A 72,089-nucleotide genomic window follows, 5' to 3' on the forward strand; every position below is an offset into this window, starting at 1 on the left:
CGTTCTCTGACCTGTCTGAAATTTCGTGTGAAAGTGTCCTGAATCGTGGATATCAGTAAACTCTTCCTTTCTAAGGAGTGACTGAGGGGAAGCAGAACTGTCCTGGAGGAAAATATTTTACCTGGTTTGTAGCCGAGGTTAGAAAGGAGACTGCCAGGGATTGACTCGAGTTTTTGAGGTCTAGGAAGTACAGGAGAATCGAGGCTTCAGATAAGGTAGATATTGATGAAAGGTTAACATACAAGGGAGAGGTGGGGAACAATCGTTCACTTTCTTAAGACTTGACTCGAGTTTTTGAGGTCTAGGAAGCACAGGAGAATCGAGGCTTCGGATAAGGTAGATATTGATGAAAGGTTGATACACTAGGGAGAGGTGGGAAACAATCGCTCACTTTCTTAAGACGCGAGTAATGCTAGATAATCTTCCGCTATTAGATCCAAAGAAACTCGTTACATATTGTATGTACACGTAATCGTTTTTCACAAAAATAGTCTTCTTCCTATTTTTTTTAACGCGAAAAAAATTTTTCGAACAATATTCGTTGATCTGAAATTTCATTTAGGAGGAAAGTATTCTTTTGCATGTGTCTGGGACATTTTAAAGTGCAGTCCATGGACCATGGATATTCAAAAATAAGTGTGAACTAACAGTTTAGGTGAAGGAATTGCGCTATGATTAATGAGTTTCAGATTGTTGGTGTTAGCCGTGCTCTTCCTCGAGGAAGTTAAATTATCGAGATTTTGTGATTTAACACTTTGTGTCTTCTTAGTTTGGCGCCACTTGTGAGATGAGGTATACGCTTTATAGTGAGAAGAAAAATCTCGTTAAAAATGAGTCAACTTTCGACGTGAATTATCACAAAAAAAGTGCATCGATGAACACAATTAAATTTTTGCCAATTAAGCTCCGTGAAGGACCAGTGTTTATCGATGGTAATGTGGATTCAACCGATTTTGTAGTTCACTCCAAGACGAAATTCGTAAAGATCGACCAAAATGAGTTTTTGTTCCGGAAATCATTGGAGGTGTGCTCCAACTGATATCCCATGATCGTTATGTGAGATTGAGAGAACCTATGGCATAAATGCACTATTTCATAAAAATTTGAACGTCAAAAAAATTTGTTCGCTCAAAAAATTTCGTGTCGAATGGTCGAAAGAAATGTTCCATAGTGATTTACGATCGCGATACGTCGAAACACGTGACATGGTGATAGCTCATCACCTCTTGGGCTATATACAATTGTAAACTTGATATGCACCAATTTTCGTGTGATTGGGGATCGATTTATCTGAGGGCTATATATAACTATAGACCCAGTTAGGCATGGTTGTTAACGACCATATACTAGCACAATGTACCAAATTTCAACTGACTCGGATGAAATTTGCTACTTCAAGTGGCTCCAAAACCAAATCTCGGGATCGGTTTATATGAGGGCTATATATAATTATGGACTGATATGAACCAATTCCTTCATGGTTATTGGATACCATACACTAACATCACGTACCAAATTTCAACCGAATCGGATGAATTTTGCTCTTCCAAGGGGCTCCGCAGGTCAAATATGGGAATCGGTTTATATGGGGGCTATGTATAATTATGGACTGATATGAACCAATTCCTACATGGTTGTTCGATACCATATACTTACATGACGTAACACATTTCAACCGAATCGGATGAATTTTGCTCTGCCAAGGGCCTCCGGAGGTCAAATCTGGGGATCGGTTTATATGGGGGCTATATATAATTATGGACCGATGTTACCAATTTTTTCATGGTTATTAGAGATTTTATTTCCATAGAAAATTTTGTCAAAATTTGATTTCATAGAAAATTTTGTCAAAATTTTATTTCTATAGAAAATTTTGTCAAAATTTTATTTCTATAGAAAATTTTGTAAAAATTGTATTTCTGATAGAAAATTTTGAAAAAAAATTATTTCTAATAGAAAATGTTGTCAAAATTCTATTTTTGTAGAAAATTTTGTCAAAATTGTAGTTCTAATAAAAAATTCTGTCAATATTTTATTTTTACAGAAAATTTTGTGAAAATGATATTTTTATAGAAAATTTTGTGAAAATTTTATTTTTATAGAAAATTTTGTGAAAATTTTATTTTTATAGAAATTTTTGTCAAAATGTTATTTCTATAGAGAAGTTTGTCAAAATTTTTTTGTATAGAAAATTTTGTCAAAATTTTATTTCTATAGAAAATGTTGTCAAAATTTTATTTCTATAGAAAATTTTGCCAAAATTTTATTTCTACAGAAAATTTTATTTTTATAGAAAATTTTGTCAAAATTTTATTTTTATAGAAAATTTTGTCAAAATTTTATTTCTATAGAAAATTTTGTCAAAATGTTATTTCTATAGAAAATGTTGTCAAAATTTTATTTCTAATGGAAAATTTTGTCATAATTTTATTTCTATAGAAAATTTTGTCAACATTTTATTTCTTTTTCTCATAATCTCGGCTATGGGTCTATAAATTAAACTTGAAATTGTTGGTTTCTTGTTTTTTTTATTTTCCGATATTTCGGCTGACTTCGTCAGAACCGTTTTCAAGGCTACAAATTACAAAATTGTACAAAAATTAATTACAAAATTCACAAAATAAATCAAGGCTATTTTTTTAGATATTGTATCTCAATCACGGTTGCCACTCTTGCCAGTCCTAATTTTAGTTCTAATTTTAGTTCAAATTTTAGTTCTAATTTTAGTTCTATTTTTAGTTCTAACTTTAGTTCTAATTTTAGTTCTAATTTTAGTTCTATAGAAAATGTTGTCAAAATTTAATTTCTATACAAAATTTTGTAAAAATTGTACTTCTATAAAAAATTTTGTGAAAATTTTATTTCTACAGAAAATTTTGTGAAAATTTTATTTTTATAGAAAATTTTGTAAAAATTTTATTTTTAAAGAAAATTGTGAAAAAAATGGTATTTCTAATAGCAAATTTTGTCAAAATTTTATTTCTATAGAAAATTTTGTCAAAATTTTATTTCTATAGAAAATTTTGTCAAAATTTTATTTCTATAGAAAATTTTGTCAAAATTTTATTTCTACAGAAAATTTTGTGAAAATTTTATTTTTATAGAAAATTTTGTCAAAATTTTATTTCTATAGAAAATTTTGTCAACATTTTATTTCTTTTTCTCATAATCTCGGCTATAGGTCTATAAATTAAAATTGAAATTGTTGGTTTCTTGTTTTTTTATTTTCCGATATTTCGGTTGACTTCGTCAGAACCGTTTTCAAGGCTACAAATTACAAAATTGTACAAAAATTAATTACAAAATTCACAAAATAAAATCAAAAAACAAAATGCGAAAATCGATCATAAAGGCTATCTTTTTTAGACATTGTATCTCAATCACGGTTGCCACTCGTGCCGTTCCAAATTTATTTTAATTTTAGTTCTATAGACAATGTTGTCAAAATTTTATTTCTATACAAAATTTTGTAAAAATTGTACTTCTATACAAAATTTTGTCAACATTTTATTTCAATGGAAAATTTTGTCAAAATTTTATATCTATAGAAAATTTTGTCAAAATTTTATATCTATAGAAAATTTTGTCAAAATTTTATATTTATAGAAAATTTTGTCAAAATTTTATATCTATAGAAAATTTTGTCAAACTTGTGTTTTTATAGAAAATTTTGTCAAAATATTATTTCTATAGAAAATTTTGTCAAAATTTTATTTCTATAGAAAATTTTGTCGTAATGTTATTTCTATAGAAAATTTTGTCAAAATTTTATTTCTATAGAAAATTTTGTCAAAATTTTATTCTATAGAAAATTTTGTCAAAATTTTATTTCTATAGAAAATTTTGTCGAAATTTTATTTCTATAGAAAATTTTGTCGAAATTGTATTTCTATAGAAAACATCAAGAATTCTACCAATCTACCAAACAGTAAAAAGTCTGGCATTATTTGTAGAATTCTTCCAACTGTGGTAGCCGTGATCTCAATATCAACCAAAATCAAGTCGTTTGGAAATGGATCCTAGACTTGGTCTACAAATTCCAGCCATTTGAAACTGAGATCTAGACTTCGATTGGAAATATTTTTATACTGTTTGATTGGGATCAGGGAATGAGTTTGATCATTTTGGTCTATCTCGTCTATTTCTCTTGAGTGGAGTGGAAACATATGCTATACAGTGTTCCAGTATCATTGTCCATAACATAACACCCTCCCGACCAAACCACATCCCTGTTTTTTTTATGATTTTGCGGTATATGGCTTCGTTTATTGCTTACTAATTGTAATAATTTTGTAGTGTAATATTTACACATTTGGCATTTAACTGCAGTTAAGAAGATTAAAGTTTATTAACAATAAATCATTTAACAAGAAATACCCAAAAACGCACAAAAACACACACACACTCACTCACATAAAGGACACTCGTGGTAACTATTTTATCACGTACACACATTATGGCCATAACAATTCCAAAAAGAAATTCTAAAGGTTACCTTTGGCGGGGAAGGGGAAGGCTTAATTTTGTGTATGAAGAGGATGGGAAAACAAGAAAAGATCCAAAGCACGTAGTGATTTTATAGGAATTTTTTTTAGACAACCCCATGTAGCATCCTTTTTGATTTATAAAATAAATTCAACAAGTTTTAAAAAAGGTTGCAGGAAATGAACTCTTTTCTTCTTTAAAATAAAACTAAAATTTTAGTTTTATTGCACGTATTTGAGTTTTTTTTTTATATTTGTAAGAGTTAAAAGTTTGGAATTAAATTTAAGTAAAATTGTTCCAACACAAAGCAACATCTTCAAATGGCCATTATAATTTAATTTCCAATTGAGACATTTTCCTTTTTGCATGGAGACGATAACATAGACACACTCAAATATATTCAATTGAAGAAAATGACCAAAGAAAGCAATTTGGCCACTTAAGTATGGCCAAGTGGAGGGGGCAGCCACCATATAAACTTTGAAGCCATTTAAATTTCATTTAAAATAACAATCGTACAACACATGAGTCTAAGTACTGGACTGGACTCAAGACGACGCCAGCAATAAATGGGATTTGGGAATGGCTATGGCATCAACCAACAAGAAATCCCCAAACATCGTACAACTAACGGAAATGGCCATAAACTTGAACTAGAATACCTCCCATCTCAGACATGGGCAAAACCATTTCTGGTCACTTTACTTGCTCCACTTCCAACTACTCCTTCATTTCAAGCATCCGTATGCAGTTCAAAAGACTTTCTCTTTGTGTTGGAGGAAAGCGGAAGAAATGCATAAAAATATCATGGCGATCTTTACACTTGTTCGCATAGAAATGATTTCCTTATGTTAACACCAAACACCATAATATCCCTCACAAACACGAAACATGGGGGATTTTATAAAGAGGTATGGTATGATAAGAGAGGGAAGAATATAAAGAAGAAATAATGACTTGGGAATAATCACTTGGGAATACTTTCGTTTGTTGTGATCTTAACAGAAGAGTAGTGGAGGTGAAAAACTCATAAGCAAAATCTCCTGTGCCATTACCCCCTGAAATACAGTATGCTTCAAAATAATGACTTACTTTCTTACCAAGAGCTATTTTTTCATGGGCACAACCATACAGAACATTTTCTTAACGAGTCAAGTTGCCCTGCGGGATATGATTGAAAGACCCTCCATTGAACAATCGGACAATATGGGACCACTTTTAGCCTGCATAAGAACCGATTCCCAGATTTAAATTTTGGAGCCTCCGGGAAGAGCAAATTTCATCCGAAACGCTTGAAATTTTTCGGTGTAGAATTTTTAATGGTCCATGATTATAAAAAGCCCTCATATAACCTGATCATCAGATTTGCCTTTTAGAGCCTCCCATCAGATGTCAGGAAGGGCTGTTCTAAATTTAGTATATATCAGTCCATTTTTTGATATAGTCCCCATATAGACCGATCATTGAAGCCTCAATTTTCATTCGATTTGCTTGAAATTTTAAATCTACTGGTATTTTAAGTTCATAAATAGCTGTGACCTACAGAATGTAGGTCTAGGCTCATATTAAAGGCGAGGTTTTCGTTATAAGAAAGGAGCACGACCACGATTGTCACAGTTGAGAATTCTACCTAAAATGCTAGTAGGTAGATTGGTAGAGTTCTACATGTTTTGTTAGATTTTGCAATATATTCCACTTAACAGGCGAAATTTTCCATAGAAATAAAATTTGGCAAAATTTTCTTTAGAAAGGAAATTTGACAAAATTTTCCATAGATATAAAATTTTTACAATATTTTCTCTAGAAATAAAATTTTGATAAAGTTTTCTTTAGGAATTTTCTATAGAAATAAAATGTTGACAAAATTTCCTATAGAAATAACATTTTTATAATATTTTTTCTAGGAATAAAATTTTGACAATATTTTCTTTAGGAATAAAATTTTGATAAAATTTCTCTACATGTTTTGGTAGATTTTGCAACATATTCCACCTAAAAGGTCTAATTTTCCATAGATATAAAATTTGGCAAAATTTTCTGTAGAAAGAAAATTTGACAAAATTTTCTATAGATATAAAATTTTTAATATATTTTCTCTAGAAATAAAATTTTTGCTAAAATTTTCTCTAGGAATTTTCTATAGAAATAAAATATTGACAAAATTTTCTATAGAAATAAAATGGTGACAAAATTTTCTATAGAACTAAAATGTTGACAAATTTTTTGATAGAAGTAAAATCTTGACAATATTTTCATTAGGAATAAAATTTTGATAAAATTTCTCTAGGAATAAAATTTTGACAAAATTTTTTTTTAAAAAAATAAAATTTTGTCAAAATGTTCTATAGAAATAAAATTTTGACAAAATTTTCTATAGAAATAAAAATTTGCTAAAATTTTCTATAGAAGAAAATGTTGATAAAATTTTCTTACAGAAATAAAATTTTGACAAAATTTTCTATAGAAATAAAACTTTGCTAAAATTTTCTATAGAAGAAAATTTTGATAAAATTTTCTTTAGAAATAAAAATATAAAAAACTGAAACAATCAACAGAATTAAAAGAAAGTAGACTTTAACTTTACAAAATTCGACTTTTCTATATTTTGAAAAGGTGGAAATGTACCACCACCTTTTCACCTTTTGGAGCACCAAAAGGTGAAAGGAACAAAATTATTACAATAGCTAGGTGTTCCATCGATAAACACTGGCATTCCATTTTTCTTTTAATATTTAGTGAATCGACTAGTAGATTTTTTGTCTAAAAAAGTTGTCTTTTAACTTTATACACTTCCTAACTTTTAATACATTTATGGTATTCCATGCACCCCTACAACAATGTTCTCTTATATTTAAATTGTAGAGGATGAGAGGTGAAAATAGTATAGCTCCCAAAAGTATGCAAAAACTTTTAACGTTTATTTTAGTAATACAAGGTTGCCACTCGTGCAAAAAAAAAAATCCACCAAAAATTTAAGAAAAATCTACCAATTTTAAAAAGTGAAATTTTTTTGCCAAAATTTTTATTCTATAGCAATTTTTTTTCTATAGAAAATTTTGTCAAAATTTTATTTCTAAGAAAATTTTGTCAAAACTTTATTTCTATAAAGAATTTTGTCAAAATTGTATTTCTAAAGAAAATTTTGTCAAAATTGAATTTCTATAGAAGATTTTGCCAAATGGTTTTTCTACAATAAATTTAAAATCTAAATTTTAGTTTTATCTATAAATTTTATTTCTATAGACAATTTTGTCAAAATTTTATTTCTATAGAAAATTTTGTCTAAATTTAATTTCTAAGAAAATTTTGTCAACATTTTATTTCTGTGGAAATTTTTGTCAAGATTTTATTTCTATAGAAGATTTTGCCAAATTGTGTTTCTACAAAAAATTGAAAATCTAAATTTCATTCCTATAGAAAATTTTGTAAAAATTCTATTTCTAAGAAAATTTTGTCAAAATTTTATTTCTATAGAAAATTTCCTTAAAATTTTATTTCTATAGCAAATTTTGTTAAAATTTTGTTTCTATAGTAAATTTTGTCAAAATTTTATTTCTATAGTAAATTTTGTCAAAATTTTATTTCCATAGAAAAATTTGTCAAAGTTGTATTTCTCTTTTTCCAAATCGTATTTCTATAAAAAATTGAAAATCAAAATTTTTTCTATGGACAATTTTGTCAAAATTCTATTTCTAAGAAAATTTTTCAAAGTTTTTTTTCTATAGAAAATTTTTCAAAATTTTATTTCTATAGTAAATTTTGTCAAAATTTTATTTCTATAAAAAATTTTGTCAAAATTTTATTTCTATAAAGAAATTTGTCAAAATTGTATTTCAATAGGAGATTTTGTCAAAATTGAATTTCTATAGAAGATTTTGCCAAATGGCTTTTCTACAAAAAAATTAAAATCTAAATTTTAGTTTTATAGAAAATTTTGCCAAAATTTTATTTCTATCGAAAATTTTGTCAAAATTTTATTTCTATAGAAAAATTTGTCAAAGTTATATTTATCTTTTTCCAAAACGTATTTCTATAAAAAATTGAAAATCTAATTTTTTTCTATAGAAAATTTTGTCAAAATTCTATTTCTAAGAAAATTTTGCAAAATTTTATTTCTATAGTAAATTATGCCAAAATTTTATTTCTATAGTAAATTTTGTCAAAATTTTACTTCTAAAAAAATTTTGTCAAAATTTTACTTCTAAGAAAATTTTGTCAAGATATAATTTCTATAGTAAATTTTGTCAAAATTTGATTTCTGTAGAAAATTTTGTCAAAATTTTATTTCTATAGAAGATTTTGCCAAATTGTGTTTCTACAAACAATTGAAAATCTAAATTTTAGTTTTATAGAAAATTTTGTCAAAATTTTATTTCTAAGAAAATTTTGTCAAGATTTAATTTCTATAGTAAATTTGGTCAACATTTTATTTCTGTAGAAAATTTTGTCAACATTTTATTTCTATAGAAGATTTTGCCAAATTGTGTTTCTACAAAAAAAGTTCATTTCTATAGTAAAGTTAAAAAGTTCTAAAAAGTTCATTTCTATAGTAAATTTTGTCAAAATTTTATTTCTATAGTAAATTGTGTCAAAATTTTATTTCTATAGAAAAATTTGTCAAAATTTTATTTCTATAAAAAAATTTGTCAATATTGTATTTCTCTTTTTCCAAATCGTATTTCCATAAAAAAATGAAAATCTAAATTTTATTTCTATAGAAAATTTTTTCAAAATTTTATTTCTGTAGGAAATTTTGTAAAATTTTTATACCCTCCATCATAGGATGGGGGTATATTAACTTTGTCATTCCGTTTGTAACACATCGAAATATTGCTCTAAGACCCCATAAAGCATTCTGGGTCGTGGTGAAATTTTGAGTCGATCTAAGCATGTCCGTCCGTCCGTCCGTCCTTCTGTTGAAATCACGCTAACTTCCGAACGAAACAAGCTATCGACTTGAAACTTGGCACAAGTAGTTGTTATCGATGTAGGTCGGATGGTATTGAAAATGGGCCATATCGGTCCACTTTTACGTATAGCCCCCATATAAAGGGTCCCTAAGATTTGGCTTGTGGAGCCTCTAAGAGAAGCATATTTCATCCGATCCGGCTGAAATTTGGTACATGGTGTTGGTATATGTTCTCTAACAATCGTGCAAAAATTGGTCCACATTGGTCCATAATTATATATAGCCCCCATATAAAACGTTCTCCAGATTTAGCTTGCGGAGCCTCAAGGAGAAGCAAATTTCATCCGATCCGGCTGAAATTTGGTACATGATGTTGGTATATGGTCTCTAACAACCATGTAAAAATTGGTCCACATCGGTCCATAATTATATATAGACCCCATATAAACCGATCTCCAGATTTGGCTTGCGAAGCCTCAAAGAGGAGCAAATTGCATCCGATCCGCCTGAAATTTGGTACATGGTATTGGTATATGGTCGCTAACAACCATACCAAAATTGGTCCAATTACACAAAAGTTAGTCCATATCGGTTCATAATCATGGTTGTCACTAGAGCCAAAAATAATCTACCAAAATTTTATTTCTATAGAAAATTTTGTCAAAATTTTATTTCTATAGAAAATTTTGTCAAAATTTTATTTCTATAGAAAATTTTGTCAAAATTTTATTTCTAGAGAAAATTTTGTCAAAATTTTATTTCTAGAGAAAATTTTGTTAAAATTTTATTCGGTTCATAATAAAATTTTCATCATTGTCAAAATTTTATTTCTATAGAAAATTTTGTCAAAATTTTATTTCTATAGAAAATTGTGTTCAAATTTTATTCGGTTCATAATCATGGTTGCCACTCGAGCCAAAAATAATCTACCAATATTTTATTTCTATAGAAATTTTTGTCAAAATTTTCTTTTTATAGAAAATTTTGTCAAAATTTTTATTTCTATAGAAAATTTTATTTCTATAGAAAATTTTGTTAAAATTTTATTTCTGTAGAAAATTTTGTCAATATTTTATGTCTACTTTGTCAAACTGAATTATATATGTATTGGATCGATCTTTTTTGATTTAATATATACCACGTATGGACTTACATACAATTTAGAAGAAGGTGTTAGGAGGTTTTAAGATACCTTGCCATCGGCAAGCGTTACCGCAACTTAAGTAATTCGATTGTGGATGGCAGTGTTTAGAAGACGTTTCTACGCAATCCATGATGGAGGGTACATAAGCTTCGGCCTGGCCGAACTTACGGCCGTATATACTTGTTATTTCTATAGAAGTTTTTGCGAAATTTTATTTCTATAAAAATGTTAAATCTACCAAAACTTCAAGGGTTCTATCAATCTGCCAAACAGTTAACCATAACTCTGGCAACCATAAATGCAACAGCAAAAGGCATCAAGGCAATGCACACTGTCTAGAGTTCACACACATACATGTATTCACTATCAATGTGTTTTTCCAAACACACGCACATACATGCACGCATTGACTTAACTAAAGAAAGGAAAAATAAATAGAAAATACAGAGCATATGAAATGGGAAGAAATAAACATGAGCAATTTTTTAAGAAAATATTTTTCTTAAAACATTCTTTTATTCGTTTTTACACTTTTAGACTGCATTTTGCAAGAGAGATAACAAAAGAAGGCAGCAAAAGTTTCTTCGTTCGAGACTGGAGGCTATGGTTTGCCCCCACCAAAAGTCTTTCTCTCTCTCTCCCTCAATGAAAAATGGATCAACTTTATGATACAACTAAAGAGGCATTCGATTTGAGGTGGATGTGAGTACACTACTACAATGTGAAAACTTTACTTTGACCATTTCATCTAAAACACACACACATACAGAGAACCCATGGAAATCATATGAGTCTTCTTGGTGGATACTGTGCATCCATTTCCGTCTGTGATTCGGACATTTTAGCTATGTGCATTGTTGGTGTCTGCTATATGGCGATTATAATAAAAATAAAATCTAAAAGTTTATTTACCCATATCCTCTTGAAGTTTCTCTACAAACCAGCTCCAAATCAAATCATTTCACTAGGATTGGGATGGTAGAGAAGAAATGCAGTTTGAAACCTACAAGTGTGTCTATGTTGGGATGTCGTATTACGAGTATATATTCTCCATAAAACTACAGAATTAAATCACAGAATTGTGTACTAAAAGGAAATAATTGTAAATTCTAGTGGTGTTAAAAAATTTCATTTAATTAAATTATTATACGAGTTTATGGACAAAGAAGATTAAGAAACTTGATGAATTGGGTTATTAGAAAGAAAACGCCAGCTAAAAATCTGTATACGTCTAACTATGCAAATTTCCATCCGAGTGTATGGACTTTGCTATAGTCGGAAGTATAGATCTTGGTGAGGTATATGACTGAATTTGGGACCTATATGCTAATTTCTAATGCAGAAACCATATACAAATTATCTCCTTACGAAAATTTCATTAACAACTTTGATTTTGTTTTTATTAATACCACTGCCAATGCCACCGATACTATTTTGCTCCTAATGAGACAAATTCGTCACCTTTTTTTCAAGGATCTAAACTTATGTTCCACTGTTTTGGTTGTGCCACTAAATATCATACTTTTGTGCAACTTTTTAGTTAATTCCTTAACATAAAATCGGAATTATACATTCTTTACTGCAGTTTTGTTCCAAATACCATTTCCAAGCAGTTCTTTGTGACGCCTGAAGATATGCAATGAAAAATTTCTATTTTGTCCCTAAAATTTTGCATCTGAATTTTGTGTTAAAGGATTGATTTTCAATGAAACGAAGTTAAAACGATTGTTGAGTAAACAAAATGATGGGATTTATTTGCCAAAGTAGTCAGCTGAAAATGTACACCTCCGATTGGCAAACAGAATTCAAGCGCCACCGATGGTAGTCATGTGATTCGCAGTAATGACCGGTCGTCACGACCCGCTTATATTCATCGACCGTGGGTCAAAATAAATGCCGAATATTATTGGAAAATGTCGTAAAGACTGTAGTGAAGCCCTGAGCAGATAAAGATTTCATGGACAGACTACGGACATCCCAACAGGACTCAGCATTATCGTACTTTACACGCCTCAACCAAGGAGGGCTTAAAGTCGAGGTTCCCGCTTTATGCGCCTTGAGCATTTTGCAAAGTAAGGTTGACACTAAAAAGTGCCAAAGTGTCGATCATCTTGAGAAGGAGCGTCGGCAGGAATGGGTCAAAATAACGGTTTTCACTCGAGCCATAAATAATCTACCAAAATTTGGAGAAAACTTTACCAACATTTTATTTCTATAGAAAATTTTGTCAACATTTTATTTCGATAGAAAATTTTGTGAAAATTTTATTTCTATAGAAAATTTTGTCAAAAATTTATTTCTATAGAAAATTTTGTCAAAAATTTATTTCTATAGAAAATTTTGTCAAAATTTTATTTCTGTAGAAAATTTTGTCCAAAGCTTATTTTTATAGAAAATTTTGTCCAAATTTTATTTTAATAGCGAAATTTGTCCAAATTGTATTTCGACAGAAAATTTTTAACCAAAATTTATTTCTATAGAAAATTTTGACCAAAATTTATTTCTATAGAAAATTTTGTCAAAATTTAATTTCTACAGAAAGTTTTGTCAAAATTTTATTTCTATAGAAAATTTTGTCCAAAATTTTATTTCTATAGAAATCTTTGTGAAAATGTTATTTCTATAGAAAATTTTGTCAAAATTTTATTTCTATAGAAAATTTTGTCCAAGTTTTATTCCTATTGCATTTTTTATCAAAATTTTATTTCTATAGAAAATTTTTTCAACATTTTATTTTAATGTAAAATTTTGTCAAAATTTTATTTTAATAGAAATTTTTGTCAAAATTTTATTTCTATAGAAAATTTTGTCAAAATTGTATTTCTATAAAAAATTTTGTCAACATTTTATTTCTATTGCAAATTTTGTCAAAAATTTATTTCTACAGAAAATTTTGTCAAAATTTTATTTTAATGGAGAATTGTGTCAAAATTTTATTTCTATAGAAAATGTTGTAAAAATTTTATTTCTATAGAAAATTTAGTCCAAATTTTATTTCTGTAGAAAATTTTGTCCAAATTGTATTTCTATTAAAAATTTTGTCCAAATTTTATTTTAATAGCAAATTTTGTCCAAAATTTTATTTCTATAGAAAATTTTGTAAAATTTTTATTTCTATAGAACTTTTTGTCAAAATTGTATTTCTATAGAAAATTTTGTCAAAATTTTATTTTAATAGCAAATTTTGTCCAAAATTTTATTTCTATAGAAAATGTTGTCCAAATTTTATTTTTATAGAAAATTTTGTCAAAATTTAATTCTATAGAAAATTTTGTCAAAATTTTATTTCTATAGAAAATTTTGTCCAAATTCTATTTTTATAGAAAATTTTGTCAAAATTTTATTTTTATAGATAATTTTGTGTAAATTTTTTTCTATATAAAATTTTGTCCAAATTTTATTTCTATAGAATTTTTTGTCAAAATTTTATTTCTTTATAAAATTTTGTCAAAATTTTTTTTTAATAGAAAATTTTGTCAAAATTTTATTTCTATAGAAAATGTTGTCAAAATTTTATTTTAATAGAAAATTTTGTAAATATTTTATATCGACAGAAAATTTTGTCCAAGTTTTATTTCTATAGGAAATTTTGTCAAAATTTTATTTCTATAGAAAATGTTGTCCAAATTTTATTTCGACAGAAAACTTTGTCAAAGTTTACTTTCTATGGAAAATTTTGTCCAAATTTTATTTCTATAGAAAATTTTGTCATCATTTTATTTCTATAGAATATTTTGCAATGAAATCCAACTCAAAAAATAATAAAAATTGATTGTAGTATATAATTTTTTTTTCTACATTTTTACTTATAAACAATTGAATTATATAAAAAGAAAAAATATAATGGTTTACCATTTTGCAGTACAAGTCGGCCATTCTGAGGAATGAAATTATAGAAAAGTAAAGCGTTTCGTACGCTAAAACAATTTGAACCCAAATGAAACCAATTCAGTACTCTTATGTAGATCTAATATCTCGGTAAAAAAATTGAAATTTAAAATCCCCAAAGGTGTTGTATCTTAATCTGTGCAAAATTGTAAGAATCTCAAGGTTAACCTTAGCCCTCTGGAACCAATTAAATGCATATCGGGTGAAAGATATATATATTGGAGCTATATATAAATCGATTGTCAGAGAATCCAAATTTGAGCGTTTCACTCGAAATGTGAGCTATATTCGAAATCTTAACTGATTTCTATCAAAAACAACAGGGATCGATTCTGATTTGAAGTCGATTGGACTAAAGGGTGATACGGTCAAAATTTGGCCAATATAAACTTGACGTATTTCTTTCAATTTAAAAAACCTGAACACCCCTCATTTTGAAGGTGTGTGTGTGTAGAATGTTGCTCCTATTTTGATTTTGGAATTCACTCTTCAGTTGTCAAAATGTCGTCCAAGCAAGAAGAGCAGCGTATTAAAAGATTTGCTCGCGCATCGCGAAAATCCGATCTACTCGCACGCAAAGCTTGCAAAATCGTTAAAAGTTGCCAAATCAACCGTTACAAATGTAATTAAAGTGTTTGGGGAACGTTTGTCGACAGCCAGGAAGTCTGGATCGGGGGGAAATCGAAAACCGGAAGCCGCTGAGGCGACAAAGAGAGTTGCCGGTAGTTTCAAGCGAAACCCAAACCTCTCTCTCCGAGATGCCGCAAATAAGCAGGGTGTATCGTCTACAACCGTGCATCGAGCCAAAAAAACGAGCCGGACTATCGACTTACAAGAAGGTAGTGACTCCAAATCGCGATGATAAACAAAATACGACGGCCAAAGCGCGATCCCGTAGGCTGTACACGACGATGCTGACGAAGTTTGACTGCGTCGTAATGGACGACGAAACCTACGACAAGCAGCTTCCGGGACATGAGTTTTATACGGCAAAAGGAAGGGGAAAGGTAGCAGATATTTTCAAGCACATAATACTGTCAAAGTTCGCAAAGAAATATCTGGTTTGGCAAGCCATCTGTACCTGTGGCTTGAAAAGCAGCAGTTCATAGCTTCCGGGACTGTCAACCAAGAAATTTACGTGAAAGAGTGTTTGAATAAACGTCTGCTGCTGCACGGAACAACCGTGGTAGGCCGCCAACAACGTGCAGGTGGTTGCCAAGGACAAGAACCCTCCCAACACGCCAGAGCTCCGCCCAATTGAGAAATACTGGGCTATTGTCAAGCGGAACCTAAAGAAGTCCAAAAAAACTGCTAAGGACGAGCAGCAGTTCAAGGCAAACTGGCTTTCTGCGGCGAAGAAGGTGGACAAGGTGGCTGTACAAAATCTGATAGCAGGTGTCGAGCGTGAGGCCCGGCAATTCGGATTTGGAAAAGCGAAAGCCTAACTGAATATTTTCCCTGAATTCTATACTAATTGAACTTGAAAAAGAAATTTAATTTGATTTTTGAAATAAACGATTTCAGCGATTTACACGCGTTTTCCCTTGACCAAATTTTGACCGTATCACCCTTTAGAGGTGTGCGCGTGACTGAACTTTCATTCACACTCACTCACATTTACGAAGCAAAATATTTATTCACGCACGATACGTGTGGTAGCCAATTTCACTCACGCACATTCTCGAAATGAAAACCAGTACTCACGCACGAGCTTTATATTAGAGAAATGCGTCTTCTATGCTAAGCAAAATTTGCATTCGTATTTTAAAGACATGAGATGTTTGAGCTCACGACAGTATTTTTTTTTCAGTGTAATTTCAGTTAACATACGAGTGTGAATAATATCTTGATTATTTTCGTGAGCGTGATTTTGCAGAAATTTTATTCCCTCACATTGCAAACATATAATAGCCAGTTTCACATAGTGGTACTGAGTACAAGTTGTTTGTTCAATTTTGAAGATTACAAACAGTCGACTTCGAATTTTTGTGACTATACGTCGATTAATCGAACAGAAGATTTTTGAATTTTTATTTCTAGGTGGCAGTTGAAATTTAATTGAATTAAAATTTACATTGTAACTGTATTTCACAAAATATCTCTCACTCTCAATTTGGCAACCACAAAATCAATGAACTATGAGATATGAAAGACGAAGATTAAATGATAGGATGTTGCACACTATAGTTATCTCTTTTCCTCATCGATAATAATTTGTGAATATCTTAAGGCGGATGTGAAAAGTTTGAAACTTAGTTATTTCACACTATTCCGGCAATAAGACAGCCGTCTACAACAAAATTAAATTGAAAAATAATTTTAGATAAATTTCTCATAAAAGATGAGCTACTTTGTTGATGTTGCCACCTCAACCATTGTGGGTAAAAATTCTTTGTCTTTACCTTAGCTTTTTCAGGAGATAAGTTTTTCATAAGTGATAGTAATAACTTGGAGCCATTTTCTTTGCTCGTTAGTTGCCAATCAAATACAAATAAATATTCGAATGGTATCGTTGGTATGGCCCTAAATTTTCTTGGCCTCAGTCCTCATCCATTAGGGAGGAGATGGAACAACCATTGTGCTACCCCATGTTCAAGTAACTTAAGGTGGTAATTTCACACACGTGAGTCCCTGATGATTCTCTTCACCAAATCCTTGGAAAAAGAAGGCCAGGAGGAGGAGAGAACGAAAACAAATGTGGAAGAATATCTGCAGTAAATGTGTTTTTAAAAACCGTTTATCACCATTCATTTTTAGTAAGGAGTGTAAAAGTGGTCCCATTGAAGACCAAAAGGGAATACTGAAGGTAGCATAAATATCACAAAAAAGAAACACCATTGAACACCCATTGAAGATGAAGAAGAGGTAAGCTAGTATTGATATCCACACCCTTCCAACCCCATTGGGGTGAATATTGTAAAGTGTGCCATTGAGTATCTTGGACTATAGGACCACTTTTAAGGTGTACCCATACACATGCACACTCATATTCATTTGTAAATGCCGGCTGAAATATATGCGAGAGGATATCTTTACGGTTTTGCTTTACTATAAATCTTCGATTAAAAGCGTAATAAATGCGTTTCAATATGCACAGTCCTATACACACACACACACAATGATTCATAGTCATATATTAGTACACAGCGCATTTCTCAATACATAGAAATGTTTATAATAATGCGGGAATGTATATAAAATAACCCGAAAAGTAAGCTTAGATAAAAATGCTATCAGGGCCAACTCAACCTACCTATATCTCCATAGACACCGGTATTCAAACGCCCACCAATCACCGAAAAAAAAAAAAAACGAAACATTGCAAAAATTCATGAATGGACTGTGGTTTAGGGTTTTTATTGATGTACCCCATATGAGAAATTAAATTATTGATCAAGGGGATCCGATACAAAATAGGATATCTTATATTTGGTGAAGTAGCGATCCTACGGGAAATGGATCAACCCCAAGTCAAATAAAGGTCTAGGCCCTGGTGTGTATGGCCTTGTCCCAGTTCTGGTCAACAGGTTGTCATTGGCAGGGTAAATTTACATTTTGGAACACGATATGAACTCATTCCAAAGGTCACGTCCTGGGACAATTTAGAAGGACCATCCCATAGACAGGTCCTCATGTCACATTCTGGGAAAAAATCTTGGGAATATTAGTAAATGTGTGGATCCACTCTCAACATTTTTATACCTTTCAACAGTTGACTTTGTTATACAGCAAAGCATCTTGGTGGTGATGAAATTCTCAGCTGATCAGTGTCCGTCCGTCCGCCTGTTGAAATCACGGTGTCTTCCGAATGAAACAGCCTTCACACAATTTGTGCTTAATGTAGGTCTGACAGTATTGCTAATGACCCATTTGACCAATTTAAAAAAAAAAATATCTCCCATATAAACCGATTCCTAGATTTGAGTTCTGGACCATCCGAGAAGTTCATTCGATCCGGTTGAAATTTGGTACGTGATGTTGCTATTGGTCCATATCGGTCCAAAATTATATATAGCTCTTATATACAGGATGAATGATATGTATTGTAACCAACTTTAAGGTTGCTATCATTATGAAACCGCTCCTCTATTTTTCTGTTCACAAGCTTACAAAAGCATTTTAATCATTTGCAATCAGAAATAAAGTTATTCGTGATGGAATTCAAGCGTGATACTATGATTGCTTTATAGTTGGCTGGAAAACCAAAATGGGCATTTTAAATATGAATGAATCTTTTGTTTCTCGTTACCATGATACTGTTAGTGTTACATCGGAAAAAATGTGGATGACAAAAAAACGTGAACAACACCAGAAATGACCCAAAATTGAAAACAAGATTAGTGTGAATTGCATTCCGTAGTGGTAGAAAACTTACTCGTGAGCTGAATATGTGGCGGTAACGAATACAACACATTCTGAAATATGAGCTGGGACCAAAGGCATTAAAGTGCCAAAAAAGTGCAAGTACTCAAAGGAAACTTATTAGCAGGGTTGACCTGTCACAAACTGTGACTTTTGCGACATACATTTGCGACTGTATAATACGTATGTCGCAAAAGTCGTAAACCTACTGTAGAAAATCAAATTTTGAATAGAAGAAATCCTGAACATTTTTTAATTTAGTTTGACAGCATTCGCTGTGAGTTTCTGCAGAAATTTGTGAAAGCTTTCCCATGGTCAAGCCTATTTTCTTAAGTGGTATCGAAATTCCCGTTGGTGAGTGTGCAAAATACCTTGGGTTTATATTGGACTGGAGACTGAACTTAAAGCTAAGAAATGACGAGAAAATTCACGGTTACCCTGTACTCGTGCAAAGGCACTTCTTCACACATACCATCGTCTTGGATATCATCGAATTCGTTGCCTAGCTGACGCGACCAAAGTATTTTCAGTTTGCGACTTTTGTTACTTTTTCTACATTTACGACGCGTATGTGACGTTTACGACGTTTACAACTTTGCGACAGTCGCAAACCTAAAAAAGTTTGATACAGACCATCTTTGCTTATTAGTCAAGAAGTTCGCTTACAACATAGCGAGCAGTCACCGAATTTGGCTTTTTCCTTTGTGAAGTCATTCCAAATTGAGCAGTTTGTGAAGAAACCAAACCATCGGGTTTTCTTCCTAAAGAGATCAGTTGAAAATTTAATGTGAATATTATGGAGAAAATTTCTTAAGGACAGTACTAAATCCCTTGGCAGAAAAATATTACATCCGACGAGCATGGAGATTGCAACAGGACTCAGCCAGGGATGATAATTGATGTTGACAAAAAATGTATTAAAAATTTACTTTTAGAAGCCAAAAGGTTCTAAAATAACGTAATATCAAAAAATTACATAAATCTAGACTGATTTGGACAAATTTTTTAGTTTTTTTTATCGTATTTTGCGAAATAAAAGTCTTCTGTTTTTTCGAGCTTGAGATCGGTATATATTTATGTATTATTTTCTTTCAATATTTCGCAATTTCTTTGAATTGCTTCTTCAGGAAATATGTATCTATAATAAGTATATTATAATAAATTAAATTAATAGTATAAACTATTGATAACAAACTTTTTTTTATATTAAATACATTAACAACATAAATAATTAACATCTCAACATAACACATTGTACTAGGCTAACATAAAAAGTAGGTGGATACAACATTCTTTTCACTTAAATTTTATTTCTATAGGAAGTTTTGTCAAAATTTTATTTCTATAGAAAAATTTTGTCAAAACTTTATTTCTATAGAAATTGAAAAATTTTATTTCTATAGGAAATTTTGTTAACATTATATTTCTATAGAATATTTTTTAAAAATTTTATTTCAATAGAACATTTTGTCAAAATTTTAGTCCCATAGTAATTTTTTTTTAAATTGTATTTCTATAGAAAATTTTGTTAAAATATTTCTATAGAAAATTTTGTCAATATTTTATTTGTATAGAAAATTTTTACAAAAATTTATTTCAATAGAAAATTTTGTCAAAATTGTATTTCTATAGAAAACTTTGTTAACATTTTATTTCTATAAGAAATTTTGTTAAAATTTTATTTCCACAGAACATGTTTACAAAATATTATTTCTATAGCATATTTTGTAAACATTTCATTTTTATGGAAAATGTTCTTTCTATAGAAAATGTTTACAAAATTTTATTTCTATAGGAAATTTTGTCAACATTTTATTTCTATAACAAATTTTGTCACAATTTTATTTCTATACAAAGATTTGTCAAAATTTTATTTCTATAGAAAATTTTGTCAAAATTTTAGTTCCATAGAAAATGTTGTCAAAATTTTAGTTCCATAGAAAATTTTGTCAAAATTTTAGTTCCATAGAAAATTTTGTCAAAATTTTAGTTCCATAGAAAATTTTGTCAAAATTTTAGTCCTATAGAAAATTTTGTCAAAATTGTATTTCTATAGAAAATTGTGTCAACATTTTATTTCTATAGAAAATTTTGTCAAAATTGTATTTTTATGGAAAATTTTGTCAAAATTGTATTTCTATAGAAAATTTTGTCGAAATTTTATTTCAATATAAAATCTGGTCAAAATTTTATTTCAACAGAAAATTTTGTCAAAATTTTAATTCAATAGAAAATTTTATCAAAATTTTATTTCAATAGAAAATTTTGTCAAAATTTTATTTCTATAGAAAATTTTGTCAAAATTTTAGTTCCATAGAAAATTTTGTCAACATTTGATTTCAACAGAAAAGTTTGTCAAAATGTTATTTCAACAGAAAATTTTCTCAAAATTTTATTTCAATAGAAAATTTTGTCAAAATTTTATTTTCATAGAAAATTTTGTCAAAATTTTAGTTCTATAGAAAATTTTGTCAAAATTGTATTTCTATAGAAAATTTTATTAACATTTTATTTCTATAAAAAATTTTGTTAAAATTTTATTTCCATAGAAAATTTTTACAAAATGTTATTTTGTAAATATTTTATTTTTATGGAAAATTTTTTCAAAATTTTATTTCTATAAAAAAATTTTACAAAATTTTATTTCTATAGGAAATTTTGTCAAAATTTTATTTCTATAGAAAAATTTTTCAAAAATTGTATTTCTATTGAAAATGTGAAAATTTTATTTCTATAGAAAATTTTGTCAAAATTTTATTTCAATAGAAAATTTAGTCAAAATTTTATTTCAATAGAAAATTTTGTCAACATTTTATTTCTTAGAAAATTTTGTCAAAATTTTATTTCAATGGAAAATTTAAATAAAATTTTGTCAAAAGTTTATTTCAATAGATAATTTTGTCAAAATTTTATTTCCATAAAAAATGTTGTCAAAATTTTAGTTACATAAAAAATTTTGGTAAAATTTTAGTTCCATAGAAAATTTTGTCAAAATTGTATTTCTATGGAAAATTTTGTCAAAATTGTATTTCTATGGAAAATTTTGTCAACATTCTATTTCTATAGAAAATTGTGTCAACATTTTATTTCTATAGAAAATTTTGTCAAAATATTATTTCAATAGAACATTTTGTCAAAATTGTATTTCTATGGAAAATTTTGCCAACATTCTATTTCTATAGAAAATTTTTTCAAAATTTTATTTCAATAGAAAATTTTGTCAACATTTTATTTCAATAGAAAATTTTGTCAACATTTTATTTCTATAGAAAATTGGGTCAACATTTTATTTCTATAGAAAATTTTGTCAAAATTTTATTTCAATAGAAAATTTTGTCAAAATTGTATTTCTATTGAAAATTTTTTGAAAATTTTATTTCTATAGAACATTTTGTCAACATTTTATTTCTATAGAAAATTTTGTCAACATTTTATTTCTATAGAAAATATTGTCAAAATATTATTTCAATAGAACATTTTGTCAAAATTGTATTTCTATGAAAATTTTGTCAACATTCTATTTCTATAGAAAATTTTCTCAAAATTTTATTTCAATAGAAAATTTTGTCAACATTTTATTTCAATAGAAAATTTTGTCAACATTGTATTTCTATAGAAAATTTTGTCAACATTTTATTTCTATAGAAAATTTTGTCAAAATTTTATTTCAATAGAAAATTTTGTCAAAATTGTATTTCTATTGAAAATTTTTTGAAAATTTTATTTCTATAGAACATTTTGTCAACATTTGATTTCTATAGAAAATTTTTTGAAAATTTTATTTCTATAGAACATTGTGTCAACATTTTATTTCTATAGAAAATTTTGTCAACATTTTATTTCTATAGAAAATTTTGTCAAAATTTTATTTCAATAGAAAATTTTATCAAAATTTTATTTCAATAGAAAATTTTGTCAAAATTGTATTTCTATTGAAAATTTTATTTCTATAGAACATTTTGTCAACATTTTATTTCTATAGAAAACTTTGTCTACATTTTATTTCTATAGAAAATTTTGTCAAAATTGTGTCAACAATTTATTTCTATACAAACTGTTATTTCTATAGGAAATTTTTTGAAAACTTTACCTCTCTGGAAAATCTACCACAATCAAGAATTCTACCAATCAACAAAACAGGAAAACATTTACAATTTTTTGTAGAATTCTACCAACTGGGGCAACCGGCTCATGGGCCAGCTCTAAGCATTATCTCCTTCTGGGCATTTCAAATATATACACTATCTTACAGTAATCTGTCCGCTATTTGTAACTTTTAGAGTTGAGTTGATATTTGAGAAACGTTCACATTTATGGCAGAATAACTCTTTATAGAGTAATTGTGATGAAAAATTACCAAATGGTTCGCGATCGTGCCACGGTGCTTTTGGCAGTCCAAATGTATCAAAAAAAGCACAAAAGTGTCAACTTTATCAACCCTGGACTGAGCATTATTGCTTTCAGTACGCGTTTTAAAAGAGATGTTTCTCACTTCAATTCTATCGGATAATGGCCACCAAAATATCCGAATATCAATCTGTTTCACTTTTGGTACATTTTAGAGAATAAGGTTGGCACTAAAAACTACCAAAGTGTCAATCATTTCAAGACGGCGCATCATCGGCAATGGGCCAAAATATCAAAGATCCACTGTCGTGCAGCGTGTGCTAATTTTGTGGGCGTTTGTAGGCCATAATTCGTGTCAATCCCAACAAATCTTAAAATTTTATATCTCAGAAATTTTTGGCTCCCAAAAAAAAAAAAAAAAAAAAAATCCTTCAAGAATGGTTGAGGTGAACACATTATTTTTCTACGTGGTTTCCAGGCTCTGAAATCGATTTCAAATTTTTTTTTTTTGGAATTCTTTGTATTGGGATTATTTCGATTGTTGCCAATTTCTTTTCACTCTGACCCGCTGAAACCACTGTCACTGAATTTGCCCATTATAAAATGAAATGAAATCAACATGGCATTGTTGCTAATATTTTCGCTAGAAATGTTCAACAAAATTCTATTTACACTCGTATATCAAAGAACGACATTCGATGCAGAACGCACATATCAATGGAGGAAAGGGAAACAACCTACGATAATTTTGCCTTTCGCAAAGAAGGAATATACCATACAACCTTTTCTTTGTATAATGCCCGCATGTAAAAACAGGCGAAAAAAAAAAAACAAAAATAAAAGGGGACCATTGGAGGAAGAGAGTCTAGGATTGTGAACCGTTTGCCATTTTTTTTTTGTTTTGTAGGAATTTTGCAAATGCCATTTATTACACAAGGGTGTATTTTATCATTTTTCACACAAATTTACGTAATTCTCCAAACACCGCCGCAACTTCTTTTTATCTATTGTGGTCTATTGGATGATTGGGGGAGGGAGAAGGAAATTGTGGTGGCTCATGCCTAAACTGATTGTGGCAAGAGTATTTAATGGTAAGGGGGTATTTCTTGCTACTTGTGTTGCGAATTAAATCGCATTATTCTCTGCGTGTGTGTGTGTGCGAGGAGGGTGTTTGATTTGCCATTAAGAGAGGCACACCTTCTCTTTTCGTTTTTTTTTTGGATGAGACTTCCGCCAATACTTCCAGGGCATTTAATTTCCACTTTGGTCTGTGGCATTTTGAGATTTGTGGTTGTTTTCCTAGGATTTCCTTCTGCTGAGATTTATTTAAATCGCAAAACTTTTTTACAATGCCAAGTTTTCTTTTAGTGGTTGTTGTTGTTGTTGTTGTTGATACTATTGAACTGTGGAAAACGCGTAAAACAAATGTGAAAAACATGGGAAAACTTATTGATGACAATAGCTTAGGGACTAACTAATGCCACTAATACTCCATAGTCATGAAGCAGGTTAGCTAAAGTTTAGCATCATTGCCTGAGTGTATGGGGTGTGTGATTTGGTCGTTTTTTTTTTTTTTGGTTTTTAAATGAGTCCCTGGTTGTTTTTTTTTTTTGCCAAGATATTCCCATATCCATACACCTGTGACTACCCTGATTTTATTTTATTTGATTTCGTTTCGTTTTGTTCTCTTTTCCTTCCTGGACGTCTGTTGGTCTGGATATCTCCAACCACTGCCACTTTATTGGCCTTCATCAATTGCAGATTAATGACCATAGAAATGTGGAGAAGCTTAGAGAACTTCAAATAGAGTTTCCCGAGTTTCCTGTGATCTCCTAAAGATAGTTTAATTGTGTGGTCCAGATGGGGAGATGCGATGACAAACAGGCTGAGTGGGTGAGTCGTGTAGACTACTTGGTGGGCTAAAGGTAACGTACAAATCTTTAAATCTCTGTTGAGTGTGTCACATTGTCGAGGTATTTTTCTTTATTTTTTGTCGTCGTCGTCTCTCTCTCTCTCTCTTTGCTTTATTTTGAAGAAGGACTTAAGGTGTCAATGTGCTGCCTTAGCAGCTTTCGTCGATAAGAGAGCTGTGTTTTTTTCCTTGTCGCTTGACATTCTTTGAATTTATTTTGTTGGTTGTTTTTAATGACTTACACTACACTGAAAGAATTTTTAAACTAAAAACAAATAAAATAAACTATGAAAGCGAATAATTATCATATACTTCAAACATAGAAAAAGAAATATCACCAATATTTTTATACTCTTTTTGTACCCTTCACCACTACTGTGGTACAGGGTATAATAAGTTTGTGCATTTGTATGTAACGCCCAGAAATAGTGGTCATAGACCCATCTTTTAGTATACCGATCGGTTTAGAATTAAATTCTGAGTCGATTTAGCGATGTCCGTCTGTCTGTCCGTCAGTACAGCTCGCAATTTAAGTCCGATCGTCCTCAAATTTGGCATAGGGCCGTTTCTTGGGACAGAGACAATCGCTATTGGTTTTGGAAAAAATCGGTTCAGATTTAGATATAGCTGCCATATATATTTATCGCCGATGTGGTCATAGTTAGAGTGTTTATCAACCGATTTTCTTGAAATAGCGTACATTCAAATATTTTATGAATCTCGAAAATCTTGCAAAATATCAGCCAAATCGGTTCAGATTTAGATATAGCTCCCATATATATCTTTCGTCCGATTTAGAATCATATGACCACAGAGGCCAAAGTTTACTACCGATCTTCGTGAAATTTTGCACAGACGGTAGAATTGACATTCTACCAATGCTTGGTAAATTTGATTGAAATCGGTTCAAATTTAGATATAGCTCCCATATATATCTTTCGCCCGATTTGGACTTATATGGTCTCAAAAACCAGAGTTTTGCCCTGACTTACTTTAAATTTTGCACAAGCCGTACTTTTAACGATACTATTGTATGTGCCAAATATGGTCAAAATCGATTAAGATTTAGATATAGCTCCCATATATATCTTTCGTCCGATTTGAACTTTTATGGCCTCAAAATCCAGGGTTTTGCCGTGATTTGCTTCAAATTTCGCATAAGGACTACGTTTAGTAGTATCGATAATTGTGCCAAATTTGGTTGAAATTGTCTCCTTTATATAGCTTCCAGCAAATGTAAAGTAGTTGAGATGGTAACACAAATTTTGGCATACATAGGGGTGAAGGATATAATATAGTCGGCCCCGCCCGACTTTACTTACTTGTTTCAATTAAAATTTTAAAGGAATTTTCATATATTTCAATTTCTTTAAATTTTTTTGCAAATTTGTAAAAATCGAGAAGCCAAATTTTGCAAAGGTGAATGTAGACTTTTTCATAATATAAACCGAAATGAAAAGTCGATTTTTCAAAATCTTAAGAATGTAAAAAAATTGACTAATGTGGAAAAACTTGAAAAGTCGACTTGTTAAAAAAATTCGAGTTTTGAAAGACAACTTTCAAATTCAAATTTAGAAAAAATATGAAAATTTGACATTTCTAATTATTTAAAAATTACAAAATTTGGGAAAATATTTCCCTTAGAAATGTTCAATAAAATTCTATTTGCACTCGTATATCAAAGGATGCAGAACGCACATATAAATGGAGGAAAGGGAAACAACCTACGATAATATTGCCTTTTTTAGAGGAGGAATATACAATATTTTCTTTCGATGATGCCAGCATGTAAAAACAGGCGAAAAGAACACAACATCAGGGGACCATTGGTTGAAGATAGTCTAAGATTTTCAACCGTTTCTGATTTTGTTTTGTAGGAATTTTAGAAATGACATTTTTTACACAAAGATGTATTTTATCATAATTCGAGTCTTCGAAAGTTGTTATTTTCAAATTTAGATAAAAATGAAAAGTCGAATTTGGAAAAAGTCACAAAGTCGGTGTTTGCAAATTCGAATTTAACGATTTCAAATTTTGAAAAAAAAAAAAATACAAAATTCGACCATTCCAAAAATTGAAAAATTCGATATCGGTAAAAGTTGATGAGACGACAGTCGATTTTTTTTTAATTTGTTGTCACTTTGATTTGTTCAAATTTTGGACAAACCAAAATGTCCACTTTTAAAAAATTGGAGAAAGTTGAATAATCGACTTTTCTACATTTGGAAAAAAGTCTTTTCGATTTTTTTTTAACCTGGAAAAATTTTACATTATACTTTTGCAAAGTTGAATGGTCGCAATTCATCTTTTTTAAATTTTAAAAAAGATTGAAATGTCAATATTTTTAAATTAGGTAAAAGTCGGAATGTCGAAAAATTCAACGTTTACATTTGAAAGTTTTCCAAATTAAAAACAAAATCAAAACTTCCACCTTCGTCGAAAAATCGACTTCTTCAACTGTGCAAACAGTTGGAAAGCCGAAAAATTAATATTACAAAATTTTAATTTTTAATTTTTTAAACTTTCCAATTTGTGCCAAAATCGAAATGTCAGTATTTAGAAACTTGCCAGGGGGAAAATCGATTTTTTAACATTTGGGGAAGGTCAAAGAAAATCGACAATTTTGGAGAGTTTACTTTCAAAATTCTTAATAAATCAAAAAATCGAATTTTTCAAAATTTAGGAAAAGTCAGAAAGTCGACTTTTGCAAAAGTAGACTTTTCTAAAAATTATTATTTTTTTTTTTATTTGGAAATGGAGTCTCGACTAGGTCTAATGTCGACTTTTGCAAACAATTTATTTATTTTTCGGTAGATATCAAATTTTTATGTATTTCCCTAGGTGTTCTATACCATTGCCATATTCACCTCCGTTAGGCTTTAGGCAATGTTGACGTTAATGGGGTTTTTATTGGCCATTAAACAGTTTAAGCAAAAACACAAAAATGCTGATAGGAAGGCGTTTACATAAATATAAGCTGGTATTTATTTGTCCGACATTTTGCAAGCTCTAACTTCCTGTTTTGGCTGGTGTTTACATTCAAGATCTATGCACGATTTTCCGGAATACTAGCAAGAACTCACTCCCACTCATAGAAAATTGAGGGGAAAGGAGGCATATTCGATTTGGCTAATGTTAACTTTTTACTTGAACCGTTGTCATTAACTAGGTGATTATTTTTAGCGATGGTGGAAATAAGCAAAGGCAAAGTAGAAAGTCCGAACATTTCGATGCAATGCTCCTGGTCCCATGGGACATTACACAGAAAAAAAAGTGTCTTGTAAATTTAAGAACCATTGTAACTTTCACATAGTTCAACAAATTTACTGTAATATAGTTCATTTTTCGTAACCACAACGAAAATTAACTTAGCTAAAGGAAAACTTATAAAAATTCAGTAAATGTTTTTTAGTTCACTAACTAAGAAATGGGAAGGATTTTTCGTTAAATAAATTTCCAACACAGTAGTTAATGCATCGTTGATTCTATTATAAAAATACATGGACAATATAAAAATCTTACTACGAAATGTGGACAATTTACTAAGAAAAAATTTTGTATGGAAAAAAATTTTTGTAGTAAAAATTAACTTAACGACATTACCGATTCGTATGATGGCTTCCTACAGATTATTTCCCTTTTTATTATAAGTTGGAGTCTTTTTCCTCACATTGAACATTTTAGATAAAGTAGAATAAAAAGTAGTTAATATAATCCTTGACGGGTGTATATAATTTTTTATAGATTCCTCATAGATTTGGTATATATTTTACCTTAACTTATAGATAGAATTCCAACTAATCAATAAACGTGCTACTGGAAAATGTGAGTGCATCATGTGAGGGAGTTTTTAGAGACATTTTGTGTATATCTCGTATGATTGTTTGTGTTTGTTATTGCGTCATTTATGCTGTTGTTGGTTGTTTTGATTCTAGAGACAATGGAATGTTCCTTGTGTGTTGTTGGTATCTTTTGTGGTGAGAGTTGTTTTTTTGCAATAGCGAGATCAGAAAGGGATCGTGTGTGTGTGTGGAGTTGTTTTTCTTTACGGTATGTATCCTTTATGACTATTTGTGTCTTTGAGTTTTATTGCTGCATTCAGTTCTGTTGATGCATTTATGAAGTGCACACGTGGATTTAATTTTGCGAAATTGTACGTGCGGTATTGGTGTTTATTAATGAAAATATATTTTAGAAAGTGAGAAGTGAATGATGTGATGTTAGAGTAATCAAAAACGCTTTTTATTGATAAAAAACAGATTAAGGAACTGTATATTTCTGTTAATAGTTTAAAATTAGTGCGGATTTTTAATTGATTTACATAAAAAATATACAACATGAGTGGTAATAGGATGATTTATATTTATTCTACATCTGGATCACAGGTTGGAGATGTAACAATTGTTTTTGAATCTATATTTTTTATGTTACAGCAATTCCTATAGGTGAGTACTAAGTTCGAGTTTAGCCGCTAAAATCAAAAAAAATCACTAAATTTACATAAAACTTGATGGAAAATAGCCCAAACCAAGTTTTTTATAAAATTATTTTTTATAATGGATTATTAAAGAAAACTTATCATGAAAATTTCGATTTTAGCCGCTAAACTCGAAATTAATATCCACCTTAAATATTAAATGCTATACTGAAAAGTGGAAATTATGTCTAATTTTATAATATTTTTTATTTCAAATATATTCTGAGAATAATTTCAATAACGCCCCATTAGTCCATGGATGTGATTCAAATAATGTACCCACTGGATGGATTTTTCAATGTGGTAAGTTTTTCTATAAACGGTATTTTGTCCGTTTTTAATAAAACCAAAATTTCAATTTATTAAAAATAATTATTTTTATTTGCAGGTAGATTTTGTATAACTTTGCAATTTCAGATGCTTATAAGAAAAATCCGCCCAACAAAAGTTAGCCAAAATCGATGAAATTGGACAACAATTCAATGAATATAGCAACTTATGCCGCATATATCTTTCATATGGATAGAAAACATGGAAATTTAAATTAATTAGTTAGTCCTAATAACATTGAATATTACTGTTTTGAATAAGCAATTACTAACTACCGACAAGTAACTGCATCCATCGTACGAATAAAAATATTTCCTTTATTGTATAGTTTTGTGTAATATAATAATAATTTTTTGAAATAAAATACTGGTGCTTATAGAAAATTGACTTGTTTTGTACGAAAAATTTCTTAGTTGTATACAGGCTTGTTGTACCTTTGATTCCTCAATTTCTCTACTTTTTTGAAAATTATACCGACAAACAGTTTATTTCAAACCAATTTCTTAATACAAGTTTCCCAAAAAATTGTTAATTTTTCCGGATAGCAGGAATATTTTGAATTAGTTTAACTATATTCTTCCCACAGCATAGTAATAATGAACTAAAATACGATGCAATACATGAACTAATTTATAAGAAAATCATGAACTTATCTAGATGAAAAAAATCTTTGGCGCCAAATCATGGTCATTCTTACTATGGGTTAGTTCATTTTTCATAAAAAATAGTAAACTTTTTTTTCGGTGTAGGTACATAGCATAAGCTTTTTTCCATGGATATCCGCCTTTTCCGTCGATGTTGAGGTATGATCGGGATAACTATATAATTTTGTTTTCGCGTGTATTTATCCACTTGTCATCACCAGTAATGATGTAAACCAAAAAGTCTTTAAATAGTTGACTTTTCCCAAGTCAATAATAGCCTTTCCAATAGCTACACTCGATGGGAAATGACGTGTCGTGTAATTTAAATACAAATACTAGAAAATTTTACCACATATTAATTCTATAGAATATTTTTTGCCAACATTTTTTCTGTACAATTTTGCCAACTTTGGCCTAAAAAAAATTTTATCGAAATATATATATATATTTTCTTTAGAAATAAAATTTCTCTAGAAATAAAATTGTCTATAGAAATACAATTTTGACAAAAAGTTTTTTAGGAGTAACATTTTGGAAAAGTTGTCTGTAGAAAAAAATATCTATATAAATAATATTTTGATAAAATTTTCCACATAAATAAAATTGCGACAAAATAAAAACATTTTGGCAAAAGTTTCTATAGAAATCAAAAGTTGAAAGAATTTTCTATAGAAATAAAATTTTGACAAAATTTTCTATGAAAATAAAATTTTGAAAAAATTTTCTATGAAAATAAAATTTTGAAAAAAATTTCTATAGAAATAAAATTTTGACAACATTTTCTAAAGAAATAAAATTTTGACAACATTTACTAAAGAAATAAAATGTTGACCAAATTTCCTATAGAAATAACATTTTGACAAAGTTTTCTATAAAAATAAAATTTTGACAAAGTATTCTATAGAAATAAAATTTTGATAAAATTATCTATAGATATAAAACTTTGAAAAAATTTTTTAGAGAAATCCAATTTTGAAAAATTTTTCTATAGAAATACAATTTTGACAAAATTTTCTTTAGGTATAAAATTTTAACAAAATTTTCTTTAGAAATAAAATTTTTCTGTAGAAATAAAATATTGACAAATTTTTCTTTAGGAATAAAATTGTGGAAACATTTTCCCCAGGAATAAAATTTTTTATAGCAATAAAATTTTGACAAAATTTTCTCTGGGAATACACTTTTGGCAAAATTGTCTGGAAAAAAAATTTGGCAAAAAATATTCTATAGAATTAATATGTTGGCATTTTGATAAAATATTCTAGAAATAAAATTCTGACCAAATATTCTCTAGGAATATAATTGTGAAAACAATTTCTTTGGGAACAAAATTTCTAGTAAAATTTCTGGTAAAAAAATAAAATTTTAATAAAAAGTGTTTTAGGAGTAAAATTTTAGAAAATTGTCTATAGAAAAAATTTTAACAAAAAATTTCCTATAGAAATAATGTTTTGATAAAATTTTACACATAAATAAAATTGTGATAAAATTTTGTTAGAAATAACATTTTGTTAGAAATTACATTTTTTTAACATAGAAATCAAAAACTGATCAAACTTTCTTGGAAATAAAATTTTGAAAGAATTTTCTATAGAAATAAAATTTTGACAACATTTTCTATAGAAATAAAATTTTGACAAAATTTTCTATATAAATAAAATTTTGACAAAATTTTCTATAAAAATAAAATTTTGACAAAATTTTCTATAAAAATAAGATTTTGAAAAAATTTCCTATAGAAATAAAATTTTGACAAAGTTTTCTATAGAAACAAAATTTTGTCAAAGTATTCTATAGAAATACAATTTTGACAAAATTTTCTATAAAAATAAAATTTTGACAAAATTTTGTATAGAAATAAAATTTTGACAAAATTTTCTATAGAAATAAAATTTTGACAACATTTTCTATAGAAATAAAATTTTGACAAATTTTGACATTTTCTATAGAAATAAAATTTTGACAAAATTTCCTATAAAAATAAAATTTTGACAAAGTATTCTATAGAAATAAAATTTTGATAAAATTTTCTATAGACATAAAAGTTTGACGAAACTTTCTATAGAAATAAAATTTCACAAAATTTTCTATAGAAATACAATTTTGACAAATTTTTCTATAGAAATACAATTTTGACAAAATTTTCTTTAGCAATAAAATTTTGACAAAATTTTCTTTAGAAATAAAATGTTGACAAATTTTTCTTTAGGAATAAAATGTTGACAAAGTTTTCTTTAGGAATAAAATTCTTTAGCAATTCTTTAGCAATAAAATTTTGACAAAATTTTCTTTAGAAATAAAATGTTGACAAATTTTTCTTTAGGAATAAAATGTTGACAAAGTTTTCTTTAGGAATAAAATTGTGGCAACGGTTTCTCCAGGAATAAAATTTTTTATAGCAATAAAATTTTGACAACATTTTCTTTAGGAATAAACTTTTGGCAAAATTGTCTAGAAAAAAATTTTGGCAAAAAATATTCTGTAGAATTAATATGTTGGCATTTTGATAAATTATTCTAGAAATAAAATTCTGTCCAAATATTCTCTAGGAATAAAATTGTGAAAACAATTTCTTTGGGAACAAAACTTCTAGTAAAATTTCTGGTAAAAAAATAAAATTTTAATAAAAAGTGCTTTAGGAGTAAAATTTTGAAAAACTGTCTATAGAAAAAAAAATTTAAAAAAAAATTTCCTATAGAAATAATGTTTTGATAAAATTTTACACATAAATAAAATTGTGATAAAATTTTGTTAAAAATAACATTTTGTTAGAAATCACATTTTTTTAACATAGAAATCAAAAATTGATCAAACGTTCTTCGAAATAAAATTTTGAAAGAATTTTCGATAGAAATAAAATTTTGACAACATTTTTTATAGAAATAAAATTTTGACAAAATTTTCTATAAAAATAAAATTTTGAAAGAATTTTCTATAGAAATAAAATTTTGACAAAATTTTCTATAGAAATAAAATTTTGACAAAGTTTTCTATAGAAACAAAATTTTGTCAAAGTATTCTATAAAAATACAATTTTGACAAAATTTTCTATAAAAATAAAATTTTGACAAAATTTTGTATAGAAATAAAATTTTGACAAAATTTTCTATAGAAATAAAATTTTGACAACATTTTCTATAGAAATAAAATTTTGACAAATTTTGACAAATTTTGACATTTTTTATAGAAATAAAATTTTGACAAAATTTCCTATAAAAATAAAATTTTGACAAAGTATTCTATAGAAATAAAATTTTGATAAAATTTTCTATAGACATAAAACTTTGACAACATTTTCTATAGAAATAAAATTTCACAAAATTTTCTATAGAAATACAATTTTGACAAATTTTTCTATAGAAATACAATTTTGACAAAATTTTCTTTAGCAATAAAATTTTGACAAACTTTTCTTTAGAAATAAAATGTTGACAAATTTTTCTTTAGGAATAAAATGTTGACAAAGTTTTCTTTAGGAATAAAATTGTGGCAACATTTTCTCCAGGAATAAAATTTTTTATAGCAATAACATTTTGACAAAATTTTCTTTAGGAATAAACTTTTGGCAAAATTGTCTAGAAAAAAATTTTGGCAAAAAATATTCTGTAGAATTAATATGTTGGCATTTTGATAAAATATTCTAGAAATAAAATTCTGTCCAAATATTCTCTAGGAATAAAATTGTGAAAACAATTTCTTTGAGAACAAAATTTCTAGTAAAATTTCTGGTAAAAAAATAAACTTTTAATAAAAAGTGTTTTAGGAGTAAAATTTTGAAAAATCGTCTATAGAAAATTTTAACAAAAAATTTCCTATAGAAATAATGTTTTGATAAAGTTTTACACATAAATAAAATTGTAATAAAATTTTGTTAGAAATTACATTTTTTTAACATAGAAATCAAAAATTGATCAAATTTTCTTCGAAATAAAATTTTGAAAGAATTTTCTATAGAAATAAAATGTTGACAACATTTTCTAAAGAAATAAAATTTTGACAAAATTTCCTATAGAAATAAAATTTTGACAAAGTTTTCTATAGAAATAAAAATTTGACAAAGTATTCTATAGAAATACAATTTTTACTAAATTTTCTGTAGAAATAAAATTTTGACAAAATTTTCTATAGAAATACAATTTTTACAAAATTTTGACAATTTTTTCTAATAAAAAACTAAAGTTTTATAAAGAAATTAAATGTTGACAAATATCTATTAATAAAAAGTTTTTTAGGAGTAAAATTTTGGAAAAGTTGTCTATAGAAAAAAATTTTGGCAAAAAAATTTCCTATAGAAATGTTTTGATAAAATTTTACAAATAAATAAAATTGTGATAAAATTTTGTTAGAAATAACATTTTGTCAAAATTTTCTATAGAAATAAAATGCTGACAAAAATCATATGATAAAATGATAAAATTTTCTTCGAAATAAAATTTTGAAAGAGTTTTCTATAGAAATTAAAGTTTGACAAAGAAGAAATAAAATTTTGACAAAATTTTCTATAGAAATAAAACTTTGACAACATTTTCTATAGAAATAAAATTTTGACAACATTTTCTATAGAAATAAAATGTTTACAAAATTGTGACACATTTTGCTATAAAAATAAAAGTGTGACAAAATTTTCTAGATAAGTTGAATTTGACAAAATTCTCTATAGAAATAAAATTGTGAAAAAATTTGCAATAGAAAAACATTTGGAACAAGAAAATCTATAGATATTTTGATAAAATTTCCTAAATAAATAACATTTTGATAAGATTTCCTACAGAAATAAAATTTTGATAAAATTCGCTATAGAAATAAAATTTTGACAAAATTTTCTGTAGAAATAAAATATTGTTGTGTAGAAAGGAAAATATTCCAAATAGTGATGCAATGTTAACAAATTTTTCTATACAAATAAAATGTTGGCAAAATTTTCTTTAAAGTCACACTATCAACTTCCATTGTGAGTAAGTTTTCCGTTTTGTATGAGTAACTGTAAGTCCAACATCCGAAATCCACTTTCCTTATTTTAAATGCTTGAACCAAAACACTTTGATTCATAAAAAATACAGCTCGTATAAAAAAAGGAGTAATGAGCTTTGTGATATATTTACAATCATTCTACCTTATCAAGATTTGTGGCTCAGATGTTAACGACGAACATTAAAATCCTTAACCCCAAAGCAAAAATATTTCTTAGAAATCACAATGCTGGTCAAAATTTTTCAAACATAGCCACCGTGTTAAGACAATAGAATTCTTATGGAGAAACTCTTTTAGCCACCACCAATTTGGTGGTTGCCCTCATAATGATGGTCTTGGTAGCTGTATGCTTTTGCTCCATCGCTCATGGCCTAATGCTGTGGTCTTGTGTTGCACGATTGTTGCAAATTAGGCAATTTGAAAATGATAAATATTCAAAGTTTTATTTTATGATGATTAATTATGTCCCTCAGATAGTCGTTAAATTAGCCCTGGCAATAACAGCGATAATGATTTTAAGTAAAATGTATTAACTTTTTTCGTTTCGTTTTTTATAGTTGTTGTCTTTCTCTGAGGGTTTTATATTGGCTGAGATTTCGTCCTTTGGTTTTGAAACCATTCACTGGTATTAAATTTAAATTAAGTTAATGGCGCTTGGGCATTTTTGATAATCCTGTTGCTGGATAACAAGAAAACCTAACACAAACAAGTGACACCAAATATATTTGGAGGTTTATCAAGTGTCCCCTTGGTAGTCGTTAGGTGAGGCAATTAAAAGATATGGAGATAATTTGGCAGCCAAAGGTCGATTATAAAAATTAAAAGAGAAGGGGATACTATAGAGAGCAAATTAGCAATCTGTGGTTTTGAATCATGAGGGGTCTATATATATATATAGCTCGCAATAATTGAAGAGGACTTCAGGTGGTATCAAAAATAGCTTAATGGACTTTCCTTGTTCTTGTTCTACTTTTAATCCCTTTTAACATCAAACACAGAGCCAATTTTGAAAATTGTAAATGCTATAGCCCAAACCGATAATAAATCAAACCAAGCACCCCCTGAAAGTACAGAAATGTCCCCCACAAATTCATCAAAAATTCTACATACACGTAAGGTCACCTCGCCTGTTTCCAAAACTGACAACACCAAGTAAAAAACCACACTTAATCTCATTTGATCAGGAGGTGCATTTTAACTCTTGCTTCAGATGAAAATTTGCATGAGATGAATTGAAATGAAATCAAAGAAAAGATAAAAGTCAAATAAAGGAAACAAATGGCATCTCCATAGCAAAGTGACAGCATATGATGAAACCGCCGACAAAAAAACAAGACCCAAGAAAAAGTAGCTGGAATATTAGCCCAAACGAAATGAGAAGATGTGGTGCCTGGTACCCATTGCAAAAAAAAAAAAAAAAAACAAGTATATACGACCGTAAGTTCGGCCAGGCCGAAGCTTATCTACCCTCCACCATGGATTGCGTAGAAAATTCTACTGAAGACTGTCATCCACAATCGAATTACTTGGGTTGCGGTAACACTTGCCGATGGCAAGGTATCTTAAAACTTCCTAATACTGTAATATATACCACATAGTCCATACGTGGTATATATTAAACTAAATAAGGCCGATTAAATACGTATATATTTAAGTTTAAAGTTTCTATAGAAATAAAATTTTGACAAAATAAAATTTTGACAACATTTTCTATAGAAGTAAAATTTGGAAAAAATTCTATAAAATTTGGAAAAACTTTTCTATAGAAATAAAATTTGGACAAAATTTTCTATAGAAATAAAATTTTAACAAAATATTCTTTAGAAATAAAATTTGGACAAAATTTTCTATAGAAATAAAATTTTTACAAAATTTTCTATAGAAATAAAATTTTGACAAAACTTTCTATAGAAATAACATATTGACAATGTTTTCTATAAAAATAAATTTTTGGTAGATTATTTTTGGCTCGAGTGGCAACCATGATTATGAACCGATATGTACCAATTTTTGTGTGATTGGGGATCGGCTATATATAACTATAGACCGATAAGGACCAATTTTGGCATGGTTATTAGCGGCCTTATACTAACACTACGTTGCAAATTTCAACCGGATCGGATGAATTTTGCTCCTCCAAGAGGCTCCGGAGATCAAATCTGGGGAACGGTTTATATGGGGGCTATATATAATTATGGACCGATATGGACCAATTCTTGCGTGTTTCTTAGAGACCACAATCTAACACCATGTTCCAAATTTCAACCGGATCGGATGAACTTTGCTACTCCAAGAGGCTCCGGAGATCAAATCTGGGGAACGGTTTATATGGGGCTATATATAATTATGGACCGATATGGACCAATTCTTGCGTGTTTGTTAGAGACCACATTCTAACACCATGTTCCAAATTTCAACCGGATCGGATGAATTTTGGTCCTCCAAGAGGCTCCGGAGGACAAATCTGGGGATCGGTTTATATGGTAGCTATATAATTGTGGACCGATGTGAACCAATTTTTGCATGGTCATTAGAGAACATATACCAACACCATGTACCAAATTTCAGCCGGATCGGATGAAATTTGCTTCTCTTAGAGGCTCCGCAAGCCAAATCGGGGGATCGGTTTATATAGAGCCTATATATAATTATGGACCGATGTGGACCAATTCCTGCATGGTTGTTGGATGCCATATACTAACACCACGTACCACATTTCAACCGGATCGGATGAATTTTTTTCCTCTAAGAGGCTCTGGAGATCAAATCTGGGGGATCAGCTTATATGGGGGCTATATATAATTATGGACCGATATGGACCAATTTTGGCATGGTTGTTAGAGAAAATATACTAACACCACCTACCAAATTTCAATCGGATCGGATGACTTTTGCTCCTCTAAGCGGCTCCGGAGGTCAAATCGGGGGATCGGTTTATATGGAGCCTATATATAATTACGGACCGATGTGGACCAATTTTTGCATGGTTGTTAGAGAACATATACCAACACCATGTACCAAATTTCAGCCGGATCGGATGAATTTTACTTCTCTTAGAGGCTCCGCAAACCAAATCGAGGGATCGGTTTATATGGGGGCTATATGTAATTATGGACCGATATGGACCTATTTCTGCATGGGTGTTAGATACCATATACTAACACCATGTACCAAATTTCAGCCGGATCGGATGAAATTTGCTTCTCTTAGAGCAATCGCAAACCAAATTTGGGGGTCCGTTTATATGGGGGCTATACGTAAAAGTGGACCGATATTGACCAATTTTTGCGTGGTTGTTAGAGACCATATACTAACACTATGTACCAAATTTCATCCGGATGGGATGAAATTTGCTTCTCTTAGAGCAATCGCAAGCCAAATTTGGGGATCCGTTTATATGGGGGCTATACGTAAAAGTGGACCGATATGGCCCATTTGCAATACCATCCGACCTACATCAATAACAACTACTAGTTCCAAATTTGAAGTCGATAGCTTGTTTCGTTCGGAAGTTAGCGTGATTTCAACAGACGGACGGACGGACATGCTCAGATCGACTCAGAATTTCACCACGACCAAGAATATATATACTTTATGGGGTCTTAGAGCAATATTCCGATGTGTTACAAACGGAATGACAAAGTTAATATACCCCCATCCTATGGTGGAGGGTATAAAAAACTTCAGCAATTCCTTCTTTACAGAGGTCTCCCTTGGTATTTTATAAAAGTCAATGGAATCGCATTGTAAATGGCGCACGTACGCGCGTATCTCAAACAATGTTCATAGGGAGTATGGTGGTTACGAAAGTCACTCTGCGTTTATATGGAAGAACGAACTGCGAAATTTAACCTCTGTGTGTGTGTTTTTCTCTATATTCCTGCGTTGTTTTCTACACATATACACACACACACACATATACCATTTTGTTTATTTTAAGGATTCACTGAAGCATTTTTTTTTCTATTTTAGTTTTGAAGGATATCATAAAAACATTTTTCATTTTCAAAAGTGGTGTGACATATCGTTTATCCACTTTGATTTATCTGCGATTTTTGCGACATATCTCTCTACTCTTCCCCAATCGATGATACAAAAAAAAATTGTGGTTGAGGGGTCGGGGGGTGTAAGTCATCTTTGTTCTTGTTTTTCATTGCCATTTCCGGCACCCACCTCTAGCCAATATTACCTATGGATGGACAAACGAATTGCAGCCAATGCTAATTTCGGAAGAGAGAGAGAGCGCGGTAAGTTAGGTATTTTCGATCGCTTAGTCGTTTTCCAGTTCCCACAGAAACATGAAAGCTGAAATGAAGGTAAACTCCAACAAAAACAAAAACACGAATTGAAAAGTCCTTGAGTAAAAACAAATATATCAATGGGCAAAAGTTGGTTTGAAAACTCCCATTTAGCTGTATGCCCTGGCAAAGGATGGTCATGCACTTGACTGAAGAACTCATATTAAAAATTTTTCCAAAAACCCAGCCATGAACTAAGGTTGAGTATGAACGAAACGAAACCAACGACCAGAAACACAGCTCACATTTCAATGGTAAAAGTACATGGATTTTTATTATTTTTATAGAGTTATAAAATCCACGCACACCATCCTAATACTTGGCCAAATGGCAACAAATCATTTAAAAGTGGCTGTTTTATTTGAAATTTACTGCTTTAACCACCACCTTACACAAACTGTTTTTTGTTTTGTTTTGTGTAGTGGTGGAGAGGGGGCAAATGTGTTACCATTTCAAATTCAGTCTATGAGGTGTAAGAAGTCAATAAATAACACACATACTACATTTAAAGAAAATCTTTGTAGTTAGAGAAAATTTTACGGCGGCATTTATTTTTTTTTTTTTGACAAAATATAGTCTTAGTGCACACAAAAAATATTTTTTTTTGGCTTCAAAATTAGTTCACCCAATTAATTTTTAATTGAAATGTCTTCAATCACAAAAATGATTTTTTAAATTAAAAAATTAATTGAAAGTCAATTAAAAAAAATTAATTGATACTAGTATTTTTTGCGATTGATTTTTATTTCAATTAAAATATTTGGTGAATTAATTAAATTTTTAATTTAATATTTCTTACAACTCAATTAAACTTTAATTGGAAACATTTTTGTGAATTTTTTTTCTGTGTCACGTGGGTGGCTAGTATAGGAAATACTCGAATGGCGAATGCATACTTCCATCCGCATTACTCTGAGCGGTTTAGAAATGTTAGTCTTTGAAAGCGAATATCGGTTCATATGGAAGTTTTATGGAAATGCTATTTTTGATACAGTGTCTCAGTGACTCAAGGAGTCTCCCAATCCAGACTTAGTTTTTTTTTCAAATAATAACAGAAACCAATTGCCAACAAACTCTCATCAAGTCGTCTGACGGATTTTTTCCAACGATAGTTCATTTTATTGTGCTTATAAAAGCATTTTGATCTATTGCATTCAGATTTCTTAAAACTCAATTAAATTTTAATTGGAAAAATGTTCGTGAATTTTTTTCTGTGTCACATGGGTGGCCAGTATAGGAAATACTCGAATGGCGAATCCATCCACGTTACTCTGAGCGATTTAGAAATGTTAGTCTTTGAAAGCGAATATCGGTTCATATGGAAGTTTTATGGAAATGCTATTTTTGATACAGTGTCTGAGTGACTCAAGGAGTCTCCCAATCCAGACTTAGTTTTTTCAAATAATAACAGAAACCAATTGCCAACAAACTCTCAACAAGTCGTCTGACGGATTTATTCCAATGACAGTTCATTTTATTGTGCTCAAAGCTTATAAAAGCATTTTGATCTATTGCATTCAGAAATAAAGTTACTCGTGATGGAATTCAAGTGTGTTTTTTTATATTTGGCTGGAAAACTACAAGTGGATATCTTTAGAGTCCTTCAGCATTTATATATGTATATAAAATTTTTGTTTCTAGTACCATTGTCCGTTACCGTGTTACTGAGAGTTGTATATCGCGTCGAAGAAAAAAAAATCGTTACCAAAGGTCAGATTTGATAGCACATGCTCGTGAGCTCAACATAAAGCGAGAATGGATGCAACACATATTGAATAATAATTTTGGACTAAAACCAGGTTCTAACAAGTATATACGGCCGTAAGTTCGGCCAGGCCGAAGTTTATGTACCCTCCACCATGGATTGCGTAGAAACTTCTACTGAAGAATGATATCCACAATCTAATTACTTGGGTTGCGGTAACACTTGCCGATGGCAACTTCCTAACACCGTAATATATACCACATAGTCCATACGTGGTATATATTAAACCTAAAAAGGCAGATTAAATACGTATATACTTAAGTTTAAAGTTTCTATAGAAAAAAATTTTGATAAAATAAAATTTTGACAACATTTTCAATAGAAGTAAAATTTGGGAAAAAAATTCTATAGAAATAAAATTTTGACAAAAATTTCTATAGAAATAAAATTTTGACAAAAATTTCTATAGAAATAAAATTTTGGTAGATTATGTTTTGCTCGAGTGGGAACCATGATTATGAACCGAATAAAATTTTAACAAAATTTTCTATAGAAATTGTATAATTTTGACAAAATTTTCTATAGAAATAAAATTTTGACAAAATTTTTTGTGTGATTGGGGATCCGCTATATATAACTATAGACCGATATGGACCAATTTTAGCATGGTTATTAACCGGATCGGATGAATTTTGCCCCTTTAAGAGGCTCCGGAGGTCAAATGTGGGGATCGGCTTATATGGGGGCTATATATAATTATGGACCGATATGGACCAATTTTGGCATGGTTGTTAGATACGATATACTAACACCACGTACCAAATTTCAATCGGATCGGATAACTTTTGCTCATCTAAGAGGCTCCGGAAGTCAAATCTGGGGATCGGTTTATATGGGGGCTATATATGATTATGGGCCGATGTGGACCAATTTTTACATGGTCATTCCAGACCATATACTAACACCACGTACCAAATTTCAATCGGATCGGATAACTTTTGCTCATCTAAGAGGCTCCGGAAGTCAAATCTGGGGATCGGTTTATATGGGGGCTATATATAATTATGGGCCGATGTGGACCAGTTTTTGCATGGTCATTAGGGACCATATACTAACACCATGTACCAGATTTCAGCCGCATCGGATGAAATTTGCTTCACTTAGAGCAATCGCGAGCCAAATTAGGGCTTTACCTAAAAGTGGACAGATATGGCCCATTTGCAATACCATCCGACCTACATCAATAACAACTACTTGTGTCAAGTTTCAAGTCGATAGCTTGTTTCGCTCGGAAGTTAGCGTGATTTCAACAGACGGACGGACAGCATGTTATTTTTTTGTCAGGCATTTGAAGGCCATAATTCGTAGCTAATGCAAACAAAGCTAAACTGATTCTAAAATTTGATGTTATTTTCGACTTATCTTTGTGTTTAGTAAAAAAAAAAAAATAAAGAAATAAAATATAGCGCTTCACTTTCTTGCATTACATATTAACCACCCTGTATGTGGGGGCTAAATAAAATCTATACCAATTTTTTCAACATATAAGTTAACAAAAATAGTCAATTAGCCTTAAACTGCGACTACAAAATGTGTTTACAGACGGACAGACAGACATCGCTAGATTTACACAAAAAGTGCTCTCGAGCCTATTAGCGAAACAAATCCGTTGCCTATCTCGTCTCCTTTTCGCTGTTGCAAATTTATTGAATAAATTTAATCTGATTTTAAAAATTGGTGATTTTCGACATTTTTGCTTTTGAACAATAAAATTAAAAAAGAAAACTTTTATATATATATATATATATATATATATATATATATATATATATATATATATATATATATATATATATATATATATATATATATATATATATATATATATATATATATATATATATATATATATATATATATATATATATATATATATATATATAGCCCTTTAATTTCTTGCATTAAATATCAGCCACCCTGTATATGGAAGCTATAACTAAATCTGAACCGATTTTTTTTTTAAAATAAATATATTAAATTTCAATTCAATTGGACTCAAAGTGCGATTACAAAAATATGTTCATAGATGGACGGACAGACAGAACATCACTATTTGCCAGAACATGGGTGTTGCATGTTCTGGCAAATAGTGATGTTCTGCCTCTTTATGGGTGTTGCAAATATGTCGAACAAATCTAATCTGATTTTATAGTTGTATATTATTTTCGAAATTTTGAACAATAAAATTAAAGTATGAAAATATATAGCGCATTACGCATTACATATCAGCCACCCGGTATATGGCAGATATATCTAAATCTGAATCAAGTTCTTGTAATTTACATGTATACAATTTCAAGTCAGGTGGACTTAAACTGCGACCTAGACTTGACTACAAAAATATGTTCGCAGACGGACGGACAGACAGATGGACTCAAGATGCGGTCCTGATCCTATTTGCAATGTGTCTATCTCGCCTTCTTCTGGGTGTTGCAAATGTATCGCACAAAAATTTAAAGTGATTCCAAAATTTTATGTTATTTGTGACATTTGTTTGCTATTGCACAATAAAATTAAAATATGAAAGTGTATAGGGATTTACTTGGTTGCATTACATATCATTCAACCTGTATATGGCAGCTACATATACCTAAATCTGAAACCAAATTTTAAATCAATTGAACTCAAACTGCGACCTAGATTCTAACTATACAAAATGTGTTCATAGACGAACGGTCGGATAGACAGACATTGCTAAATCGAGTCAAGATGTGGTCCTGAGCATATTTGCTAAGGAGATCATGTATCTCTTTGTGTTCCCCTTGGGCATTCCAAACATCCATATCTATATTCCACACTGTGGTGCAGGGTATAAAAGCGTATAGGCGTTATATGCATGTATGAATATAATAATCGTTTACACTATCGCCAATCTCAACATTTCAATTCCTTGGCCAGCAACTACTCTCCACTATGCAATTTTGTGGCAGTGCTCATACTCCTCTTCTTCTTGGGAAAAGTGCTAATTTATTTTCTTTCATGAGGTGCTGGAATGTTTGTAACAATTTTTGTTGCTTGTTGTGACGCTGACACTTTAGAAGTTTGCAATTGTTGCTATTGTGTGATGGCATAGGCAGCAAACTGTGGAAATGTTAGTGACACTTTTGTTGGTGTTTTATTATTTTCCTGTTGTACGCATTAACCGGATACAAGCGTTTAACTGGCGGTCGTAAAGTACATGGAATGAAATGCCACTGGCACGAATACACCACACAATTGCTTTGGTCTTAGATATGAAGGCAACTTCTTCCAGTTGTCACGACAATGCCGAATGCGTATGTGTAACATAACCAAGTAAAACGATACTCATACGCACCCATAGCCCTACCACAATGCATGGACATTATTCTCTCTCTCTATCTCGCACACTCAACTAAGATATTCGCCATTCAACAGCCATTTGGCTTAAGACGCTGTTTGTCACCTTTTGGGATTGGGATTCATAAACATAATAACCATAGCCTAAGCAACAACAACAACAACGCCATCAATAATACCAGAAATATTTCTTTTTTGTATGCACCCATTGTGTATGGGTGTGAGTGTGTCTATGAATACGAACATTTGCCCGACTCGGGACATACTTGCATTTAAATTCGTATGTGAATATACAAAGTGGGTGGGGGGTATAATGTTATCGTTTTTTGTTGTTGTTTCTTTTATGGAGAGAACAGAGTGAGAGAATGCCAGTGTGGTTAATGTATGTTTGGGTGGATGCTTATGTTGGGTGTGTGTGCTAAAAATTGTTTGGCATAAATACGTGAGTTTTGCACGTTATGCGTGCATAAGTGAATAAAACTGCCGTTAGGCATTTAAGACAAAATGAAATAAAAACGCCAGAAAACACAATACAATCATGCCCCCTCTTACCTCGTATACCTTGCAGCAACAGAGCCAAAGACACATGGAAATACTCATGCCCTATCTTAAGGGCTTGGGGTGGGAGGACTGGCTCACACGAAGTTATTACAAAAAATAAATACAAATCGCATGGATAACACTCGGAATAAAAATGCTTCAATTATACTTATCTGACGACAATGATATGAAGACTTTTTCACTTGATCTTCTTTTTATTGGGTCTCTCACTCATTGGCTGACTGGCTGGAAATGGTGCTGTGTGGGCATGATACAGCGCGAATGTGGTTTTCAGCCCCTCTTATCTAGTTGGCAAACGTTCGTATTCACGCAAAGCAGTTTAAATGTTCTAAGCGTTAAATAGAAGATGGGTGGCACAGTGGTATGAAAGTCAATCAAATTTGTGAATTGCCGAGTGGTTGATGGTGCACAGTTAAATGGATAAGAAGCAGGTAATTTAGGAAAATTCCAAAATATTTCGCTATCCCCCAGCAAACAGCAAAAAAATTTGGAATTTCTTCCACAGGAACAACTTTAAAACTACTTCCAGAAGATGTACTCCCAATGATGTTCTTTATTTTAACTACACAGGAAGTTCTTTTAATTTAATTTTGTATAATTTGCTTTTTTCATATTTTTAATGGGTAATGTTAATTTTTTTGTTTCAAATAGGTTAAAATCAAAGTAGGTTAACATCAAAGTAAGAATTCTTAAAATGGTACAAATTATTTAAATTTTTTCGAAAAAATGCTAAATCCAATCTAAAAAAGTTGCGAATTTTTGTAAATATTTGAGATCAAACGTTTCAGACAAGCGTTAGAATCCATTAAAAATTATCAAAAAATTATAAAAATTATTTATTTGACAAAATATCACAGAAATTTTTAATTTACATCCAAAACATTGAATTCGAAGTGAAGCAAATTCAGTGCAACGACTGTTGAAATGAATGACTTCCGTACTAGAACAAGCCCATGTTAAATTCATCGCTTCTGCATCAATTTTGCACCACTTCCGGATCCAAAAATAACATTTTCATTACTTTTTTGGTGACGCTTTTTTTGCTGGGCAAATTACGAGTCTAGCTTGCTGTAATTTCTACTGTTACAGATTATCGAGGTATTTACGCACTTGTCAAACGCAATGTCACAGTCAAACTATCGATGTAAACGAAGTTCTTTAAGGAGTTCATTCATTGGGTGAAGTTTCAAGAATATTTGAGATTATTACAATGTGCAGAATGAGACGAGATAGACACATGGTGTCGATGCCAAATTTGATCAGGACAACTTCCTGAGTCAGTTTAGCAATGTTCGTAGGTCTGTGAACACATTTTTTTAATGAGAGTCCAGGTCCCAGTTTTAGCCAAATCGATGCATTGCTTAGCATGTTCGCTTGCAATACAAAGGGTCATGGATCCAATACCAGTTTCGACCAAACACTAAAAAGTTTCTCAGCGGTGGGTAATCCCTTTTAGGTAATGCTAGTGAAATTGCGGGGTGTTTAAACGGGAGTTGATTCACTTGCACGAAAATGGCAATTTGCCGAATTTGGCTCTCACTTATCATCCCAGGCAATCCAAAGTGAATAGGTAGTGAACAAAAAAAATCGGGTTCACTGGCCAAAGAGGTTTGTTGAAAATCTACAGCTTCGATTGTGGACTATAACACAGGCACCGCAGCAACGGCCGATGGTCGCTCTCTCTCTTCGTATTCATCGACCGTGAGCTTAAAATAAATTATGAATATTAACGGGAAAATGTCTTAAATATAGAATTAAATCCCTGGATAGACCAACATTTCGGCCACAGATCATGGACACTAACGCACTTAGCACGCGTCAACCAAGAACGGCTTAAAATAAAGTTTCCTCAATTAATTTTTACTGCACAATTGCCAATAAAATTTCCGGATCTCAATCTGTTGGACTTTTGCCTTGGGAATTTTTAGAGAGTAAGATTGGCGATCAAAAATATCAAAGTGTCTATCATCTCACCGGAATTGGCCAAAATACCGCGGAGCTATTATCGTGCCCAATATGATATCTTTGTTGAAGACCACAATTCGAATTCGAACAAATCTAACTGACTAACTGATTCTAAAATTTGCTATTATTTCCGACATTTTTTATACCCTGCGCCACACTGTGGAAGAGGGTATTATAAGTTAGTGCATATGTTTGCAACACCCAGAAGGAGACGAGATAGACACCATGTCTTTGGCAAAAATGCTCAGGGTTGGCTCTTGAGTCGATATAGCTACGTCCGTCTGTCCGTGAACACATTTTCGTAATCAAAGTCTAGGTCGCAATTTAAGTCCAATCGCCATCAAATTTGGCACATGTTCCTAATTTGGGTCAGAATATAACCCTATTGATTTTAGAAGAAATCGGTTCAGATTTAGATATAGCTCCCATATATATATTTCGCCCGATATGGACTTATATGGCCCCTGAAGCCAGAGTTTTACCCTAATTTGCTTAACATTTTGCACAAGAAGAACAATTAGTACTGAGACAAGTGCGCCAAATTTTATTGAAATCGGTTCAGATTTAGATATAGCTCCCATATATATATTTCGCCCGATATGCACTTATATGGACCCAGAAGCCAGAGTATTATCCCGATTAGCTTTGCACAAGGAGTACAATTGGTAGTATAGTCATGAGTGCCAAATTTGATTGAAATTGGTTCAGATTTAGATATAGCTCCCATATATATGTTTTTCTGATTTCGACAAAAATGGTCAAAATACCAACATTTTCCTTGTTAAATCGCCACTGCTTAGTCGGAAAGTTGTAAAAATGACACTAATTTTCCTAAATTTCTAATACATATATATCGAGCGATAAATCATAAATAAACTTTTGCGAAGTTTCCTTAAAATTGCTTCAGATTTAAATGTTTCCCTTATTATACCCTGCGCCACACTGTGGAACAGGGTATTATAAGTTAGTGCATATGTTTGTAACACCCAGAAGGAGACGAGATAGACACATGGTGTCTTTGGCAATAATGCTCGGGGTGGGTCCCTGAGTCGATATAACCATGTCCGTCCGTCCCTCCGTCCCTCCGTCCTTCCGTCTGTCTGTGAACACATTTTTGTGATCAAAGTCTAGGTCGCAATTTAAGTCCAATCGCCTTCAAATTTGGCACATGTTCCTAATTTGGGTCAGAATAGAACCCTATTGATTTTGGAAGTCAAGTGTGCAAAATTTGGATGAAATCGATTCAGATTTAGATATAGCTCCCATATATATCTTTCGCCCGATATGGACTAATATGGTCCTAGAATCCAGAGTTTTGGCCCAATTTGTTTGAAATTTTGCACTAGGAGTACAATTAGTAGAGCAGTTAAATGTGCAATTTAGTGGAAATTGGTTCAGATTTAGATATATCTCCCATATATAGCTTTTACACTCATATGACCACAGAGGCCAATTTTTTACTTCGATTTAGATGAAATTTTGCCCAGGGAGTAGAATTTGCATTGTAGCTATGCGTGCTAAGTTTGGTTGAAATCGGTTCAGATTTAGATATAGCTCCAATATATAGCTTTCGCCCGATTAGACTCATATGACCACAGAGGCCAATTTTTAACTCCGATTTAGTTGAAATTTTGCACAGGGAGTAGAATTTGCATTGTAGCTATGCGTGCCAAGTTTGGTTGAAATCGGTTCAGATTTAGATATAGCTCCAATATATAGCTTTCGCCGGATTTACACTCATATGACCAAAGAGGCCAATTTTTAACTCCGATTTAGTTGAAATTTTGCACAGGGAGTAGAATTAGCATTGTAGCTATGTGTGTCAAATTTGGTTGACATGGGTTCAGATTTAGATATAGCTCCCATATATATGTGTTTCTGATTTCGACAAAAATGGCCACTGCTTAGTCGAAAAGTTGTAAAATTGACTCTTATTTTCCTGTACTTCTAATACATATATATCGAGCGATAAATCATAAATAAACGTTTGCGAAGTTTCCTTAAAATTGCTTCAGAGTTAAATGTTTCCCATCCCAGCAAAAAAATTTGGAAGATCTTCCAAAGGCACAACTTTAAAAGCACTTCCAAAAGATGTACTATAAATGATGTTCTTTATTTCAACTACCCAGGAAGTTCTTTTAATTCAATATTTTATAACATGTTTTTTCATACTTTTAATGGATAATTTAACTTTTTATACCCACCACCATAGAATGGTGACGGGGGTATAATAAGTTTGTCATTCCGTTTGTAACACATCGAAATATCGATTTCCGACTATATAAAGTATATATATTCTTGATCAGGGAGAAATTCTAAGACGATATAACTATGTCCGTCTGTCCGTCTGTCTGTCTGTTGTAATCACGCTACAGTCTTCAATAATGAAGCAATCGTGCTGAAATTTTGCACAAACTCGTCTTTTGTCTGCAGGTCAAGTTCGAAGATGGACTATATCGGTCTAGGTTTTGATATAGTCCCCATATTAACCGACCTCCCGATTTGGGGTCTTGGGCTTATAGAAATCGTTGTTTTTATCCAATTTGCCTGAAATTTGAAATCTAAAGGTATTTTATGACCATAAAGAGGTGTGCCAAAAATGGTGAGTATCGGTCCATGTTTTGGTATAGCCCCCATATAGACCGATCTCCCGATTTTACTTCTTGGGCTTATAGAAACCGCAGTTTTTATTCAATGTACCTGAAATTGGAAATCTAGAGGTATTGTAGGACCACAAATACGTGTGCCAAAATTGTGAGAATCGGTCCATGTTTTGGTATGGTCCCCATATAAAACGACCTCCTGATTTGGGGTCTTGGGTTTATAGAAACCGCGGTTTTTATTCAATTTACCTGAAATTGGAAATCTAGAGGAATTGTAGGACCACAAATACGTGTGCCAAAAATTGTGAGAATCGGTCCATGTTTTGGTATGGTCCCCATATAAAACAACCTCCCGATTTGGGGTCTTGGGCTTGTAGAAATCGTAGTTTTTATCCAATTTGTCTGAAATTGGAAATCTAGAGGTATTATGGGACCACAAATACGTGTGCCAAAAATTGTGAGTATCGGTCCATATTTTGGTATAGCCCACATATAGACAGATTTCCCGATTTTACTTCTTGGGCTTCTAGAATCCGTACTTTATATACAATTTGCCTGAAATTGGAAACTTATAGGTATTTTAGGACCATAAAGAGGTGTGCCACAAATGGTGAGTATCGGTCCATGTTTTGGTATAGCCCCCATATAGACCGATATCCCGATTTTACTTCTTGGGCTTCTAGAATCTGAAATTTTTATCCAATTTGTCTGAAATTGGAAATGTAGAGGTATTTTCGGGCCTTAAAGAAGAAACGGTGAGTATCGGTCCATATTTTAGTATAGCCCCCATAAGAACGATCTCCTGATTTAACTCCTTGGATTTCTAGAAACCGTAGTTTTTATCCGATTTGCCTGAAATTGTAAATATTCTATTTTAGGCTCACAAAAACGTATATCGGATTAAGTTTTTATCGGTCCATTTGGTAATGCCTCCATATAGACCGACTTCACTACTTGAGGGTGTAGAAGGCGCACTGATCATGAAAATTGCTTGAAACTCAATGTAAAATTTCCAGATTTTACTTCCACAGATTTAAGATTTCAAATCAATTATAATTTTCTTGCACACTTACAAGAGATGTTAATGATTCCTCTATAACTCAAACAAAACTAGTTCTTATAAATCGAGAATCTGATATAGTCCTCATAGGTGAAATCTTTAAATTTATCTTCGGGAAGTGTCCCCATGTCCTTAAGCCCTCCTGAAATTTCAAAGGAAACCCTAATATTTGGTTCATGGTGGTGGGTATTTAAGATTCGGCCCGGCCGAACTTACTGCTGTATATACTTGTTTTGTTTCAAACAGGTTAAGAACAGAGCAAGAATTCATAAAATGGTACAAATCATTTAAATTTTGCCGAAAAAATGCTAAATCCAATATAAAAAAATTGTGAATTTTTGAAAATATTTTAGGTCAAACGTTTCCGACAAGCGTTAAAATCCATTAAAAATTATAAAAATTATTTATTTGACAAAATATCAGAAATTTTTTTTAATTTACATCCAAAACATTGAATTTGGATCACACCTAAAGAAGTGATGCAAATTCAGTGCAACGGCTGTTGGAATGGCCCATGTTAAATTCATCGCTTCTGCGTCAATTTTGCACCACTTCCGGATAAAAAAAGAACATTTTCAGTACTTTTTTGGCGACGCTTTTTTTGCTGGGATATTTTTTTACTAACATTGCGTTCCACCCTAGTGCATAAGCCGACTTAAATTTTGAGTCTATAGATTTTGTAAAAGTCTATCAAATTCTGTCCAGATCGAGTGATATTTAAATGTATGTATTTTGGACAAACCTTTATATATAGCCCCCAACATATTTGACGGATGCGATATGGTATCGAAAATTTAGATCTACCAAGTGGTGCAGGGTATAATATAGTCGGCCCTGCCCGTAAAATAATATCACCAAAATTTTTCCAATTAAAATTTTAATAATACAATATAAAATAAAATTTAGAAAAATATTCGATTTAACATTTAATTGATTCAATTTTTTTTTACTTGAAAGAAAAATCAATCACTAAAATTAATTTTTTAATTTGGATAGTTATTTTTAATGGACTTTGGTGATTGATACTATCATCACTGTAGTTGAAGACATTTCAATTAAAAATTAACTTCGTGATTGAAGACAAAAATAAAAAAGTTTTCCTCTGTATCGCTTTATTTTCTTATATTACATCCACCCTTTGTATGAGAATTATATCTAAATGTAAGCCGATTTCTTTGACCATAAATATGCCAAATTTCGATTCAATTAGACTCAAACTGCGATATACACTTTGATTAAAAAAAGTTTTCACATGCAGACGGATAGATAGGCCAAAATTCGTACCGAAGGTAGCCGATTCGAATAAATCCAAACTGATTCTAAGATCGATGATATTTCCAAATTTGTATGCTTTTAAACAATAATGTTAAACAAAGTGAAAAAATATTTGTTTACTTTGTTGCATAGGTTGATTGATATACCTTGCTATGTTTTTTCTTAGCAAACTACTGTTTTTCCTTAACCACCGTGAGTTAAGAACAAACCATGATTAAAGTATTCCATAGTACATTCGTCTATGATGGGAAATGTATGTGACAGTCATATGTTTGGGGATAAATTACAGGCTTATAATGTCGCCAAACTTAACTAAGGCAATGCTTTTGAGTTGTTGAGTGTCATGCGGTAGTAGAAAGGGGGACCACATTGTTCCAGCATTACCAAAGGCTGATTTAGTTTTAGCCTACCTTTGTATGAAGATGAGATGTGATGATGCGATGAGATATTGTCTACCTAGTGTGCCAGTAGTATCCTCTTCCAAGCAGCCAGGTTTAAAACGTGAGAAAACCAAATTTACAACATAAGGATTATTGCCGTCGTTTGTTTATAGACGAATGTAGAATACAAATGTCATTTATCTTTAGTCGAGTAAGGCAAGTATTACTCCTTGGAGGTACTCCATGTTTTATGGGCTGGAAAAGGAGGGGGCGGATTGCTTGTAGCATGCTTCTTTGTTCTTCCACTATAATGATGATAAAAAAAAAAATCATTCATTTTTCCAGTGACACACAGTTCACCTCAGATGCCACGAGCCAAAACAGAATACAACAAGTGTAGATGACACTCTATTTGGGTTGCAACGAATCTGAATTGCCTTTAAGGCAAAGAGAGGTTTTTATTATTTGAGCTGAAATAATTCGCTTCAGCCTCTGATAGATAGAATTTGGAATAAACGAATTCAAAATAATGAAGTCATATATGCAAAATGAGTAACGAGCACACAATCAGGACAGAATGTCCACCTTTATATATAGCAAATTGTGGTTCTACCTTAAAAACACAATACTCCAATGATTTTTTACAATTTGCTCTACTCTAATGAACAGGACATTATAAGTTAAAGCATATATCTGCAATATCCAGAAGAAGACGATATACTCGTACACACATGGTGTCTTTAGCAATAATGCCCTTGAGTCTATTTAAAGTTGTCCGTCTTTCTGGGAACACATTTTTGTAATCAAAGTCCAGATTATAGGTTTAGTTCAATTGACTTCACATTTGGCACAGGTATGTGTTTTGTGTCAAAATCGATCCGTATTTTGGAAACCATAGGTTCAAATTTAGATATAGCTCTCATATATATCTTTCGCCCGATATTCAATTATGTGGTCCAAGAAGCCAGAACTTCACCTTGATTTACTTTAAATTTTGCACAATAAAAATAATTGTGAGTATCATTATAACATCGTCTGAGTAATATATGGTTTGAAATTACTATTCGTTCAGAATCCTTAGTAGTCGGCTTTCTTTTTAATTAAATAGTGTCAGAAATATTCCATCAGGTCCCGGCGATTTAAACTGTAAGAAACTTTATATATTAACCTTAGATCATTGAATTTGAGGCGATAATCGTCTGATGTCCCTCACCTTCTTCTTGCTAGATTATTTCTTCCTAGCGTATTACGTGCACGGTTGCCACTCGAACCAAAAATAATCTACTAAAACATAAAGACAAATTTACCAAAAAAGAGGAGGCACGCTCAAAATAAACCCAGCCAATTGAATTCAAATCGATGATTTGATAGTGGCATAGGAAAAGAGATATGTTTGTTTCAAATTTATTTCGGCATAAGCCGGTTATCAATGTAAAACCTACGTAAGTAATCCCCTATTAAATCTAATGCAGCTTCTTCCAAACCATAGTATCTTAATTTCTGAATCAATATACCGTGATCTACTAAATCGAAAGCCTTGGAAAGATCGTAGAAAATACCAGCAACACCACTAGCTCCTTCATCCAACCCTTTGCATATATTATTCACCACATTTACTACTGCTTCCTCCGTACCGGAGCCTTTTCTAAACCCAAACTGAAATGGGCTCAATAAGTTGTTTTCTTCAAAATAGCGTGATAATTGTCTGTGCAAAATTCTTTCGTAAACTTTATCTATTATTGGAAGCAAAGCAATTGGTCGGTATTCACTCAGATTACTTGCCGTATTCACCTTAGATACAGGGATGATTTTCGCCATTTTCAACGCACTAGGATAAGTTGCAGTGTCTATAATGCAATTAAATATCCTTGCTAGATAGGAAGATAAAACGTACCTACATTCATACAACATTCTTGGCGATATCCCGTCCCATCCACTACATTTAGACAAATTCAATTTCGATATTTCTTCTTCCACTTCCTCAGCATCCGTATATGAAAATCTAAAAGAAGTCCTACAATATACAAGTGTTCTAAACATATTTATTGAGTCTTGAGAAGACTGGCTTATATGCTGCCTCAGTGTCATCGGACATTCCAAGAAAAACCTGTTGAACAGATCACATTTAACGTTATTGTCTTCCACAATTTCCCCACTATCATCTCTTAGATAAATTTCAGACCTTTTCTTTCGCCCAAGACTCTCATTCAAAAATTTCCAGCATTTCTTCGGCTCCTCTTTCATTCTGTCAAGATTACAGTAGTAATAATCGTTCATCGACTCCCTAAAAGCTCTTCTTATTATGCAACTTATCCGTTTTAGCCTTTTACTCACATCCATTCCCTTTTCCTTCTTTCTTCTTCTTAGAAGTTTCTCCTTATAACTCATCAAGGCTTCCAAATTCTTATTTACCCATGGTGTCAAATCACTCCTCATAGATCTTCTTTCTGTCCTGGTAGTAGATGCATCCTCTGAAGCACATGCAATGTATCCAATTAACTTGTCTGTATCTTCGGAAGGTACCCCAGTCTCGTGAAATGATCCTAAATAGGTACAGAGATAATCCCTGGCCAAATCATAATTAACAATCAATTTCTTCGACTCATAAAATCCCCGACTACATTTTTGCGCCCTGAATAAACATGAAATAACATGATGATCAGTTAGTGACGTCTCAATTGTATTTATTGATAAATTATCCATAATATTACTATAGACATTGTCAATACAAGTGCGCGACATTGGGCGCGTAACCAAATAGTGACAATTGTCGTAGCCATAGCTGTGTAGTAAGTTCAATATGTCCCTTGAGGCTGAATACTCAAGAAAATCTATATTTGAGTCACCCAGAATTATAGTGGGATCACCACCTGTTTCACGCAATAAATCCTCCATATACGTTACAAATATTGGAACCCTACATTTCTGTGATCTATAAAAAGTTGAAATTCTCAAAGGCCTTCCATTAATTTTGTTATTTAATATTGATACACTAATTTGTTCCATAAAATTTTCACTCCGAGACATATTCGCAGTGAACTGATAACAGTCTTGAATATACATCGACACACCCCCATACGAATCAGATCTACAACAGTGCACCACCTTGTAGCCAGGAATGTTATATATTTGCACGATGTCAGAAGAAAACCATGTCTCTTGAACCACAATGATACTGGGTAATCTGTTCATTTCAGAAATCATAGCTTTGAATTTGTTAAATTTTTCAATCGAAGAAATACTTCTCATGTTTACAGAAATAACATTGAAAATTGGAAAATCTATTAAGTTTACAAAATTATTGAAAGATTTAAAATTTGAAAAATATTTATTGTTCATAAATAATAGAATTTATACTTTAAAACAATATATTCAAATAATTAATTTTTAAATTGGTGAACGGAAAGTTTGATCATCCTCTAGCTCATCATCATTGCTTATATCATCTACAGTTTCGGGTATTGTTGCTGCTTTAAAGTTTGATCTGCGTTTGTAATATTTATTAGTTGCGGCTTCTCGAAGCAATTCATCAACTTCCTCCTCACTTCGAATTAACCTGGGCTTCGATATCTCACTTCTTTTTATATAAACTTTACCATTATAAGTGTAAATAGATTGGTACCCAACAGTTTTTAAGGTTTTAGCATATTTAAAAACATTATAAGTTTCCTTGCTTAGATAGTCGTTTATGTATATTGATTCTGTCTCTTTGTTTTGTTTTAAATTTTTCTTAGCTTGCATTAGTTTCCTTTTCGATTTAGTAGACTCAAAATTCACAACAATAGATTGCTTTTGATTTCCATTTGGCTTGTTTTTAATATAATAAACTTCTTTAACTTCTTCTTCTCCGATCTTAACTCCGGCTTTGGAAGATATTTCAATTAATTTGTTGAGAGCATTAACTCCTTCATCTGCAGATACACCAGTTATTAAGCAATTGCTTATAACTCGTTCATCATTTATTAATTTAATAGATTCTTTTAAGTACTTCATTTCTCTTTTTAATACTTTATTTTCTTTTTGTATTTCATCGATTCTTTTTTTGTTATCGGCAACACCTTTCAAGAGCTCATCGAACTGCTTTGACATAAATGTTAACGAATCGTGCATCTGATCCAGTTTATTATTGTTCTCACATAAATGTTTTTTTATTTCACTTAGCTCTTGTTTCCAAGTGTCATTATCATCAATACAGTTTTTACACATATATTCTTCGCTCTCATTGTTTATTAGTCTCTCGAATCGTTCCTTACTCAAACCAACACAATGTGGATGGTAATTTTTAGAACATTTATCACATTGTATTTCATTGTCATTTTCTCTAATTTCTTTCTTGCATTTTTCACAAATCACTTTAGGAATTACTGCGCTACGACGTTTTTTATTAGCCATCTTCAACTTTTTGGCAATCAGCACAATTAGAGTTCACTATATTTTCAAACGTAGAGCAATAATAGTTTTAGAAATACGGAATATTTTAAAGATTTCTCCAGGTGTCTTAAGACGTATTGTTTTTTTTCGTCTACTCTTCAGTGATGCCAACTTTACTTTTGCAGCCTATAGGGCTTTGCCCAAATAAATTTGACAAACATGCTTTTCCTCTGTTGGTTAAGCTACACTTGAGTTTAGTCAATGTATGGTTTTAAGCTGCAATAAAAAACAACAACAATGCTTAAAAAACTTTATACCTATAGAAAATTTTGCCAAGATGTTATTTCTATAGAAAAATTTGTCAAAATTTAAATTTTTATAGAAAAGTTTGTAAAATTTTTATTTCTATAGAAAATATTGCCAATATGCTATTTCTATAGAAAAATTTGTCAACATTTTATTTCTATAGAAAATTTTGTAAAAATTTTATTTCTATCGAAAATTTTGTCAAAATGTTATTTCTGTAGAATATTATGTCAACATTTTATTTCTATAGAAAGTTTTGTCAAATCTTTATTTTTTAAATTTTGGCACAATTTTATTTCTCTATAGAAAAATTTGTCAAAATTTTATTTCTATGAGAATGTTGCCAAAGATTTTTTTCTATAAAAAATGATGTCAAACTTTTATTTTTATAGATAAATTTGTGAAATCTTTATTTTGTCAATTTATATACCCTTCACCACTACTGTGGTACAGGGTATAATAAGTTTGTGCATTTGTATGTAACGCCAAGAAGGAGTAATCATAGACCAACCTTTTAGTATACGAATCGGCTTAGAATTAAATTCTGAGACGATTTAGCGATGTCCGTCTGTCTGTCTGTCTGTCTGTCCGTCTGTCTGTTGATGTATTTTTGTGTGCAAAGTACAGCTCGCAGTTTTAGTTCGATTGTCCTAAAATTTGGTATAGGGTCCTGTTTCGGCTCAAAGACGATCCCTATTGATTTTGGAAAAAATTGGTTCAGATTTAGATATAGCGTGTATATCAACCGATCTTCCACAAATTCCGTACATCCGAATATTTTATGAGTCTCGAAAAACTTGCAAAATATCAGCCAAATCGGTTCAGATTTAGATATAGCTCCCATATATAGCTTTCGCCCGATTTACACTCAAATGGCTACAGAGGCCAATTTTTTGCTCCGATTTAATTGAAATTTGCACAGGGAGTAGAATTAGCATTCTAACTATGCGTGCCAAATTTGATTTAAATCGGTTCAGATTTAGATATATCTCCCATATATAGCTATCGCCCGACCACCGTGGTGCAATGGTTAGCATGCCCGCCTTGCATACACAAGGTCGTGGGTTCGATTCTTGCTACGACTGAACACCAAAAAGTTTTTCAACGGTGGATTATCCCACCTCAGTAATGCTGGTGACATTTCTGAGGGTTTCAAAGCTTCTCTAAGTGGTTTCACAGCAATGTGGAACACCGTTCGGACTCGGCTATAAAAAGCAGGTCCCTTGTCATTGAGCTTAACATGCAATCGGGCAGCACTCAGTGATAAGAGAGAAGTTCACCAATGTGGTATCACAATGGACTGAATAGTCTAAGTGTGCCTGATACATCGGGCTGCCACCTAACCTAACCTAATCTACACTCAAATAACCACAGATGCCAATTTTTTGCTCCGATTTAGTTGAAATTTTGCACAGGGAGTAGAATTAGCATTGTAGCTCTGCGTGCCAAATTTGGTTGAAATCGGTCCAGATTTAGATATATCTCCCATATATAGCATTCGCCCGATTTACACTCATATGACCACAGAGACCAATTTTTAACTCCGATTTTGTTGAAATTTTGCACAGGGAGTAGAATTAGCATTGTTGCTATGCGTGCCAAATTTGGTTGAAGTCGGTTCAGATATAGGTATAGCTCCCATATATATGTTTTTCTGATTTCGACAAAAATGGTCAAAATATCAACATTTTCCTAATAAAATCGCCACTGCTTAATCGAAAAGCTGTAAAAATGTCTCTAATTTTCCTAAAATTCTAATATATATATATATATATCGAGCGATAAATCATAAATAAACTTTTGCGAAGTTTCCTTAAAATTGCTTCAGATTTAAATGTTTCCCATATTTTTTTACTAAAATTGTGTTCCACCCTAGTGCATTAGCCAACTTAAATTTTGAGTCTGTAGATTTTGTAAAATCGAGTGATATTTAAATGTATGTAATTGGGACATACCCTTATATATAGCCCCCAAAACATTTGACGGATGTGATATGGTATCGAAAATGTAGATCTACAAAGTGGTGCAGGGTATAATATAGTTGGCCCCGCCCGACTTTAGACTTTCCTTACTTGTATTTCTATGCGAATGTTGCCAAAGATTTTTATACCCTGCTCCACTCTGTGGAACAGAATATTATAAGTTAGTGCATATTTTGCAACACCCAGAAGGAGACGAGATAGACACATGGTGTCTTTGGCAAAAATGCTCAGGGTGGGCTCCTGAGTCGATATAGCGATGTCCGTCTGTCCGTGAACACATTTTTGTAATCAAAGTCTATGCCGCAGTTCTAGTCCAATCGACTTGAAATTTGGCACAATTATGTGTTTTGGCTCAGAATAGATCCCTATTGATTTTGGAAGAAATCGGTTCAGATTTAGATATAGCTCCCATGTATATATTTCGCCCGATATGGACTTATATGGCCCCAGAAGCCAGAGTTTTACCCTAATTTGCTTAAAATTTTGCACAAGAAGAACAAATTTTATTGAAATCGGTTCAGATTTAGATATAGCTCCCATATATATCTTTCGCCCGATATGGACTAATACGGTCCCAGAAGGCAGAGTTTTACCCCAATTTGCATGAAATTTTGCACAGGGAGTAGATTTAGCATTGTAGCTATGAGTGCCAAATTTGGTTGAAATCGGTTCAGATTTAGATATAGCTCCCATATATAGCTTTCGCCCGATTTACACTCATATGACCATAGAGGCCAATTTTTTTGCTCCGATTTAGTTGAAATTTTGCACAGGGAGTAGAATTAGCATAGGACTATGCGTGCCAAATTTGGTTGAAATCGCTTCAGATTTAGATATAGCTCCAATATATAGCTTTCGGCCGATTTACACTCATATGACCACAGAGGCCAATTTTTTGCTCCGATTTAGTTGAAATTTTGCACAGGGAGTAGAATTAGCATTATAGCTATGCGTGCCAAATTTGGGTGAAATCGGTTCAGATTTAGATGTATCTCCCATATATAGCTTTCGCCCGATTTACACTCATATGACCACAGAGGCCAATTTTTAACTCCGATTTAGTTTAAATTTTGCACAGGGAGTAGAATTAGCATTGTTGCTATGCGTGCCAAATTTGGTTGAAATCGGTTCAGATATATGTTTTTCTGATTTCGACAAAAATGGTCAATATACCAACATTTTCCTTGTCAAATCGCCACTGCTTAGTCGAAAAGTTGTAAAAATGACTCTAATTTTCCTAAACTTCTAATACATATATATCGAGCGATAAATCATAAATAAACTTTTGCGAAGTTTCCTCAAAACTGCTTCAGATTTAAACGTTTCACATATTTTTTTTACTAAAATTGTGTTCCACCCTAGTGCATTAGCCGACTTAAATTTTGAGTCTATAGATTTTGTAGAAGTCTATCAAATTCTGTCCAGATCGAGTGATATTTAAATGTATGTAATTTGGACAAACCTTTATATATAGGCCCCAACACATTTGACGGATGTGATGTGGAATCGAAAATTTAGATCTACAAAGTGGTGCAGGATATAATATGCCGGCCCCGCCCGACTTTAGACTTTCCTTACTTGTTTTCTATAAAAAAATGATGTCAAAATTTTATTTCTATAGATAAATTTGTGAAATCTTTATTTTGTCAATTTTTTTTATAGAAACTTTTTTCAAAAGTTTATCGCTATAGAAAATTTTTTTAAAATTTTATTTGTATAGAAAATTTTGTCAAAATTTTATTTTTAAAGTTTTGGCAAAATTTTATTTCTATAAAATATATACCATATAAAATGTTGTCAAAATTTTATTTCTTTAGAAAATTGTTTCTATAAAAAGTACCTCTTAGTTGGAGATGGATATTTTGCAAAATCTACCAAAACATCAAGAATTCGACCAATCTACCATTCTGTAAAAAATCTACCATTTTAGGTAGAATTCTACCAGCCGTGGCAAGCGTGGTTACACGGATGAAAAAGACTGTTTTTCATATGTTTGGCTATAAACATTATATGTTTGGAACACAAATTTTTAAACACAATATTTTTGAGTGCAAGCATATAATGTTCATAAACTAGCATAACATGTTTGGGACATATATGTTAATATGTTCGAACATATTATGTTTGGGACATAAAATGTTTGTAAATATAATATGCTTGGATGCAAACATATATTAATTTAGAAATAGCCTATAAACATATATGTGTTTAGTAGCTTGGAGCGCTATTTAACAGGGAGCGATATTGAATTAAGTTGGTGGTTGTTGCTTGTTATTACAAAATTAACATTTTATTTTTCCTTGGGCAATTGATCAGCTACTTCTTTGATCCTTACAAGCTGTGTGGTCCGCTGTTCGAATCCCCGTCCGGCAAAAGGTAAAATTAAAATAAAATAAAATCATACAATTGATTAATTTCTTTACAAAGTTTGTATTACAGAAAAAGGTGCTAAGAACTAAAAAATCTCGTGGAAGTGAGAAAGATGTGGGGGAATATACAATTGGGCAGAAACAACATTTTGAGCATTCAGGTCGAAAACCTATGTTGTTAGCACCTATATTACCTGTTTATTTTCATAATTCATTATGATTGTAAATATATAAATAAATAAATAAAATTTTGAGCACAATATTGTTTGGGAGAATTTTTTTAAGCATATAATATTTTTGGGTGCAAAATGCTTCCAAACATATTATATGTTCACATAATAACATATTGTTTTTTGGAAGACAACATTATTGAATTTGGATGCAAAAATACAAAATGTTTGGAACTTAGACTACCCAAACATATATTGTTTAGACCAATATGCTTTCAAACATATTATATATTGGTAGAGATCAAACATATAAATGTTTGGGCAATACCCAAAAATGTATATGCTTGAAGCAAAATATGTTTGGGAGTATATGTTACAGAAGCGATTTTTTGTGAGCGTGTACGTGTCAGAAAGAGAGTCTTATATTTTTCTTCATTGTTCCCTTGTGTACCTCATAGCGACCATCTAGACCCAATATTGCCAATATGGAATTTCTCATTCTGAACGTTTCAATAATTTCTACAATTGGCTATCGTTAGATCCCTCCAGCATTTAAATGTGAATAAATCTTTTCTTTCTCGTACCAATTTCTCATTATCGTGATAGTGGCTGTGTTGAATCGAGTCCAAAAAGTTGACAAAAACAAGTATATACGGCCGTAAGTTCGGCCAGGCCGAAGCTTATGTACCCTGTCATCCACAATCGAATTACTTGGGTTGCGGTAACACTTGCCGATAGCAAGGTGTCCTAAAACTTTTTAACACCGTAATATATACCACATAGTCCATACGTGGTATATATTAAATCAAAAAGGCCGATTAAATACGTATATAATTAAGTTTGACAAATTTTTCTATAGAAATAAAATTTTGGAAGATGCTTTTTTTTTGTCTCGAGTGGCAACCATGATTATGAACCGATATGGACCAATTTTTGTGTGATTAGGGATCGGCTATATATAACTATAGACCGATATGGACATATGTTATTTTGGCATGGTTATTAGCGGCCATATACAAACACCACGTTGTAAATTTCAACCGGATCGGATGAATTTTGCTCCTTTAAGAGGCTCCGGAGATCAAATCTGGGGCACGGTTTATATAGGGTCTATATATAATTATGGACCGATATGGGCCAATTTGTGCATAATGGTTAGAATTTTGCTCCTCCAAGAGGTTCCGGAGGTCAAATCTGGGGATCGGTTTATATGGGGCTATATATAATTATAGACCGATATGGACCAATTTTGGCATGGTTGTTAGAGACCATATACCAACACCATGTACCAAATTTCAACCGGATCGGATGAAATTTGCTTCTCTTAGAGGCTCCGCAAGCCAAATCTAGGGATCGGTGTATATGGGGGCTATATATAATTATGGACCGATGTGGACCAATTTTTGCACGGTTGTTAGAGACCATATACCAACACCATGTACCAAATTTCAGCCGGATCGGATGAAATATGCTTCTGTTAGAGGCTCCGCAAGCCAAATCTGAGGGTCCGTTTATATGGGGGCTATACGTAAAAGTGGACCGATATGGCCCAATTGCAATACCATCTGACCTACATCAATAACAACTACTTGTGCCATGTTTCAAGTCGATAGCTTGTTTCGTTCGGAAGTTAGCGTGATTTCAACAGACGGACGGACGGACATGCTCAGATCGACTCAGAATTTCATTACGACCCAGAATATATATTCTTTATGGGGTCTTAGAGCAATATTTCGATGTGTTACAAACGGAATGGCAAAGTTAATATACCCCCATCTATGGTGGAGGGTATAAAAAAAAATTAGCAATACCTATAAAAATTCGGGGTCGAACAGGTTAAAAGAACTTCCTTTGTAGTAAAAATAAAGAACATCTTTGGGAGGACATTTTTGGAAGTGCTCCAAACTTCCAAACTTTTTTACTGCTTAGTTGTTAAGACACCGACTCTTTCCTTATCCATAACTGGATTTGGAATTTACACAAAAACAGTATAAATGAATGTAAATGTAGGAAGTAGCACAATAAGGCAAAAAAGTTGCACAAATATGAAAAATTTATGGAATTTAGTAGCACAACAAACAAAGTTGTATAAAAGTGTCGCCTTTTGACACTGAGCCTAAATCACCTGCAAACCAAAGTGTTGTGTCAAAATCGAAACAAACAATTCCCAATTTTCATAAGCAGTGTGCATTTCGCACTATTTGGGTGATGGAAAAATCTTATAAGTCTCTAGGACAATAAAACAGCTACCTCTGAGCCGAAGGCATTTGTCGCCAAATTAAAGGCAAGGCTGTTGGAAACAGTCAATCGTATTCAGCCAAGTAATGAAATCAAATGGGAAAGAAAGTATTAGTGTGAGTATAGCAATTCTACGCCTACAAGGATAAGGTGATATGGCCTTCACACACCTTCATTCATTCTGTTTTGTTTTGCAACACCCCACACTCCTTCGATTAAAATGCTGACTAGAGTTTATATGTCTCATGGTGGATTTCTTTATTTTTGTTTTTATATTTATGGCGGCATATGTAATAAATTTTTACGATTAAGATCATCATCATCGTCTTCATCATCAGTGGCAGTGGCAGCGTCAGCTTCAATTTTCGCTTTGCAAAAACCAACTACGCAAAAAAAAACTTCTTAAGCTGTTTGAATTGTCTTACCATTGCTGCATATGCATTATAAGTAAAACAGGGGAGTGTGGCCATAGACTTATGCGGATGAGGATGAGTTGTTGATGGTGTTGGCAAATGGCAATACTCGATGTTGGTGGTGTTAAACGATTCCAAGTGTATCCACCAGGAGAGTATTTCCCAAAAGAAACTTTGTGAATTTATTGGGTTAATCAAGTGTCACGCTGTTTGTTTGTTTGTTGCCACTTGCCATGGGTGATGAGGATGCCTCATAGCAGACTACAGGATTTTGTTGTTTTTCTGTGCCACTTTTTTTTTTTGTGGCCATAAAATATTTTATGTATGAGCAGATGGAATTACAAACAAATTTATTTTAATCAATGACACTTTCACCACACTCGACAAAAAAAGGTGTTTATGCAGCCCCCCTCCCTTCCCACGCACCACACCTAATCGCCCCAAACCATCTCTCACCTATACAAGACCACATACGCCAGTTTTATGCTTTTGATGTTTTCGTTTGTTGGTTGGTTGTGTTTTCCCAATAATCAACTGGTTTTTATGGTCTTGGCTCTGGGTTTCATTGCCTCCGGTGTTTTGGGGCTGAAGTGGTATTTGCCAATCGCTGTAAGTATTAACACAGTCACAGCCACCTGCGTTGTGAAGTATATTAAATTGTTTAAAGGTGTTAAAAACTCTGTTAAATATGTTATTTTAATACCCATTAAAACCGTGGAATGATCACAATGACATTCCACATAAACGTTTACTCTTCGAGTGGGGAAAAAACCAAAAAAGCAACGTAAGTGAAAAAACAGCTTCAATGATGACGCTTTGACGATAGTATCGAGTGACACTTTACGTAGAAATCCACCATAATGTGTTGTTAACAAAAAGATTTGATTTAATCAACAAAATTCATTTTTATTGCAAATAAACTGAATAAAATGTCACACAATAAACACAAAATATATACATATAACTGGGTTTCTTTTATTTGCAAATAAAAGTAAATCCTTTTTGTTTTGATTGGCTGTAGTTTTTATTTGCCAAATAGATGATGAAGAATGTAAAATTTTTTCATTAAAGAAACACACACACACAATATCCATCTGTCTGACAGCTATTGTAATAACGCTTTAAGGTATGACTTCGTGGATGGTCGGGTATGACTTCGTGGATGGTCGGGTCTGTATATAGCTATTAGGGATTGTAATCAGAATCAAAGTCGACTTTTCGATACTTCAACTATTTTCGACTATATAGTGGACTTTTTCAAAATTTAGAAAAATAAATTTTTTGAATTTTCAAAATTATGAAAACTAACTCGACTATTTGAATTAAGGTTTTTTTCTATACCCTCCTCCATAGGATGGGGGTATATTAACTTTGTCTATCCGTTTGTAACACATCTAAGACCCCATAAAGTATATAAAGGGTGATTCTTTTGAGGTTAGGATTTTCATGCATTAGTATTTGACAGATCACGTGGGATTTCAGACATGGTGTCAAAGAGAAAGATGCTCAGTATGCTTTGACATTTCATCATGAATAGACTTACTAACGAGCCACAACGTCGAATTTTCAGTGAATGGGCCCTAGAAAAGTTGGCAGAAAATCCGCTTTTTTATCGACAAATTTTGTTCAGCGATGAGGCTCATTTCTGGTTGAATGGCTACGTAAATAAGCAAAATTGCCGCATTTGGAGTGAAGAGCAACCAGAAGCCGTTCAAGAACTGCCCATGCATCCCGAAAAATGCACTGTTTGGTGTGGTTTGTACGCTGGTGGAATCATTGGACCGTATTTTTTCAAAGATGCTGTTGGACGCAACGTTACGGTGAATGGCGATCGCTATCGTTCGATGCTAACAAACTTTTTGTTGCCAAAAATGGAAGAACTGAACTTGGTTGACATGTGGTTTCAACAAGATGGCGCTACATGCCACACAGCTCGCGATTCTATGGCCATTTTGAGGGAAAACTTCGGAGAACAATTCATCTCAAGAAATGGACCGGTAAGTTGGCCACCAAGATCATGCGATTTGACGCCTTTAGATTATTTTTTGTGGGGCTACGTCAAGTCTAAAGTCTACAGAAATAAGCCAGCAACTATTCCAGCTTTGGAAGACAACATTTCCGAAGAAATTCGGGCTATTCCGGCCGAAATGCTCGAAAAAGTTGCCCAAAATTGGACTTTCCGAATGGACCACCTAAGACGCAGCCGCGGTCAACATTTAAATGAAATTATCTTCAAAAAGTAAATGTCATGGACCAATCTAACGTTTCAAATAAAGAACCGATGAGATTTTGCAAATTTTATGCGTTTTTTTTTTTTTAAAAAGTTATCAAGCTCTTAACAAATCACCCTTTATATTCTGGATCGTGGTGAAATTCTGAGTCGATCTAAGCATGTCCGTCCGTCCGTCTGTTGAAATCACGCTAACTTCCGAACGAAACAAGCTATCGACTTGAAACTTGGCACAAGTAGTTTTTATTGATGTAGGTCGAATGGTATTACAAATGGGCCATATCGGTCCACTTTTACGTATAGCCCCCATATAAAGGGATCCTCAAATTTGGCTTGCGGAGGCTCTAACAGAAGCACATTTTTTTATCCGATCCGGCTGAAATTTGGTACATGGCGTTGGTATATAGTCTTTACCAACCGTGCAAAAATTGGTTCACATCGGTTCATAATTATATATAACCCCCATATAAACCGATCCCCAGATTTAGGTTGAGGAGCCTCAAAGAGAAGCAAATTTCATACGATCCGCCTGAAATTTGGTACATGATGTTGGTATATGGTCTCTAATAACCGTGCAAAAATTGGTCCACATCGGTCCTTAATTATATATTGCCCCCATATAAACCGATCCCCAGATTTGGCTTGCGGAGCCTCAAAGAGAAGCAAATTTCATCCGATCCGGCTGAAATTTGTTACATGGTGTTAGTATATGGCCGCTAACAACTGTACCAAAATTGGTCCATATCGGTCTATAGTTATGTATAGCCGATCTCCAATCACACAAAAATTGGTCCGTATCGGTCCATAATCATGGTTGCCACTCGAGCCAAAAATAATCTACCAAAATTTTATATCTACACAAAATTTTGTCAAAATTTTAGTTCTATACAAAAAATTTGTTAACATTTCATTTCTATTGAAAATGTTGTCAACACTTTATTTCTAAAGAAAATTTTGTCAAAATTTTGTTTCTATAGAAAATTTTATCAAAATTTTATTTCTATAGAAAATTTTGTCAAACTGAATTATATACGTATTTAATCGGTCTTTTTTGATTTAATGTATACCACGTATGAACTTACTTACAATTTAAAAGACGGTGTTAGGAGCGTTACCGCAACTCAAGTAATTCGATTGTGGATGGCGGTGTTTAGAAGAAGTTTCTACGCAATCCATGGTGTAGGGTACATAAGCTTCGGCCTGGCCGAACTTACAGCCATATATACTTGTTATACCCACCACCATAGAATGGTGATGGGGGTATAATAAGTTTGTCATTTCATTTGTAACACATCGAAATATCGATTTCCGACTATATAAAGTATATATTTTTGATCAGGTAGAAATTCTAAGGCGATATAACGATGTTCGTCTGTCCGTCTGTCTGTCTGTCTGTCTGTCTGTCTGTCTGTCTGTTGTAATCACGCTACAGTCTTCAATAATGAAGCAATCGTGCTGAAATTTTGCACAAACTCGTCTTTTGTATGCAGGCAGGACAAGTTCGAAGATGGGCTTTATCGGTCCCGGTTTTGATATAGTCCCCATATAAACCGACCTCCCGATTTGGGGTCTTGGGCTTATAGAAATCGTAGTTTTTATCCAATTTGCCTGAAATTGGAAATCTAGAGGTATTGTAGGACCACAAATACGTATGCCGAAAATTGTGAGTATCGGTCCATATTTTGGTATAGCCCCCATATAGACCGATCTCCCGATTTTACTTCTTGGGCTTATAGAAACCGCAGTTTTTATTCAATTTACCTGAAATTGGAAATCTAGAGGTATTGTAGGACCACAAATACGTATGCCAAAAATTGTGAGTATCGGTCCATGTTTTGGTATGGGCCCCATATAAAACGACCTCCCGACTTGGGGTCTTGGGCTTATAGAAACCGTAGTTTTTATCCAATTTGTCTGAAATTGGAAATCTAGAGGTATTTTATGACCATAAAGAGGTGTGCCAAAAATGGTGAGTATCGGTACATGTTTTGGTATAGCCCCCATATAGACCGATTTCCCGATTTTACTTCTTGGGCTTCTAGAATCCGAAGTTTTTACCCAATTTGCCTGGAATTGGAAATTTAGAGGTATTTTCGGGTGATAAGGAGGTGTGCCGAAAACGGTGAGTATCGGTCCATATTTTAGTATAGCCCCCATAAGAACGATCTCGCGATTTAACTCCTTTGGTTTCTAGAAAACGTAGTTTTTATCTGATTTGCCTGAAATTGTAAATATTCTGGTATTTTAGGCTCACAAAAACGTGTATCGGATTAAGTTTTTATAAGTCCATTTGGTAATGCCTCCATATAGACCGACTTCACTACTTGAGGGTGTAGAAGGCGCACTGATCATGAAAATTGCTTGAAACTCAATGTAAAATTGCCAGATTTTACTTCTACAGATTTAAGATTTCAAATCAAGATGTTATTTCATCACTTTCTTGCACACTTACAAGAGATGTTAATGATTCCTCTAAAACTCAAACAAAAATGCTTCTTATAAATCCAGAATCTGATGTAGTCCTCATAGGTGAAATCTTTAAATTTATCTTCGGGAAGTGTCCTCAAGTCCTCCTGAAATTTCAAAGGAAACCCTAATGTTTGGTTCATGGTGGTGGGTATTTAAGATTCGGCCCGGACGAACTTAGTGCTGTATATACTTGTTTTAATATGTACTGTTTTTATACCCACCACCATAGAATGGTGACGGGGGTATAACAAGTTTGTCATTCCGTTTGTAAAACATCGAAATATCGATTTCCGACCATATATAGTATATATATTCTTGATCAGGGAGAAATTCTAAGATGATATAAGCATGTCCATCTGTCCGCCTGCCTGTCTGTTGTAATCACGCTACAGCCTTCAATAATTGCGCTATCGTCCTGAAATTCGCACGGATTCGTCTTTTGTTTGCAGGCAGGTCAAGTTCGAAGATGGGCTATATCGGTGCAAGATTTGATATAGTCCCCATATAAACCGACTTCCCGATTTGGGGTCTTGGGCTTATAAAAACTGTAGTTTTTGAAATTGGAAATCTAGAGGTATTTTAGGACCATCAAAAAGTGTACCGAAAATGGTGCCTATGGGTCCATGTTTTGGTATAGCCCCATATGGCCTGATTTACCGATTTTGCTTCTTGGGCGTCTAGAAAGTACATTTTCTATCCGATTTGCTTAAATTGGAAATCTAGAGGTATTCTATGACCATAAAGAGGTGTGCCGAAAATTGGTCGGTCCATGTTTTGGTATAGTCCCCATATAGACCGATCTCCCGATTTTACTTCTTGGGCTTCTAGAATCCGTTGTTTTAATCCAATTTGCCTGAAATTTGGAATCTAGGAGTATTCTAGGACCATAAAGACGTGTGTCGTAAATGGTGAGTACCGATCCATGTTTTGATATAGCCCCCATATAGACCGATCTCCCGATTTTTCTCCTTGGGCTTGTAGAATCCGTAATTTTCACCCTATTTGCCTCAAATCAGAAATCTAGAGGTATTCTAGGACCATAAAGCTGTGTGTCGAAAATGGTGAGTACCGGTCCATGCTTTTATATAGCCCCCATATAGACCGATCTCCCGATTTTACTTCTTGGGCTTCTAGAATCAGTAGATTTAACCCAATTTGCCTGAAATTGGAAATCTAGAGGTATTCTAGGACCATAAAGGCGTGTGTGGAAAATGGTGAGTACCGGTCCATGCTTTGATATAGCCCCCATATAGACCGATCTCCCGATTTTACTTCTTGGGCTTCTAGAATCCGTAGTTTTTACCCAATTTGTCTGAAATTGGAAATCTAGAGGTATTCTAGGAAAATAAAGAGATGTGCCGAAAATGGTGATTATCGGACCATGTTTTAATATAGCCCCCCATATAAACCGATCTCCCGATTTTACTACTTGGGCTTCTGGAATCCGTAGTTTTTACCCAATTTGCCTGAAATTGGAAATCTAGAAAAATAAAGAGATTTGCCGAAAATGGTGATTATTGGACCATGTTTCGATATAGCCTCCATATAGACCGATCTCCAGATTTAATTCTTGGGCTTCTAGAATCGATAGTTTTTATCCAATTTGCCTGAAATTGGAAATCTAGAGATATTCTAAGACCATAAAGGGGTACGCCGAATATATTGAGTATCGGTACAGTTTTCGATATAGCCCCCTTATAAACCGGCCCTCCGATTTGGGTCTAGATTCTAGATCTACAATTAAATGTGCTGAATACTGTGTGTATCCTTCCATGTTTTGGTATAGCCCCCATTACACCGAACTCCCGATTTAACTCCTAGGTTTTCTAAAAATTTTAGTTTTTATCCGATTATCCACAAATTGAAAATATACTGGCATTTTAACCCATAACAAAGTGTAGTTTTATCGGTAAATTTGGTAAGGCCTCCACATAGACCGATTTCACTTATTGAGGGTATAGAAGGCGCACTGATCATGAAAATTGCTTGAAACTGAATGCAAAATTTCCAGATTTTACTTCTCGTAGTCATTTAAATAATTGCGATGAAAATCCAGAGATTATAGATTTCAAATCAAGGCGTTATTTCATCATTTTCTTGCACACTTACAAGAGATGTTTATGATTCCTCTAAAATTCAAACAAAAAATGGTTCTAATAAATTCAGAATCAGATCTGGTCTTCGTAGGTAAAATCTTTACATTTATTTGTGGGAAGCGTACTGGTTGAACTGATCTGCTTGGGAAAATATCTGTCATCAAACCCTCTTGAAATTTTCAAAGGAAACTAGTATATTTAATTCATGGTGGTGGGTATTTAAGGTTCGGCCCGGCTGAACTTACTGCTGGATATACTTGTTTTTTGTCGGTTTGTTCTTCAATCATTTTTGTTTTTTTTTTTGATTTCAGCTTAAAAGCATTCGTTAACTAAACTACAAGAGTATGTTATTATGGAGTAATTATAGGGACACGAAGATCGAAAATGGGCTTTTTGTAATCTATGTAAAATTTCTAAATCAAGTCTAGTTTACTAATTGAACAGCAATTCTAACGATAAGCGGTTGTCTAAAGATCCTAAATTTTGGAATATTGAAGAAGGCGCATATATATATTTTGGGGTCTCCAACAAACAAATATGACTTTTAACCATTAAGCCTCTTTAGTCTTCCAACCGAATAGTACCAAACCTCTTGTGAACACTTTTCTTTGGCATAATTAACAACTAAGTCCACCCCCAAGACTTTTAACTGCAAATTGGTTTTTTATACATCAAAACAAGTACATTCTCGCCCATATAAGTACAAACCCACTAATACACTAAAAACTCGTTTGCCATAAAAATCGCATAA

General features: G+C 31.9%; 1 protein-coding gene across 1 annotated transcript; it reads right to left on the bottom strand.

The window, feature by feature from the left end:
- Positions 1–19,433: 19,433 nt before the first annotated feature.
- On the bottom strand, positions 19,434–55,589 carry LOC142235983 (uncharacterized). Its single transcript, XM_075307234.1, has 4 exons — positions 54,802–55,589; positions 54,593–54,696; positions 54,137–54,541; positions 19,434–19,549 (listed from the first exon to the last, which is right to left on the bottom strand). Exons 1-4 carry the CDS (start codon positions 55,587–55,589, stop codon positions 19,434–19,436), a joined length of 1,413 nt encoding a protein of 470 aa, XP_075163349.1.
- Between the last annotated feature and the right edge of the window lie 16,500 nt (positions 55,590–72,089).

This window comes from Haematobia irritans, chromosome 4 (genome assembly GCF_050003625.1).
Source record: "Haematobia irritans isolate KBUSLIRL chromosome 4, ASM5000362v1, whole genome shotgun sequence".
In the NCBI taxonomy this organism is placed as follows: Eukaryota; Metazoa; Arthropoda; class Insecta; order Diptera; family Muscidae; genus Haematobia; species Haematobia irritans.

Coding starts and splice junctions, on each gene's coding strand:
- LOC142235983 (XM_075307234.1), bottom strand. CDS start 55,589: ATGGAGGATTTATTGCGTGAAACAGGTGGTGATCCCACTATAATTCTG. Junction 54,542..54,592: donor GCCAAGAATGTTGTATGAAT/GTAGGTACGTTT, acceptor ATTGCATTATAG/ACACTGCAACTTATCCTAGT. Junction 19,550..54,136: donor TTTAATAGGGGATTACTTAC/GTAGGTTTTACA, acceptor TGATCTCTTTAG/GAAGAAAACCCGATGGTTTG.